Source organism: Coturnix japonica, chromosome 5 (assembly GCF_054131305.1).
Source record: "Coturnix japonica strain WE chromosome 5, WE-NBRP24, whole genome shotgun sequence".
NCBI lineage: Eukaryota > Metazoa > Chordata > Aves > Galliformes > Phasianidae > Coturnix > Coturnix japonica.
In genome coordinates, this window is record NC_140667.1 from 24,134,002 (window position 1) to 24,204,642 (window position 70,641).

General features: G+C 46.6%; 2 protein-coding genes across 3 annotated transcripts; one reads left to right on the forward strand and one right to left on the reverse strand.

The window, feature by feature from the left end:
- Window positions 1-7,429: 7,429 nt before the first annotated feature.
- RHOV (ras homolog family member V) lies at window positions 7,430-13,212 on the reverse strand. The gene is made up of 3 exons (XM_015864566.3): window positions 12,783-13,212; window positions 9,852-9,910; window positions 7,430-9,613 (listed from the first exon to the last, which is right to left on the reverse strand). Exons 1-3 carry the CDS (start codon window positions 12,976-12,978, stop codon window positions 9,173-9,175), a joined length of 696 nt encoding a protein of 231 aa, XP_015720052.1. The 5' UTR covers window positions 12,979-13,212; the 3' UTR covers window positions 7,430-9,172.
- A 5,772-nt stretch (window positions 13,213-18,984) lies between these two features.
- VPS18 (VPS18 core subunit of CORVET and HOPS complexes) lies at window positions 18,985-28,609 on the forward strand. 2 transcript variants are annotated; one of them, XM_015864539.3, is made up of 6 exons: window positions 18,985-19,111; window positions 21,256-21,336; window positions 21,727-21,868; window positions 22,062-22,153; window positions 22,746-24,616; window positions 25,296-28,609. In XM_015864539.3, the coding sequence occupies exons 3-6, from the start codon at window positions 21,840-21,842 to the stop codon at window positions 26,022-26,024; spliced, it is 2,721 nt and encodes a 906-aa protein (XP_015720025.2). In that variant the 5' UTR covers window positions 18,985-19,111; window positions 21,256-21,336; window positions 21,727-21,839; the 3' UTR covers window positions 26,025-28,609. The 2 variants fall into 2 exon arrangements, with proteins under 2 accessions (XP_015720025.2, XP_015720024.2); XM_015864538.3 differs by lacking the exon at window positions 21,256-21,336.
- The last annotated feature ends 42,032 nt before the right edge of the window (window positions 28,610-70,641 follow it).

A 70,641-nucleotide genomic window follows, 5' to 3' on the forward strand; every position in this document is an offset into this window, starting at 1 on the left:
TTGGGGCTGTCTGCTAGGGTGCTGTGTTCCCATCCCAGTGTCTGGGGCCAGTTCTTATTGGTCTGACTCTAATGGGGGCAGAGTCCTTATCCCAAACCTAGCAGTAAGGAAACTAGCTACCTTCTTAGCTTTTCCAGAAAAAAACTGATGGATGTGAGGCTCAGTCCCTATTTATGATGCTGCTATGATGCTTCTTAAAACTGGCTACTGGGAGCTAGCAATGACACAAACTGTGTTTGGTTCCTGACCAAGTCTATGCTTGTCTGTGACGCAGTTAGAGTGAAGTAATACACATTGCACGTAGAAAGGTCAATTTCTCGTAGAGATGAGTGTTAGAGCTGAGCAAAGCTCAGGAACCGTCCATGGCCTGATGGTAATTGTAAGGTACAGCAGTCCTTTGAAACTGCTTGTTACCCTGTATGCAGGGCTGAAAGGAGCCTCCTAACTCATGTCCACTTACCTTCTGTTTTCTTCAACTTTGTCGACTGTTTTCATAAACAAGACATGCTCTGTCTTCAAGGGGAGGGGTTTGTCCTCATTGTAATCCAGCTGAAAACCTCTTCAAAACCTGCAGGCTCTGTGACTAAGGAATCATCTTCTCCTTTCCTACCTGTCTTCCATTTTGCCTTGTCCATACCCAGGCACTCAGCACTCAGCCAAAGTTCAGGGAAGGTGAGAGTACAGCAAACCTTTGCATTTTTGTGACAACATCTATTTTAACTTAGCTAGATCTGTTTTCTCATTAAACTTAAAAGCCCCCTTGTTTTCAACCTCCTAAAAGTGGCAGGAAGTACTCCTCCACCTTTCCAACACCTTTAAAGACTGGTGTGTTGCCCCTGCTGAATCTGCTGAATCTGGGCAGCTATCTAAATCAGTAATGGGAACTCCACTGATGCTGTCTGCTTCACAGAGACAAAAGCAAGAGATCATCCCAGCTCTGCAGGGCTGATGAGCTGATGCAAGCATGACCCCATGCCATCTCCACCTCTGGGAAGCCAGGCAGGTTGATGCTTTGCTGATAAACATATCTGTGGCTGAGGAGCTGTCTGCAGCGTGGCTTCCATAATTACTAACTCTAGTTCAAAGACTTTTATGCAAAGGAACAACGGGGACCAAAACAGTGTTGCAGTGTGTTACGTACCACAGTGATTTGCTGTGATGGAAAGGCTTGCCCTGTCAGACAAGCCAGCTTTTTGTGCCTCTGTCCTCTTCAGGGGGACAATTACAGAGGTAATTCCTACCAGTAAGGAGGGTATTGTCCATCTTTCAAGATGAATGTTTAAGAAGATGACAACAAATTTTCTCAAAAAGGAAAATGCCAGCCAAATTGTCCTGGGTGTGAAGGAGACACTTGCTTTTTTGCCTCATTTTCCTGCCTTCCCTTGATACTGACACTCACAGCCTTCCTGCTCTCAGCAGGATGTAGACAACTCTGGGCCATGACCCACCACCTGGCCAGGCCCTGGCATCTCAGAGTGTTCACCATGCTGCTTTTGCTGCAGCCTGGCCGTCAGTGACCTACAGTATGACTGGGCAGCCCCCCCTGCAGCCAGAGCCGTGTCTATTTTGCAGAGTAAAGCTTTGTTTAAATCAGTCATACTCTGTTTAGTCAGCACTGATGAGACAAGTTTCACCCCAGCTGTGGTAGCTGGAGAGGCTGTAAAACTTTCTGAATTATATTATCCCTTAATGACTGCCCTGTATTTGCTGAGACATAGTTTATTTTCAGTCAATTGCTTCCTTCCCAATGCAAACCTGGAAGAGAAGCCCGGTGTATTTGCACCCTGAAGGCAGAGCTACAGGCAGCACCTTCAGGTTATCACTGAATAACATAAATCTATCCTGGCTGGTGGACTGCTTTGAGGGGAAGAGGAGAAAGAGAGAAGCAGTGACATCTAAGCTCAGAGCTGGAAGGGATGGAGGGGTGGCTCATTTCCTCTCATCAAGAAGATGGGAATCCTGGAGGTGTCCAAGTCAGAAGTGGTCAGTGTGGTTGGGTTGCTTCGTGGTTCATCCACAGTGACTGTTGAGAATGGATCTGTGGTCCATCAGCTCTGTCTGCACTGCATAACATGCTCACCGGGACAGTATTGTTTCACCATAAAATTCATTGGAAAAAACTCATTAAAAAAAAAAAAAAAAAAAAAAAAAAGGTGAAACTTCCAGCTTGTAACCATATTCTCAGTTCCATCAGATGAGGTGAAAATACAGGGATGTGAAATAAATGGACTGGGTAGCAGCTGGGACTTGCTCCATGCCTGGAGAGTTTCCCAAGTGCAGAATGACCAAAGGCGCTGAGGTCTCAGGGCAAAAAGGATGTCTGGAAGAACCTCACAGGGGGAAGTGATTTTGCTGTGAGTCACCCTCAGCTCAGGTCTGATATCCCTGCCTAAAGATGCAGAGGTAATTGTCTCTGATTATTGCTGGCAAATCTCTGTGAACTTCAGTGAGGATATGAAAGGACTGACATGTCTCTGAGATGGGGTTAAGATAGAGTACGGCCAAGTGTGGGAAGAAAATTGAGCTGAGATGTAGTTTTTGATTGCCAGCAAAGCCATGCTCTAGAACAGAGGGTTGAGAGCTGGACTTGATCTCTTCCTACTGTTACGCTCCTTCAGGTACAGAGAGGAGGTTGAGGAAGAGCAGCTAATGCTCACCATGGAGTCATACTTGTGATATTGGAATGTTCATGCTGGCCCCTCTTCCCTTCTGTAACTATTTAGACCACAGCTGTGGCCAAAGACTTCAGGCAGGTGCCAATAAAATACTGAAGGGCAGCGTAAGTGAGCTCAGCGCTTAGCAGAAGCAAGCTGTCCCTTCACCAGCTGACCACCTGGATGAGGACTGAGGAAGGCTGGGCCCTGGACCGTACTGTTCCCTGCTCAGAACATTCCCTGTTTTCCAGAACATGCAGTTTCAGGTTTCCTTCACCGCCTCTGAAGGTTGGAGATGTTTGCTTTAAAGGAATTCTGTCTTTCCTCCTCGATTACCTGAACCCAAGAGCTGGAGTTGTGATCGGACTGTTTGGTTTCCCAAATCTACTGAATTCATGAAAGACGATTCCAGATGGTCAGTGTCCGTACACATCTCAGGGCTTTTGTCCCTTTTTGAGAAATGAGAGGAGAAATGTTGTGATGTTCCTGGCAATAACCCTTTGTGTGCTTTGGCACCCCATGAAAGCCAGTTTAATAAACCTGTATCACATACCACGGAGGGGAGGGAGCTCCCTTGTTCAAGTGGAAGAGAGAAAGTTGTTTGTCCAAAGCCACACAGGGGAATGATGTTAAAGCCTGAGTTAGCACTTCCAAATTTCTGATGACTAAAAGCAGATTTAGACTTTTGCTCTCTTCTAGCACTAACCACAGTACTTTTATCATCTGAAAAGAGATGTTTGGAGACAGAGAATAGACCCATAGCAAGGAAAGACAGGAGTTCTGTTCCCCTGTTCTTACTGGTACTGTAGGGCAAATAAGCAGATGTTTCAGGATGCTCCTCCCAGGGTATAGGTGTATTTTACTGGTTAATCCCTGTATTTCAGGCTTAGCATCTTTTGAGAGGAGTCTTGTACATTTAAGGTTTTTCAGTTATACGCTGATAACTCATTATTCTACAGATCTATTTGGCTTACAGAAAAGTAAAACCCTACAGAAGATATCATAGCATAACACATCCTCACCTCCCCTCCCTTCAAGATTACACGCTGCTGCCCAGATAATATTCCAGGGTGGATGACATCTTTCATCTGCTCCATCTTATTAAAACCCCTTAGCACAGGGCATGAATATTCATGGACACTATATATAGCACTGTGCATGTTATTACCCACGGCTGAGAGCACAGCTCGGGTACCCACACTAGGATGAGGATGTTCGGGTGTCTGTAGGGCCTTTTTCTCCACAGCCACCCAGGCTCTTGCTGGTGGTGGCCCTGGTGCTGTGCAAGGACTCTGCTGCTCTGCTCTCCTGGCAGGGATTGCACTGGGTTTCAAAGCCTCTCTCCGGTGTGTGGTTATTAAAGGCTTTTGTTTATCTTGTGAAATCTGCTCTGTGAATGCTGACACCGGCTGAAGTGCTGGGAGAGTTTCCCCGGCTCTTCCTCTCGCTGTCTCTCACGGGTCTATTCCCATGAAAACGATCTCAGGTGTGCGGTGCGTCATCATCCTACCCCGGGCGCTTTCTGCCTTACTGGCAGGGAAGATGAATGCGCACTTTCTGAAGCTCTGCCCATGCCCTGGTGCTCCTCCTGCCTCCCAGCCCGCTGCAGGGACCCGGGGCTCCCAGCAGGAGAACAGCCCATGCTCTGCAATACTGCCTCGAGCTCATGTGTGCTGCTCAAGCAGCATTTTCCCAGCCTCTTTCTCCCGTCTTACCCCGCAGGGACCCAACCTCTGCCAGAAGAGCCGAGTCCTCTCACGATGGGCCCTGCTGCAGCGTATGCCTCCAAATAGGAAAGTAACACAGGCTCCAGGGCTGTGGGTCTCAAAGTGGCTAAGCTCATGCAGTGACAGCACCATGGTGGTAGTCCTCAGCCCATGACAGCCTGTCTCTGATCACCGCTGAGAAGCAGATCTGCCATGCCAGCAGCCACATGACCTGCAGGACACACACATGAGGGGCATGCTGCAAGAAAGGGATTCAGCAGCCCCACTTGCCATATCCCTCTTCCTCTGCGGGGCTACATAGGTGCCTCCACAGCAGGCTGAGCTGTCCCAGCACAGCCTTGGCCTTGCAGGATGCCTCCTGCCACTTGCTGCAGGTGTGGTGGGCATACAGCCTCAGCCTGGCTCCTCCATGCAGCACTGCCGTCCATGCTGCAGGCCTGCAGGAGGTTGCAGCAGAACCTGGCTCGCATTCTGAGAAAACAAGGAAAGAAAGATTTACCCTAAGCCCTGGGAAGCCCATGTATTTTCATTGTATTTTAATTTAAAGCGATTGTCTGCCCCGCCCAAGATTATCTCATGGGAAAGAAAAGCCTGGCTCAGTGACTCGTGGTGAAACTTGTCCCCGAGCCAGATTTCCCACACCTGATGTTCCTCTGCAGCAGCAGAAACCGGTGTATTTCAGTTCACAACACTGCCCCAGGGGCAGCGCTGGGGGTGAGGGGACGGAGGGGGAGGATGGGACCCACATCTCCTCCTGCTCTCCCAGAACAAGTCAGGCAAGTTTGGGTGCTTAGTGGCTGGGTCCCAGAGCTGGAAAGGGCATGGTGTCACCCTGGGAATGGGCATCACGTGGTACGGCAGCCAAGGGAACCTGTCTCAGGGATACGTTGAAACATACCCTGCTCTCTTGTGCAATAGGTCTTTGCAAGTACAATGCTGTGTTTATATGGTGGGAACGAGGAGCCCAGGGCTGGACTCAGCAGATGCGTGAGTAAGCAGCTTCCAGGAGGCCCAGGTGCTGGCTGGGCCAGCCCTGAGATTCCTCCTCGGGGAGCAGATGCACGCAGAGAGCTGGGGCTTGAGCAGCATTTCCCAGCACAGGGGGGTCAGCTTTGGAGCTGTCTGATTAAAGATGAGTGGTTTCTTTGTGTATAAACACTCTATCACCTGGATGCACCAAAGCATGATTTAGTTTGGCTCTGAGAGAGACAACAATGCAAAGGAGAGCCAACATCTGTAAGCAGCGCAAGCGGGCCAAAATACAGTTGGAAAAAGTCAAACTGGCCCCCACTTCGAAACTGTAAATGATTGCTTCAAGTGTAATCCATTAAGCAACTTGATGAAAAAGCTAGTTAGCACCTGAGGTGCATTTAAAAAGGTGGTAAGGGAGTTAACACAGTCATACTCTCTCAGGAAAGGGGGAGGGTGCAGTGTTCTTGTGATTACATTTCAGTTGGGCTCCAGGCTCTGATTGCCCCCACAGCTGGGCTCATGTCAGCTCCTGGTCAGAAATCAGCCTGTTCTTTCATAGTAAGTAGGGTGTAACCTAGAGGGCTTCAAGCTCTCCCGAAGGAACCTTTGAGACTTGCCCTTCTGGCTCTGGGAAGGAGGCTGGGTTGAGTCAGATGAAACTTGGTATTATTTTGGGGATTAATTCCTTGTCAGGGTTTAGTGGAAGCTCAGGAAAGCATTGCCAGCTGGGATCTTGGCACAGCTGAGCCCATTTAAGATGTGCTACATACAGAGAAAGGAAAAAAAGGCCCCAGTCTTCTTCACATGCCTTCCATCACTAGCATCAGAGAGCTCTACTGGGGCTTCATATGGAGTTATGTGATGTAGTATTTGCCTGTGCTGGAGTTGTGGCATTGGCTATGCCAGTAGGAGCCCTATGATGGGCAGGAGCTTGTCAACCAGCATCTGAGTCAGAAACTGAAGTAAGAAGGGTACTTGAGCCTCTACTCTACATGTGCTATTGATAGCACTTAGTACTGGTCATTTTACAAATCAGGTTGAATAGAGGTCCCTTCTTGTCTCAGGTAAGCAATGGTTGTATGGAATCATGCTTGGCTAGCTTATTCCAGCTTGGTGGGGTGGTTTGTATTAGCAACCGTCTCCTAGGAACCATGCTGTGCTCTCAGCATCATCTGAAAATACAGGTTGGTCAAGCAGTACTGGGACACAGAAACAAGCCTGAACTGTACCAGACCTCTCTTTGTCCTAGCAAAGCCACCTGGGGCTCCATTTAATAAGAGCTTCACCACCACCCCTCCCAGGAGCTGGGCTGAGTTTGCGGGTTTCAGTGAGTTTTAGTGTGCTTATTGTGCACATGACAGGATATGGCTCAGTGGAATGACTCACTCCGTGAGAAGTTAATTCACACTTTCCTGCTGTTTCCATTCACAGGTCCTTCTGGGAGCTTGAATGCTGGGAAGCTGCAAAGCTGGCTCCACTTATCAGCAGTAATTCCCTGTTCCAGTTTCTGCATCTTTATGTTCTCGTTACCTGTGCTCCACCATGTTTCTTTCTTTTTCTTTTATCATTTGAGCCCCAGATGCAGACAGACAGGAGCCCTCCATGGTGCTGTGAACTTCTAGGATAGTTTTGGTGTTGTAGAGGCAAACTTTTCAGTACTTCCTTAAGCACTTGCTAGTGCTCAACTACCAGATTTTAAGTGAGTTCAGTGGCAAAATTACCCACCAGCCTAATGACAGAGCAACAAGCTGTTATTAGGGTTCCAAGTGCAAGTTCTATTTGGGCTTGTCTGAGGCCCTCCAGACCAGTCCCTGGCTGATGGCTGAAGGAGGGGAACTGAGAGCCTTGCAAACTTATTTGTTGTCCCTTCAGCAGCCTCCATCCTGAGCAGCTGCTTAAGGAGAGGAACATTAATTGAGACCACAGGAGGATCTTGAAGGCTTTCAGTGATGGGGAGGGAAGGGACTTTTACCCCTGTTGAGTCCCTAACTTTACAAGGGAGAAATGGAATTAGCTCTTCCACTATCTGTAATCCAAGCTTACTTTGCACTGACAAATTCATGAACACAAATTGCAGACATTTAAAAAATACGTTTATTTAAACAAATATTTGACACACAGAGGAAGAAAGCAGCTCTCAGTACAGTTTCTTTTCCAGAATGAAAGAATCCCTGTTTATACCAAGTTACTGCAGTACAATGTTTGCTTGCTCTCCCCAGCATGGGGCAAGGCTGCTGTTCTTTGTACCTGCGGATTAGCTCTGTACAAGGACAGTGCAGCAGATCACATCTGAATCCTTGCTTTCACAGGTTAAAGAAATGCATACAGACCCAACAGGCAAACTGAAGCACAGGTGCCTGTACAGGTAAGAGATGCATACAGGGATATATGGTTACTGAGAGCTTTGTTCAATAAGTGGTATCCTGTCTAGAGATGTGTAGGACACCTCACCTCTAGCTGCTGCCTTTGTGCTCCCTCAATTTCTTTGGATCCCTCGCTGGACCCAGACAGTGTTCTGGCAGGGAATGGGCAATGAAGCAAACATAGCAAATGTCTGTCTCTGACAGGAACTTCATGAGTTCCCTTTGCTTTTGTTTTCAGCAGATCAAGCTGTGATCCTTGAGAAAGGAAAGCACAACAGAAAGAAGACCTGAGACCTCCATTCCTGCTCAGCAACCTCAGGAAGGACAGCATGAGGTAAACGCTATTCTCCTGCCTAGGTTTGTAACAGAGAATTTTACTGGCCAAGAAGAACTTTCTCTCTTCAGATCCCTCCTTTTGATTCAGAATTCTAGTGTGGACAACATTACATTGAAACTGACATCACTAGTCCCTGGAGGATTCACCGGTTAAGCAGAATCACACCAATCATTTAACACTCTTCCTTCCTTCCTTATTCATTTTCCCTTCTTTCACCTTTTTCCCTTTTATTCCCTTCCTTTTCTACCTTCTCTCTTTTTCTTTTGTAACGTACGCTGGCTTTCCATTCACATTTCACCTCTTGGCAGCATTACAAACCTTTCACTGACACAGTTTGCTCTCTTCTAGGCAGATAGAGCCATGCATGGCTGCTCCTCACCTGTTCTTTCTCTCCAATCACCACACACACAAATGCCTTTCATAACAGGTCCCCAATTTCATGACTGCTTCTTCAAATGGGGCTACAGCACTGGCACTCAGTGGAGTCCAGAATTCTCTTCAGAGAACATTTTGCTCAAAGAATCAATGCAGCTCCCAGTGCATTTTCTCTTCAGCTTGCTAATGGCCTTTATTTAGGAAAAACCTTCTCAAGGGCACTCTGAATACAGGGCTTTAAAGAAAGAGTGCTGCTTTTTTTCCCAGCCAAGAGGGTCTCCCTATTTGGGCAAGCAGAATCAGAGGAGAAACCCAAGTCTTGCTTTACAGTCTCAGCAGCCTGTGTTTGAACACAACACAGTCACCCGTAGCTGCCCCTGCCCTCCTCACTTTCTGTCAGGACTACAGAAGAGTGTTTTGGACAGAAAAATGGCCATTTTTGTCAATGTAAGGAACCTGCCTGTTCTGCAGTACTAAGTTTTGGTGTATTAAAGGCTCCCATTAGCCTGGGACACTACAGGCATGTCCAGCAAGTATGTAGAGCTGCCTGGACCGTTCCACATCCCAGCACAACAGTTCATGTTCCCCAGGCATCGGATGCTGTAACCCAGCAAGAGCCAGGTTTCCAAGCCCAGCAGCTTATCATACCCTCCCCGCTGGGGCCACAGGAGCAGTCACTCCAAGAAGGTGTGGAGTAATACTGGCATCACATGTTTCTTTTATCTCCCCTTCCCAAGCGCAGCTTCAGACAAAGCAGAAGAACTTCTTCCAGCGGCACTTGGAGAGAGTTTTGATGCCTTTGGCTGTCATCTTCTTTTCTTGACGAGCTTTGTGCTCAACACCACTGACAATGGCCATGTCGAACACTTCTTTGAGGTTCTTCTGGGTCAGTGCTGAGCACTCCAGGTAGGCTTCCGCCCGGATTTTGTCTGCTAGACCTTCTGCCTGAGGCCGGGGCACGGGCTTCACGTGGTAGCGATCCAGGCTAATGAGGACATTGACATCATCCCGCAAGTCTGCCTGTGTACCCACTAGGAGCACTGGAGCCCGGGGGTTGTGAGTTCGTATCTCAGGGATCCATTTCTCTGTAATGTTTTGGAAGGAGCTCGGGTTTACCACACTGAAGCAGACAAGGAAGACATCAGTGTCTGGGTAACAAAGTGAGCGCAAACAGTCAAAATCCTCCTGTAGAGAATGGAGAGGAAAAAAGGTCTTCACTGGACCGAACTCTAAGAACATGATGCTGCAGTGACATTTTCACACGTTAACTAGGACATTCACCAGTCTGTGTCTGCCATACCAGAGAATGGCTGACAACCGGGCTAGCAAATCTCCTTCCTGCCCAGTACTGCCTTTCATAAAAACCTTCAAACAAACTCTGTCCCACAGGACTAGAGCTGACCATTCCTCTGACAGAGCTTACCTGGCCAGCAGTGTCCCACAGCTGGATCCGGACTGGAGCTCCATCCACCAGGACCTGCACTGTAGCAGAAAGAGAATAAGGATAAGACTACAGAAGTTTTCCAGCACACACATACAGGTTTTTTTTTGTTTTTTTTTCCCCTCTCCTTGGAGTACTTCATTTTATATCCTACTAAAAATGACCCCTAAAGTCACTTCAGCCTGTCCTTGCTGTTGAGCACCCTCACAGACTTCACTAAAACAGCTTAAGTTTGCACTGGAAACAATATGAGACCTGTTATACATGTCCTGATTTGGTTATCCCTCATGTGTTTTGGGCTGTTTTCCAGTATTTTCAAAGAATAATTCCGTATTACTGAGGAACTTTTTCATAGGAAGAACCCTTCAACAAACAGTTGCCCTGAAAACATTCTGTTGTCGTTCTGCTCTCCAAGAAAATGAGTAAGGATAAACACAAACAGAACTTCAGCAACTTGTTCCCAGCTTCCTGGCTCAGGGAAGATGCCCAAATCAGTCTTCACTAAATGAACTATTGGTGATTTTCCCCATCTATTAAAAAACATGTCTGCTTCCAGAAGTGCCCCAGATAAGAAAAAGCAAATACCTAAAACCAACTTAGAAATAAAGAAGCTATTAAGGAAGCAGTGACGAGTGAAATCCCCTCCAGAGGCTATCCACACGCTGAAAAACTGCTGAGTTACAAATGCGAGGTCTGCTCCCATTTCACTCCCTAATCACAGTAAGCCTTCATGTGGTATCAGCTGACTCATACTGAGGGCTGGCAGGACCTCTAATGGAAATCTGGAATGAAACTGTTAGATGTTTAAGTGCACAGACGCTGCAGAGTCTGCCTGGGAACTGAGGAAAAGGAGAGAAAGATGCCAGGGGAACTAGCAATCACTTTCAAGTCTTGACAGTGTGGATGAGGATGTGCTCTGCTGAATGGAGGCAGACATCCTGTGCTAAGGTGACAATAGCTGGCACTTCACACTAGCTAGCTAAACCTCTTCTCTGGGGCCCAGGAGGAGGTTTTATTGTCCTTTTTCTTTCTTTTTTTTTTTTTAAATTAGAAAAAGAAAGCAAAGATAAAAGACAGAAATAGGATAAACCTTTTTTTTTTTTTTAATTTCTAAGGTAATTAGCCAGGTGACATAAGTGACAGAAACAACTGACCTGGAGAGTCCAATAGAAACTCTCAGAGAAGAGCTCTGCACCCTGGGAGCAGAGTGGGGAGAAGGAGGGAGGCACAGACAAAGTGTGAACTGAAACCGGGTGGGAGACAGTGAGTGAAGGAAAAATGAAGGGGTGGGTGCGTACACCACAGTGCCACTCCTCGCAGCATAGCTGAAAGTCATAGCTTCCTTGTGACTGGGAATCGGTTGGATCGTTACCATATCTTTGCCCCAGAGGAGGAAGAGAAACCTGTTCTTGATCAAAGAACCTGCTAGATGCTGACTTGATCTTCAAGGCATTGGGCATTTGCCTTTCTAGTATCTGGTTTCTTCTGCCTCCCGAGTGTGCTGAGAGAATGAATTAGCATCTCTGAAGGGTTTTACAGCCTTCAGAAAAAAAAGGCACCATGTACATTACCTGCTGCGCCAGTGCTTGCACAAGGATTTTTTGTGCCTGCTGCAAGCTAAGCTACTCTAGCAACTCTGTGACAAGCCTCTACCTACCGCCCGCACCGGGTCCACACCCTGGGGATCACGGCACAACAGCAAAGGGGCCTGAAGAACAGGATAGCCTGGTGGGGAAAGGTCAGTGGGTATGTACTGCACTCAGCACAGCTGTGCCTGGCAGTGCATCCAGCAGCAGGCAGCACCCAGATTGTGGAACTGGGTCTTGGTCTTGGTGCTATACCCCCTGATAATGCAACACTTTCTCCTATCTCATTACCTTCTTTGGCTCATATTGGCTTTACTCTCCACTGGACAGAATTTGAGTTAGGATGTAATCCATACGACCCACCTCTACTGGAAGTTTTGGGTGCAAGTATTCCCCAAAGATGGGGAAATTAGGCTGAAATTTCTGGTTTGGGTCCTGAACTGTGCTTTGTGAATCCAGGGACGGACTTTTGTAAAGTTTATCCAACTTAACAGTGGGAATTGAAATTCCTCTATTCTCCCACTTTGCTCTTCTCCCCATAAGATGAAACCAGACTTTGAAGACAAATTTTTAACGATGTCTCCTGACCCTGGCAATTCCTCCCTTAGCCCAAACCGAACATATGAGCTTGAAGAGAGCAGAGAGAGCAGAAACCTTCTCACGGAGGTTCTCATGGAGGACCTGAGGGGCTCCTTGCAACTGTTCCCAAGGGGCTGCAGGACCCCGAACAGCAACAGAGTTGTTACTCAGAGAGGGTCAAATGGGCAATTGCCAGTGCAAGAGTGAGCAACTCAGAGGACAGTCAGACAGAGAAAATGATCCCTGTGAGAGCCCATGAGACTATGACACACCGAAAGTCTAGTTCCTGGTCTGACCTGAGCCCATCTCTAATCTACCTATCTGTACCATCACCTAGTGCTGTGTTTCTACACATCTGATGACAATCAACAATCTTTTTAACAGCTTTTTATTTTTCTGGGCTTTATAAGAGAAGCTGGAGCCCAGGCCCAGAAAAAAAGGAGGGGTGGAGATCAAGCACAAAGATGGCATTTACAAAAGTGGGAAACTAATGAGAGCTCATCAGCCAACAGAGAAGTCTTTTTAGACAGACTAATAAAGCCGTTCAATTTTTTTTTTTTTTTGCAACCTCTGCTCCAGGCTCACTTCAATGACCATGAGGGGAAAGGCGAGGTTTTGCTGAATATCAGTTGAAGACAGCAAGCCTGCGGTTCAATGCTGTGATATCCCTGAAGCTAACAAACCAAATAGGCACGAAAGCTCCTTATCCATACAGCCACCCCTCAAAGACGTGTAGGTGGGCACATACCTGAGAAGGTGTCGAGGGCGGTGGGCTGGTACTCGTCGGGGTACCCGTTGGTGGTGTAGCTGACGACCAGGCTGGTCTTGCCCACGGCCCCATCGCCCACCAGCACGCACTTGATGCCCAGCTCGGGGCCGCTGCCCCGGGGCGGGCTGTGTCTGCGCAGGGCCGGCGCGTAGTCCAGCAGCTCCTGGGGGGGCATGGCTGCAGCGGGGGCTCAGAGGGGGTTGCGGCACGGCGGGACCGCTGCCATGCCCGGCCGGGTGCGCTGCTACCGAACGTGGCCACCCTTCGCGACCCGCCTCAACCCGATCCTCATGACTACACCTGCCGCCCGCAGCCCAAAACCGGCCTCCATTTCCATAGGCCCGCCCCGGACCGCCCCGATCCGCCTCTCCGGGCCGGGCCGGCCGCCCCTCTCCGCTGCTAGCGCTCCCGGGGCAGGTGGGGATGGAGTTGCGATGCTGCTGGTCAGCACGGAGAGGGGTAGAGGAAGGGAATGGCAGAAATACGTCGCCACGTTTCGAACTGAAGTGGCCGCACCATCAGAGCAACCGCTGCATCGCCGTGTTACTCCACCATCCAGCAAAAAGCACTGCGGGGAAAACATCGGTGCTTGCACTGCTTGTATTGCAACATCGGCTCTGAAAGTGGTGCTGTCTCCTCGTGGAGGAGCAAAACTCAGGTTGGCAATAGATGCCACCATGTCGTTATACGATGTCCACCACACGCAGGAAGGGAAAGCTGCATGCACCAGGCAAGGAGCCATAGATGAACAGCTCACCAGCTGGCATCTCTGCACTGTGCACCACACTGAGCAGCTACCCAGGTATTTCATGGCTTAATGCTAGGCTTGAGAAGGGATTCTTAAGGTAGGCACAGTCTAAAATGCTTTTTCTCATAGTTGGAAGAGGAGCTCAGGAGCTCCTTCAGTTGCAGAGACCTGGTGCCACCCTCCAAACGTGCACCATTTGCAGATAATCCACAACTCCCTGGAACAGCACTGAGTAGGAGGCTCTCTCTGCAGTTTCCTTCAGTAGTTTCCTCCATCTCCCTCTTATGAATTTTTACCAGCACAGCCTTGAATGTCTATATGTACAACAACAAGGGCAGTATTGCAAGTGAGGCTGCTGCTAAAATGTGTACCCAAGTCATGCTGAAGCAAGCAGCTGCTTATTCCAGTAACCTGACTGCAGGAGAGCCTCTCCCAGTGCCAAGCTCTCTGGTGTCAGTTCAGTGGACAACAGCAGAACGTCCCCAGCAGCGTCAGGAAGCACAGGGCCAGGCTGTATTCCCTGCATAACACGCAGATGGGGCTGGCAGAAGGACACCCAGCTCTGCAGCCAGGACAAGCAGCACAGTACACAAAGGTCACGCAGCACATGTGCCAAGCACGGGTGACATTATGTGAACCCTGACATTTCCATTCAATCGGAATAAACAAATGTAAATGAGGGATTATGCACCAAGTTATTCACTGCTAGCAAGTGCCAGCAGTAGCAGAGGGGTGCGATGAAAAGATGTCAGCAGCTTCAGATTCTTATTGGGTTTTCACTTGGAAATAGATATATGCTGTGAGGACGCACATATTGCCCTGCTCCAGAGACTGAATCCTTTTTTCTCTTGCTTCCTTCCTGGAAGATCTCGCTTCTGTGACTGTGTTTTTTCTCCTTTGCTGTTTCTGACAGCCATTGGTTGACGTGCACTTAACCTGTGGATGAGCTTAAGTGATTTTTAATCTATATTTAAACTAAGTGATTAAGTAAGCAAACAGGGCAGCTCCCACGGGTTCCTTTCTCAGGACTTGCCTTGCTCCTGACGTCTAAGAGAAGACACAAGGGTTAGTTTCACAGAGAAGTAAGGAATCACACATGTTGATTCTGCAAGATTTGGGTACAATTTTGGTTTTGCAGTGAAAGTCTGTCCCATCCCTGGAGCAGCTGGAGGGCCAGCAGTAGAGATGGGCTGTGCACACAAAGCAGTTCACCAGCAGTTTTTGCCTGAGTGCAACATGAGCAGTTTCCAAGCCTACATTTGGCCTCTCTCCCAGGATTTATAATTAGTACCAATTATGACGGCATTCCTCATGATGGGAATACCCTTCTATGGGAACGAGGTGTAGAAAATGATTTTTTTCTAGGCAGACCAAGTTCAGATTTCAGATACTGTTGGTATTCAGCCTCTGTTCAGCTGCACTGCACTAGCACTTGTAGCTTCTGCTTAACTCAAACAGAAAAGCAGTGGGAGCTCCATTGGAGCACACAGCGACTTACAGTAGAAATTCAACATATATAGGCAGAGTGTCGTTGTCACCTGTGAACAAAGTTTATACAGCTGCACAAAGTTGTATTATTAAATAAGGAAAGCAAAATGCCACAGAGCTATTTGCAGGAAGGTACTTCTCTGCACATTGGTGCTCAGTCGGAGAATCACAGAGTCACTGAGTTTGGAAAAGACCTCTAGAATCACCAAGTCCAACTGTCAACCTATCCCCACTAATCACATCCCTCAGTGCCATGTCTACATGTTTCTGGGACACCTCCAGGGATGGTGGCACCACCACCTCACTGGGCCGTCCATTCCAATGCTTCACCACTCTTTCTGACAAGTTCTTCCTAATATCCAACCTGAACTTCCTCTGAAACAACTTAAGACCATTACCCCCTATCTTATCAAATTACAGCCACCTCGCTCACTCAAGCTGTGGCAGGAGAGGTCTGACTATGGGCTGAGCTAAAAAAACTGAGACAGTTTGGATGAAAAGGGGAATAGAAAACAAAGGCTCATCTCTCATGGTGGGGGCAAACCTATAAAGCAGCACAAAATATTCCATGTAATTTCCCCTCTGAAGTGCAGGGTTGCCATCCTGGGAATTTTGTGCTCTTGACTTCCACTGGGAAGCAGTGAGCCTTAGATGTCATGGTATTCTGTCTCCCTTATTCATCTCATTTGTAACTTAGCAATTACACATGGGCACAGAATGGCACAGACAGGGAGCCACTGTCAGAGCCTTCTGCACACCCTGCTCAGATTGCCTCAGAAATAGCACTGCATGTCATGGGAGATGGCAGACCTCTGTTTAAAAAACAGCAGGGTTTCCTCCTTACTGAGAGAGAGAAATGTGTCTTTGTCATTTTTGGCATGGCCACTGGGTGCTGAGCAAACCCACTGCTTTACCTGCATTTGTACAAATTGTATCAACGCACTCCCTTTGCAAACGATGCACTTGGATCGTATTTCTGAATCCTTTCACAGTACCGTGTGTGGGGGGGAAGCATGAAACAATAAGGAAGGAGTTGTGATGAAAACAGGGAAATGGTGCCGGCATGCAGCAGGGCAGGGTGGGTGCGGATCTGGATTAGGAGAGGGGCTAGAGGGCAGTGCAGGTGCCAGAGCAAACAGGATCACGGGATGCCATGGGAAATGCTGAAGAAGTCAAACATAGCTGCTGCCAGCAAGGCCATTTCATAATCCTGAGCAGGGAGACAGCTAATGCTGAGTCACAGGGCATTTTGTCATGCACCTGAGTTACATCCTCCCTGGGAAAAATCAAGTGTAATTACCACTTAAAAGCCGTGACAGACAAAAAAGGTAGAGAAGAGCCTGCTCTGTTTTTTCCTAGCATGCACCTTGTCTAGTCACTGCAACCTGCAGGAAGTGATGTCAAATGCGTTTTCCATATCATTTTCTTACAGCCTTATAGAGGCATAAATAGCCACAAAGCACAAGCCAGGAGCACACTGGGCTTATGTTATTCACAGAAAAATTACCACATCTGAAGTAAAAGGAAGAAAGGTCATAATATTTGCTTTCCCATATAGATTTCTTGACTGATAGGAACTCCTTAGTTTCTGAGTCCACAGCAATAAAAATAGCTCACAGTTTTACAGCAGTCAGTACATCAGTTCCTGGTGTACATCAGAGATGTGTGATTTTGAAATGACTTTTAATGATAAAAAAGATAAGTGGAGAAACAACATGAGAACGCAGCTCCCCCTGCCCTGGACTCTGAACATCTTCCTTCCTCTTTGAAATGAAAAGCAATGCCATGGGGGATGCGGAAGGATGTTCTGGCTCATCTGTTCACTACCATGTTAGCTAAATGCAAGGGCACACATCTGCACCAACAGCATTATATTAGATTTTAAGATTACTGAATAATAAATTAAAACAAAATGGCAGTGCCACTAGGTTCAAAAGTATTAAGTGTTCCAAGGAAAGATTAAGCACCTGTATCTGTACTCAGCCCTTTCCCAAAGACAAATTATCTTCTATGTGACTTGCACAGAAAGGAGTCCCTGCCTCTGCGATGTTCTATAAATAACAGAATTATGTTGCCACCTGGTGGAGAAAGCACATCTTTTATTATGTCAACGTAAGTGTGGGAAAGTGGGAGAGGTTCGAGACATCAAAAACCCTTCCTTGAAATCTGAAAAGAAACAGAAAACTTCTGGCTAAGGATAAATTGGGAGACAAATGCTCAAAGCTTAATTTAATTATGCCCATCAGTTAGACTCCTTCAGTGAAAACACTTAACTAGAAGATGTGAGGGAATTAGCATGTCTGTACTCTTTCTTCCTTGTATTTGTAAGCTCATTTTAGCACTTAATGGGTTACACCTGAGGAGTTTCCATGAGGGCACTTGGTGTGCTTGCTAAGGACACCATGCTCTGCATTGCGTGTGTAACATCAACGTATTCTGATAGTTCACTTGTGGGAAAATTCCTTGAATTGTTGGAGGAGCTGCGATAAGTTGGTCTGTGTTTGTTCCTTTGGCATGAGACAGTTCCATCCAGCCCTTGCTGATGCAGAAAGTTGGCTTCTGACAATGGGCTTGGAGAGCATGGGAAGGTGGTTAATAGTAGGTGGCAAGCTCCTTTCATGCTTTGATCTTTCCCAGTGTAAATTACAATTCTTTTATGGCTTCCCTCATAGGTTCCAGCTCAGATTCTCCTAAGCAAACATGATAACCATGGGAAGACAACAGTGAAACCTTATTTCTCCTATAGTAATAGAATGCAAGTGGTCAGAGATGCTGCCTGTGCTTCTGAGGAAGTGTCACCATTCAAAGATCTCCTGACTGGGGGACATAGGCATCTGCAGCATTTTCCCCAAAGCAGGTACAGGGGTGGCTGAGAGCTTGGCTGTATATTACATCTTTGTTGGTATTTTATGGATGTTGTTGCTTTGGGAAAAGAACGTGTGTTTGCCTACAGCTTTTATGAATAGGATTTATTTTTTATGTTGACAACAGTTATGGAGTTGTCATATACTGAGATTAAGTGATGACCAGTACCATATCTTCAGTGAAAATCAGTAGAGAAGTCCAGGGTTTAATTAACATCATAACTGTGTTGCTAGGTAATCTCTGGGTCAATTCAAGTCATTTAGATCTCAGATGCATTTGTTATGCCCTTCCCTCTTCCCAAAGCCACATCTTCCTGCCCTCTCTTCTGCACCAGCAGATCATGGTCATCTGGTATGGGACACTGAATGGATCATTCTGCAAGCAGACATGCATTGGTGCACATAGCACGGGCTGGGTAGGGCAGCCAGAAATGGCAGAGGAAGTCTTATGGGTGCATGGATTTACGCAAGATCAATTTCCCAGGAATCTGGACCTTCTTACATAGTACATGTGTCCATGCCATTATCTAATATTAGTCCTGAAAAGCAGTTGAAGAGGTTAGATGTTATACAGCATCTAAATGTTGACGGCTGTGTCCATAGCTTGAAGAAAATGTTCACCATTTAAGCAGGATCTACTATGAATGTGAGCACAGCCATAGAAATAAGACCAGGATCTGGTTTTACAATTGAAATGCATCGTCAGAATTACTCACTGAAATCTCTCCCACAAGCCCCCCTTATCAAGGCCATATGACTACAACACATGAAACGTAATCATTGTGGTTCTCTACACATCCCTAGTGAATCAAAGAGCTGATAAATCCTTTGCCTGCAACCCTTGTTTCCTACTCTTTTCAGAATATCAACTCTGTGAACGCAGTGCTAGGGCACATGTTTGTGAATTCAATGATTACAATCGATACTGCAGAAGGATGGAGCAGTCTTATACACCCATGCACAATAACCGAGATACAGCCGCCATCTTGAGGCAGCCATTCCTGCCCCCGTAGGGGTGGGGCCTATTACCTCGGAGCATGCGCAGTGCGGCACCTCGCGGTCACGTGACGCGGAAGCGGCCGGCGTGGGGTCGGGGTGTCGGGAGCAGCTGGGCGTCATGGCGTCCATTCTGGACGAGTACGAGGACTCCCTGTATCGTTCCGCCTCCGTGCAGCACAGCCGTGCCACTGTGGGCATCCCGCACTCCGGTAAGAGCTGGCAGCACCCTTACCCTCCTTCCAGGGTGATAGGCAGGCTCCAGCCCCTACTCAGGGCCGGGGGCTCAGAGGCCTGCTCCTACCTTGTGCTGTACGGGGTGCTATGGCAGGGAGAGGGAAGGCAGGGTGGCAGGGAGCAGGGAGCAGGACTGTGGTAGCTGTCAGAGGTCGTTTTGCTTCCATTTTGGGTTGTAAGGTTTCATACATGTTGAGCATTGTTAAATTGCCACACTCTTTATCCTATTGAGAATAAATGCATGGATAGAATTACTCTGAGTCTACATGCTTAAATAGGTACATGCATTAAGTTATTTTGCTCTTTGATATTGCATAAAGAATGGGTGTCCTCAAAAGGTGTTAAGCAAAACAGTGCTGGGACAAGCTGCCAACAGCGAACACATTTCCAAGGACTCAGCTTTTCTTCTTGACTGCTGCAACACTCTCTTCAGTCACGGCTGGCTTACAGTTGAGAAATCCGCCTGCTTGCTGACAAATGATTTTGGCAAAGGAAGTTTTGGGAACTGCTAAATTGCAAAGGTGCAGTCCAGTAAGGGTTTTAGTCATTCTTAAATCAGACTACTGTGCTGATCTGGGACAAAACATGGACTGGTAGATACTGTGGTCAAGCTGAAGTTTATGTTAATTGAATTTGGAAGAAGTGTATGTAAGTAGTTCTCAAAGCAGTCCTTAAGGTTAGGTTATAGAAATCTTGGAAGAACCTAACATTTATTCCCTTGTTTCAGTTGCTTGTTCCCAGTGTTGGGAACAGGTACTGTTTCTCAGAGTTATACATTTTGTTGCAGACCTGAAGTACAGCTGCAATGTAAGTTTCAGCTACTCCACTTCCAGCGTGGAAAGAGCTACTTTGATCTGACAGATGTGACTGATGTTGGTGAACTTAAGTGTTTGAATAGATTCAAGACTCTTAGGAAAAATGCAGGTTTGTCAGGATGGGAAATACCACAGTAGAATTTCACCTGAACACCAAAGGGGTGTTGGGGTCAGGGTGGAGGAAGGGGACGGTCTGAATAGAATGTGTGTTACACAACAGATATTTCCTCCATATAGAGAACCGTAAGCTGGAGAAGTACATCCTTGTCCTGTTATGGGCACTAGTTAAAATTATTATGTTGGTGATGATGATGCTGTGGCTGTTATCCCTTTTATGGATATAGCTTTCCACTGCTGCGCTGACCTTTTCAACAGCAAAAAGGCTGAAAATGGAGGTTTTCAGGATAATCTGGGTGAGGCTATAAGTACTGAGTAAGCTTTAGAGAAGTGCTCATTGTCCTAGTCTAGAGTTTATTGGGCCTGTGAGCTTCAGAATGAAAGAAGTCTGTTTTCCCTGGCAGTTCTCAAACTCTACTTGAGTTCCTCAAACTCAGGTTTATTTTCTCTGCTTGCATCTTGCTGGGTAGTTAATGTGGCCATGAATGGCTTTAACTTGGCATAGCTCTTTTTTTCCCTTTCCCCCCCCCCTTTTCTTTTAATCTTCCTGTTCAAACTAACTGCTGCGTGGATCTGCTTGCTTTAGAAATCCTTCACTTGTTCATGGAGCAAAGCAGATGAGTTAACCTCAATATATCAAGTCTGTCTGGCTTTCTAGCTTGAGGTAGTGTGGTCAGACAGATCCTGTGCTGTTTTCTTTGTCGGAGGGTTATGTAAGACTTTGTGCGTATGGGAAATGCAGTCGGTGGGAAAACTTGTCTCAAGGGACAGATATAGATGCAACTTTGTGATAAGATCTGTTTGTGAACATACAGATGTTCCAGGATTCTCTGATGATTATCATCACTTGGCTTCATTTTTATATGAACGCCTTCATACTTCACTGCCATATCTGAGATCCTTGGTAGTATTTCACTTCATTGTAGGAGGCTCATAAAGAGCGTTTGCACAGACTGTATCATTCTATTTCTAAAGGAGGACAAGTCCCATGTTTTTGGGTTCAGAGGTCTGTTAGTCTTCAATGAAAATTAAATCTGTTGTACTACTTCTCTGTACCCCCTTGTTGTTACAGTTCATCTGTCTTTAAACATTGTTACCTGCTATTCCTGTGGCTAAGCTTTTAGGTTAACTTGTGCTGGTTGTATTCCTAATTTCAATTCATTGATTTGGAAGTTTTGCTTCATTAGGCTGAAATTGCCGTGTGTATCCTGCAAAGTGGCCACGTCTGAGCAAACTTCAACCCTGAGCTCTAAACTTAACTTCATCAGGTATTTCTTAGAATTTAGATATGGTCCTCAGATCCTTTGGAAAATCAGGTTAACTTGTCTGTTTTGTAGGATTTGGTTTGAAAAAGTAAACAGTCTGAATATGTTTTGACTCAGCAAGGAGTTAATGTCAGGGCTGGAATTCTTTGTGATGAGCTTGCAGTTCTGTGACAAGACAGTGGAGTGTATTTCTACTTTCCAGTTACATGTCTGTGTGGGAGCTGCTCTCAGTGTTGATGTTCCACGAAGCAAACTCCCTTTACAGTAGAACCCAGAGCAGGCAGTGGTCACACTGTCTTTCTAGACTGGAGTCTGATGTGAGCTGTTATGGGGTTTTTTTGGTTTTGTTTTTTTGGTCTTAAGTACTCATATGTTTGTTTGTTTTTTCTCCAGGATATGTGAATGCACGACTGGAGAAGGAAACACCAATATTTAACAAGCAAAGGATTGACTTTTCTCCTCCAGAGAAAATTAACAGCTTAGTGGTCTCCTCTAACCAGCTCTGTATGAGCCTTGGCAAAGACACCCTTCTCAGGTAATGCTGTTGGTGGCCTGAAGTTATTGCTTGTTTTTATCTTCTTTTTTTTTTCTTTTTTCTTTTTGAAGTTGCTAGAGAACTGTTGATTAGAAAAATGGTAAGCCATGAACCTGCATATATTGAAAACAAGAAGACATTAAGCTCATGTGAACTTTGAGTGGCATCATGTATTCATGTTTTGTCTTTGCAGGATTGATCTTGGGAAGCCAGATGAACCTAATCAAGTGGAGCTGGGATGCAAAGATGAAGCCAGAGTCTACAAGATGTTTTTAGATCACACAGGTGAGGCAGGGGGCTGCACATACATCTGTAAGATGATGGCTGGCAATTGAATTAAAGAAAGCAATTAAAATTAAATTAAAGAAGGCAATTGAATGCGCATACCCCGTATGGGTTCTGTGAATATGGCAGATGGGTGGTTCTCATGTTGTTCCTTGTGGTTGCTTTGTGCTATGTGTGTACACATAAGAATTTTTTTTAAATGAACTGTAAAACATCTGCAGCTCATCGTAGCCTTGAATGATTGAAAGAACTAACAAAGCACAAACTTGGAAGATGATTCTCATCAGTATCGGTAGCTGCCAGGGATAGGAGAGAACTCTGGGAAATGTTCGTCCTTAGAACAGTTACTAAACTGAAAGAATACCTTTCCACTGAAATATCTGAGATTAGCAATATTAGTTCACAACGTATGTACTACTGTTCTGATCCATTATGGAAATCCCCCACATTTTCACAAATGGGGGGAAAATTCCTGGATTAAGTATGTTGATGCTAGTGCTTATCTAATGTAACGCTGAGAAGCCTCAGGAATTTGGCTTGCTTAGGCACAGTGTAAATTTGTTCTCTCCTTTTGTACCTCTCCCTTTGGCAGGTTCTCATCTCCTGATAGCTCTGAACACCAGTGAATGCCTTTACCTGAACAGGAGTGTTCAGAAAGTACGAGCGCTGTCCCGCTGGAAAGGTCACTTGATTGAAAGCGTGGGCTGGAACAAATTTCTTGGTACAGAGACCAACACTGGGCCTATCCTGGTGGGAACGGCCCAAGGGCAAATCTATGAAGCTGAAATATCTGTCAGTGAGGGAGGCCTCTTCAGCACTAATCCTGACCAGTACTTCCGACAGGTCTACACTCTGGAGGAGGAATCGGGATCTGCGCCTGTCTGCTGCTTGGAGATTGAACGAGGGATAGAAGGGAAATTTTTTATTATAGCAACCACTCGAAAGAGACTTTTCCAGTTTGTCGGCAAAGTGCCTGAAGGTACAGAGCAGCAAGGCTTCGGCTCCATATTTGCTATGCACGCTGACCACTTGCCCAGCTTCAGGGAGTTTCCAGCCAGCTTTGGATTCAGTGAGATAGCCTTTTATACTCCAAAACTGCGCTCCAACCCACGCTCCTTTGCTTGGATGATGGGAAATGGTGTCTTATATGGTACATTGGATTATAGCCGTCCTGATTCAATTTTGAGTGATGAACGGGTCTGGGTTTATCCTTCTGATATTGACGTAACTGTGAACAAGCCAATATCTATTGTGCTCACCCAGTTCCACTTTCTGTTGCTGCTGCCTGATAGGGTGATGGCTGTGTGCACGCTGAATGAGCAGGTTGTTTTTCAAGATGTGTTTTTGGAGAAGTTTGGCACATTGACGCGCATGATCAAAGATCCCATGGTCCAGCAGATCTGGATCCACACTGAGAAAGTCGTGTTCCGCTATCACGTCCAGCGGGAATCGAGAGATGTGTGGAAGATGTATATGAATATGAACAAATTTGATTTAGCCAAAGAATATTGTAAAGACCGTCCAGAGTGCCTAGATATTGTGCTGGCAAAAGAAGCAGAGCACTGCTTCCAAAACAAGAGGTATCTAGACAGTGCCAAGTGTTATGCACTGACCCAGAACTATTTTGAGGAAATTGCCCTTAAGTTCATTGAAGCCAAGCAAGAAGAGGCCCTGATGGAGTTTCTAATTAAGAAGTTAAATAACCTAAAGCATTCTGAAAAGACACAGACCACTCTGCTGACCACGTGGCTAACAGAGCTGTACTTGAACTGGCTAGGTATATTGGAAGGAGATCCCTCACAGCGGAATCTCTATTTGGATACCCGGGAGAAGTTTCGCACCTTCCTGAGCAGCCCTAAGAACAAAGACTGTCTGTTTAATAACCGGGCATCTATTTATGAGCTCTTGGCAAGCCATGGGGACACAGAGCACATGGTCTATTTTGCAGTCATCATGCAGGACTATGAGCGAGTAGTAGCTCACCACTGCCAGCACGATGAGTACGATGAAGCTCTAAACGTACTGTCCAGGCACAGGGATGAGAAGCTGTTCTACAAGTTTTCTCCAGTCCTCATCCAGCATATTCCCAAGAAGGTAGTTGATGCTTGGATTTCTATGGGCTCCAGACTGGATGCAAGGAACCTTATTCCAGCCCTTGTTAACTATAGCCAGAGTGCTAGCACTCAGCAGATCAATGAAGCCATTAGGTACATGGAGTTCTGTGTGTATCAGCTGGAGGAAACCCAGCAAGCTATTCACAACTACCTGCTGTCTCTCTATGCTTTGTGTCGGCCGGATTCATTGCTATCATACCTGGAACAAGCAGGAACCAACCCAAACAGGATTCACTATGACCTGAAGTACGCGCTGCGCCTGTGTGCAGAGCATGGGCACCATCATGCGTGCGTCCATATATACAAAGTGATGGAATTATATGAGGAAGCTGTGGATCTTGCATTACAGGTATGTGTGTCTGTGCATGCATGCCGTGAGATATGGAAACTTAGCTACTTCAAGTGATCTTGAACAACCAAGCACTGAGAAGTGAACACACACCAATATTGGAGCTGTGCAGATAAGTATAGGAGGAAAGACTTTTAACTTACTTCTGAGCTTTTACAATTGTTTTAAGTAGACAACTGACTTTAACAACTTGCAGTTGAGAGTGGGGCATGAGAGATAAAACAAGAATATGGTCTGTCTTAACCATAGTCTCTAACACAAAATAATAATGCGTGCTTAGCTCCTCTTCGGGATTATATTAACTTCCTATCCCTAGCGGTAGTAATTATCAGAGGAATGCCTTTGTTAGCTTGAGTTCACTCCACAGACACTGCTGTATCTTCATTGAAATGTGTGAAATGTGTGGCCAGCAAAGACAGCGTAACATGCGTCTGCCTTTATTGTAGTTCTGGACTTTGTTCTCTGCTGGGTAGCACACAAATCTTCCATCTGGAGGAATACTGGTTGAGTGGAGAGAAGGTGTCTGACATGTAAATAAGTAGCAGGCCAGTAGTGCAGCCCTGGGCAATGAAATAGCACTAGGGGGTTTTTTGTAAATACCTCCTATAATGGAGGCATTGAATGGTAGATAAACAAAGAAGAAATCTTAACTGAATTTCCTTCTCTTTTCACCTTCTAGGTGGATGTTGATCTTGCCAAGTCCTGTGCAGATCTCCCTGAAGATGATGAGGAGCTCCGGAAGAAACTGTGGTTGAAGATCGCTCGCCATGTTGTTCAGGAAGAGAAGGATGTCAAGAAGGCAATGGCCTGCCTCTCCAGCTGTGCCCTGCTGAAGATTGAAGACGTCCTGCCATTCTTTCCAGACTTTGTCACTATTGACCATTTCAAGGAGGCTATCTGTAACTCTCTGGAGGACTACAACAAGCACATCGAGGAGCTGAAAAGGGAGATGGAGGAAGCCACACAGAGTGCCAAGAGAATCCGAGAGGACATCCAGGAAATGAGAAATAAATATGGCTCTGTTGAGCCTCAGGAAAAATGTGCTGCTTGTGACTTTCCTCTTCTAAACCGCCCATTTTACCTTTTCCTTTGTGGTCACATGTTTCATTATGACTGTCTTCTCCAAGCAGTTTTTCCAAACCTTCCTGCCTATAAGCAGGCAAAGCTGGAAGATCTTCAGAAGAAGCTGGCAGCTACCAGTCAGCCTTCCAAGGGCCACCATCGTACCAAGGATGCAGATACTGCTAGTCTGGGGAAGGGGCAGCAGAGCCGGGAACAGATCAAAGCTGACATTGATGATATTGTGGCAGCTGAGTGCGTGTACTGTGGTGAGCTGATGATCCGGTCCATTGACAAGCCTTTTATTGATCCCCAGAAGTATGAAGAGGAGATGCAAAGCTGGCTGTAGTTCTCCAAATCTGCAACTGTCATTATACCAGAGAGGTTTTGTTCAAAACTTGTAAAGCTCCTGTGGTGAAAGTAAAATCTCCGAAAATGGGAACACAGTGGCTTCTGTGGAACTCTTACAGAAAGAGTAATGGGGTCTTGTTATCAGGATTATAGTGAACTGACTGTGAAAAATGTGGAGATATAGCTATTGTTGTCTAAGAACTCAAGAAGTAATTAGAGCTGATCTACTGGATTTCTGTTTTAGCAGATGTTTGTTGTTTGCAGTTTTGAGGTTCTCAGTGTGAAACTAATGGAGTGCCTTGTTGCCCAGAAGGCATTGGTGACAGCCTGTGGTTTCTCTTCCCTGTTGCGTGGTATCTGTTTTGATAAAGATGAGCTTAAATTGAAGGCAGTGAGGAACACTGAACAGTGTAGTCTTCATTCATCACTTCCAATGCTAGAATTGCCTTTCAATTCCTTTTTTGCTGAGTCTGTGGCCATATATGCTGAGAAAACACGAAAGGAGAAGTGCTCTTGCATATAGATTTGTAAACATTGTGCTACATGAATACATGTTTCTACACAATGTAGCATCTGTATAATTTTCAAGCAGATGTCTCAGCGTACAGTTAAGTCATTTGACTAAAATTCTCTTTCCCACAAGCTTTATGGACAAGTTTGTACATTTGAATTTTCTCTGGGGGCTTTTTTTTCTGATAATACTTAAGTCTGTTTACACCTTTGTCCCACTTCCACTCTGACTTCCTTTATATAGTGGATCTTGTTTTCACCTCCACCCCAACCAGTGTTCCAGACAAGTAGGAACACTGCCCTGTTGTATTGCTGTGCTCTGCTCTTCAGGCTGCCCTCAAGTGCTGGAATAGAGATGTAGTCATAGATTTCCTCAAGGGCAGAATACAGAAAACTCTTAACTGGTGAAAATGTTGCTTTCCTTTTTTAAAGCCAGTACTGGGTAGCCGGCAGTCTTCTGCCTTCTTGGCAGTATTTGATGCTTTCTGAGAATGGCTGCAAGTCAGTGTTTGTGTCTATTGCTCTAATTTGGAACATTCTTCCCAGAATTGTCCACTATGTTGTGGGTGAGGGAACAAGGGAAAAAAAAATCTCCAGCGCTTTGCCTGGGTTCCTTGTTTTACTGCTGAGGAACCTCAAGTTTTAATGACATTCAGCTGGTTGCAGCTGAATTGCAAAACTAGCAGAACTGATCTAAGTCAAAAGTGATGATTCTTGTAGTTAAGTCAAGCAATAATATTGTCTTCTGAATAGCTCTTCTGTTCTTTCACAAGCCTGTGCTTGTCTCAAGCACTTGCCTCAATCTGCAAGTCCCTTATACTGTTCATAGGCTTGCAGAACTAGGTCTTTTGCTTCATTGCAAGGGAATATAGATTGGTTTTCTTGAGGAGCTGACCTAAGAATTTTGATGACCATTCATAGCTTCAGAAGACCATCTGTGTGTTTGTTGGGAGCTTCACCGTGTAATGAGTGAATTATGTCTGTGCAAAGTAAGTACTAAAAGCAGAGCTGAAGTGGGAAGACATGAGGTAGCTATTTTTTACATGAGTAGTAGCTTATTCTGGTGGAGAGAGTAATTTAAAGTTACTTGTTTTCTTTGGGACATTGTTAATATTTGTTCTGTCTCTTTACTTTTTGGCATTACAGCATGCTTTCCTGGTGTGTTAAAAGTATTAGCCTTACAGTCCTTCCCTGTCAGTGCAGCAGAACAATGTTAGGTAAATGTTTCTGTTTTTCTCTGATGAAGAAAAATACTTTTTCCTTACAGACCATTCCAGGGGGATCTGGTCTGTAGAATTAAAACTCACAAGTCTCTGCCTTAGATGGGTTAGTAGGGAAAGTACCACAAAAACCCACTGATTTCAGTCTTAGCTACTTGTACATCTCAGTTAACAATACTAAAACTACATTATTTTTTATGGCCAGTATGCTGTATTTTGTGAGGGTTCCAGGTTTGTGCAATAGATACGTATACCACAAATGTAATTCTTCCTCACCACTGCTAACTACAAATCTTCTAAGTTGCTTGCTGTTGAGGTTGTGGAAATCGTCACCATCTGAAAAGACTCCAGCAGTGGTTAAATGACAAGTGTCAGTAGTCCAGCAATTCATATAGAGATACCTTCTGAGCTTTCCTTGCATTGTCACCTGCTTCAAGAGTTTTGCTAAGTTCTCACTTGTGCTTTGTGGCAACTTTGCAATACCACTCCCTGAAAATGAGGTGTTTATTTGGGAGGGGCAGATGGAAGCAAACTGTTTACTGTTCTCCAATAAATCCAGTCTGCAAGATCTTTTCCTCTGTGCTTTCAGAACGGCGTTTTTATCTTTTCTCCCTGTAATTTCAGCACAGTTATGTTTTTTGAAGTCCTTTGTATTTATTTATTTTTGTTCAACTGTGAATGAACTGTATACTGGCTGTTACAAATGACATGATCTTGAGCCTTATTCTTGTCTGTGTAAATAATCTGTGCCATTTAATTTAATGCATGTAGAGAAGAGCATAACCAAAAGAGTGGATGGGAGCCCAAGCCCTGTTTAACACAAATAAACATCTGTAGATAGATTCATGCTGAAGAACTTCAGGCCTTACCTGCATAGCTAAAGCGAACATGACCATTATCTCGCCTCAACATCAAGCAAGTGACTGGGGAAATGCTGCAAGTCATAGGAGACAGCAGTGAATGTGTATTATGGGAGAACTTGTGGAGAACTTCAGATTCACTTGCTGTTTGCCTATCAAGTGAGAAACACATCTGGGAGCTGTGTGGGTTGTCTCATTACTAAAAATGAATGGGCTGGAAATGCAGTAAGGCAGGTTCTTAGCAAGCCACTAGGTGTCATTGCTGTCCATTTAAATGCTTAGGCCTGCTGCAGACAAACTGAAGATGGAAGAGTATATTACACAACAGTGAGGAAATTTATTCATATTCTCGGTGCCTTTTTTGTCAGGAAGGAGGAGTCAGGCCTGTAAGGTGGTTTCTGGGGGCAAAGATGCTAAAAAGAATTATCTCTAATTAAAAGGAAACTTTACTTCACAGATCACTTTCAGGTTTTGAGTATCAAAGGCTTTATTACTCAGTTAAATGGCATTTTTTTTTTTTATACCTTTGTTTAATTGCATTCCAGTGTAAGTTCCTACAGAGGCATCTACTTCCACTTTTGAAATGACACCTGGTAGCCTTGGATCTGGCCATTACCTCTGCTACTTGTCCTAGTGGCAGAGATGATAGAAGTAAATGTGAGGCAGCTCCTTTCAGATGGAAGAAGGGAGGAGGAGATATTAAACAAATTTTATATCTACCAGTTGAAACTGGTTGGGATGGAGAGAAAAAAGGACTGAGCTGAGTGTTTTGTGAGATGCTTGGAGGTGCTCAAGAAAGCTTGTTTGGATAACACTGGGTGCTTAGGAACAAGGAAGGTACAGGAGTGCTCTAAGATGGTACGTTTAGCTGACTAGAAATCCTGGCTATCAAATCCTCTTCCTTCTAAAGAGGATTTGCTACAGCCTTTTGTTTGTTAAACTGTTGGTTGGTGGAGGCATCTGCAATAAAAGCATCCAGGAGAATGGGAGTCACAGCCTACCCCTCATTTTGTGTTTTATATTGAATTGTCCTTTGTAGGTTGCAGCTAATATGAAAAAGATTGATGAATGGTTTGGTATCCAAATGCAGGTATTCTCCACTTTGTGCAATTGAAGTCTAAGTTCCTGTCACTTGACATGGGACTTGCTCTTTGGATCACAGTCTGTGCTTAATGGCTATTGGACTCTGCTTAAGGAGACGTCTCTCTTTTCCAGTTAGCTACTGAACAGTCTTTTCTCATCTCTGCATGTACATACCAAACAGATTTTCTAACAAGTAAATGTTTGCTACAGAACTGGGATCAAAAAGCTTTTCTTATCTATAGCTTTTTTTTTTTTGTGGTGGTGGTTTTGTTTCTTTTATGGCACGCAAAGTGCACGGTGTGGTTTTCTTAGAGAGCAGATCTAACATTTTTCAATCTCTAATGTTTCACCTTTGTTCCTCTTCATTCAGAAGTGTGTGTTCATTGGGCCGATGCCTTTGGATTAATTAGGAACATTACAAAGAGGAATGTGATGGTTGCTGGTTTTGTTTTTTAGGACTTCTCCCTACAGACCAGGTTGTGGCAGTTATTAGAAGCTGCTGGTTTATGGTGGCTGCTGTTTTTCATTCATATGAACAATTCTGGTAAGAGCCAGCAAAAGCCTATGAAGATCATAGTGGCTATCATTCAGCTCTGCATTAATATGCATAGCTGGTCTGTTGGTAAAATAAAATAATCCTCCCAAGCATTGCTGAACAGTATGTTGCCATCCTTGATAATAGGGCCACTAACAGCTCATGCTGTTTGGGAAGACCGCACAGAATGTTGCTGGGCAAGGAGGAAACTGGTAGTCAAGGCTTACTCTCCTCAGTGTCCCAATTCTTTGTTTAATACTTGCCTGTGTGACACAGCATGACTGTCTCAGAGTGACATCTGCATTTGTGTTGCGGTGGTACATTCTGCTGAGCAGCCCTTTTTGGGAGAAAAGCACTTCCTTATGTTCTACAGTCTGTTTCAAACACTTGCCTGCTTTCCTGGATAATGAGACAGCAATGACTGGAACCGTGACATCTTTCTGCTGTGTCCCTTTGGAAGGCACTTTATGGTAATCCTATGTATGTGCTTCAAGGACTTGCAGCGGTAGGGATTCCAAAGCTAAACCAACAACAACAAAAAGACCCAGTATCACAGGAAATCTCTAATGAAAGGGGAAAATTCAGAAACGTATTCCATAATAAGCAGTTTGTTTTCATTCTGTTAAAAAATCTCAGTTTATTCTTACTTTCTTGCTGTAAAGTAACTTTCCTTTCATCTCAGAGTTCTCTAAGATGATGACAGTGCCCCATGTATTCTTATGGAGGAGGGATCTGGAAGGTGGTAGATCCATGGAACTGATGGAATTGGGTATTATGTTTCAGCAGTTCAGAGTTATGGGGAGTTGCTCAGCTGACATGGTGGCACCTGAGCCAGAAGTGAAGGTGTGGATTATTTGCCTGCCAGGCATCCTGTTCTGCCTGGGCTGTGCTCCTAAGGAAACCAACCAATTGGGAAGTTCGTGATGAACTTAATTAAGGTGAAATGAGGAAGAATTTCTGTACATAACACAGGTATTGTCAGTCATCCTTCAGCACATGTGAATAATGCCAGGCCAGAACAAGCTTTCTGGATATTCTCTGTAAGTCAGAAACAATTTTTAGGTAGGGCTTTGGGCAGAAGTTCAAAGTGCTTCCTTCTAATGTTGTTTTTCAGAAGTTGGAATGCTTCTAGAGCTGACTGCCTTCTTATGAGGCCCTAAATCAGCAGCAATGGCAAAGCCGTTTCTTCTCAGTGCCTGACACGTTGTGTGGTTTTTATTCATCTTTCCCTCACTGGGGCAGACTCCAGCTTGCTTCCTTCATCTCTGTTTTCTGCTCTAGTAAATACCTTGATTCTGGCATAAATACAAGATGGGTTAACAGGAGGTGGACTGTAAAAACTCCCTGACATGCAGGTCAAAAAGTAGAGGAAGGGAGTTGCACTGAGAGGGTATCCAGAGCCCTGCTGGCTTTCAGGCTTCAGAACGATGAAATGTACAAGATGGTTCAAAACTGTGCCAGAGTAATAGCTACTGTGTAACTGTTAGGGTGTCAGTGGGACAATTAAGTATCATGTCTTTTAATGCCACTTCCCTCTTGCCCCACATGGCTGTTCAGAGTGAAGCAGTGCAGTAATAGGATGGGCATTTAAATAAAGTTTGATACTAAAATCTCAGTCCATTTCCAGTAGCACGGATAACAGCCAGAAAGGATTTGGCTTTTCACCGTCACCCCATCTTTCTGACTAATACCATTTAATGAGTATAGGAGGCTCAAGATGGCTAGAGAAAGTAATCCTTCCATTGACAAACAGCTATCTGATCTTATACAGGAGGGTCTGAGTTCTGCTTCCCCCTTTCCAGATGGGGCTACACAATATTCCCACCTCAAAACAACTTACAGACAAATGCATGCACAAAAAAAGCAGCATGCCGAGTCTGTCTCCGAAACAGCTCTGTTTCTGACATTTTTTAAGGCACAAAAGTAGGTTTCTAACATATACAGGATTCTTGGTTTTTGCTGACAGTTCAGATAGGTAATCTACAAGGTTACTGCATATGAATCCCTGCTCTCTGTGGCAAGAGAACCAGCATGTTGCATGCTGCATCCATTACATGGAGCCTGCATGACGTCCTTGGAGTGCTGAATTTATATTGAAAAAGTAAGAAGTTGTTGGATTTGGCTGGGTGGGGATGATACTCTGCTGTAACATGTAATTCATCAATATGTAAGAAGGGACCCCTCTCCTTTAACGGCAGGAAGAGAATAAGGTCTATATATCTCAGGAATACGTACTTAAAACCAGCTTTCTTTTGCAGCCCTCCCTTCTTTTAGTTACGTTGTGTGGTAAAGTATCACTTTTTAGTCACAGCAGGATGTTGTTTTTCTGTCATAGCCTCATTAACATCTTAGCTTGGGTGTTGGTGCTCCTCCCCCATTCTCAGGTGCTTAATACAGTTCTTATCACCCCAGCACAGTTACTTTGGATCCTAGCCCAGCATGCGTGGGCATTGGCAGCATTTGGATATTTATAGGGATTTCTACTTCTTTTTTTTGGGCCACTTTCTTACTACAATAATTTGTTGTTCCTTCCATGCTGCAATGGATGTGACACTCCCAGGATGGTGTCTGGGCAATGGATGTTGTGTGTGCACCTAACCAGCTGCCAGGGCAAGTACAGGCAGGAGGGTAGGACATGGCAGTGGCACACAAGGCATAGCTGGGAAACAGGTAAATAAATACATAGTAATAATAATTGCCCCTTTTGCCTCCTTCCATCTGTTTTGGCAGATGACTTAAGCTTGTCCATTTATTGTATCACCCTTGGACTAGAACATAATGAAATGTTGAGAATTGTTACAATGTGATTAGAGACAGCTGAATGCTGACAATCTTTCCAGTTGAAACTGTTCTCTCTGTCTATATGAAGGGGTAGAAGAACAGATGTTATGGAATGGCTCTTTCAAGTGTTACAGTGCTGTTTTTATATTGATTCATTCTTTGAAACGTGAATTGATGAAGTCTAGTTCTTCCTGAGGGCTTTATGCTTATGGCTTAAACTTTCTCTAGGTGATCCCATTGGATAAGGGGCAGCAGCTGTGGTATTCCTTGATGGCTCCCATGTGTGCAGACTTGCTCAGTGTTTGCTGATGGACCAGCCAGTTAATGAAGGGAAAGTAAGCAACAAATTCCACTTTGCTCTCCTTTGGTGGAGGTGCTGGCTGGGTTTCTCTATTCCGTCCAGCAGTTGTTTCCCTCAAAGTTTTCAGGAATCTGGTAGTTTTGAAGCTTAGAACAGAGTTTCAAAATGAGACAAATCTGTCAACGTGTCTCTGTTGAGAGCTCAGTACCACTAAGTGTCATTTCAGAAAGCTTTATTTATTTTGGAAGGGGGGGGGGGGTGATAATGAGAATATCATATCTGAGCTGCTGTGATCAAGACTGGGAAGGACCACATGGAATGGAGCCGGACCCTGAATGCCTGACTGGGGAAGACAGCCTGCAGGGGCTATATTTTGAGCAGTTCTTATCAGAAGGCACAAAGAGACAGAACTGAGAACCATCACTTGAAAGCATCTGTAGCATCCTCTGCTTCTCATTAACAGATGGTTCAAAGGGGCACGCGTGGCAATACAAACACATGCATGTTTGTGCTTGCTCTGCTCTGTGCTCTCCTGGCAGTGCTCACTGGCATAATCTGTTGGAAATTAACCTTTTGCTTAAGGTATCGTTACAGAGGCTGGTATAATTTGTCCTGCTGCCTGCGATAAATCTTTTTCACTCCATGTTCTTCCAAAAGAGGAAGGTGTTCTGTCGGAGTGGCAGAGAGTGTAGGATGTCACTCTTGTGACAAGCAAACTTTCTTCTCGTGCTGTAAGTTTGTATGTGCTTTCATTGCCAGGACTGTCCCCACAATCCTCTACCCCAATTACCCATTGATTAGGGCTCCTCTGGTAATCTGCCAGATGCAGGTTTGTTACCAACAGATGGCAGAAAGCATCTGAGGTAATGAGAGAAAGGATAACGATTGCTGATCTGCATAATAATCAGCTTGTGAACAGGTTTCATAGTTGTTTTTTTTCCTGTATTTCCACTGGCTTAAAGATCCTACTGATGGACAAGCAGGCACCTTCTCTTCAGTTAGAGAAATAGTAACGAAAGAACCTGTTTCTGCCTGGTCACAGTCAGTATTTCTGAAGATGAACATACTCACCACCAAGACAGACTGAGCTAATACCCAGAGACTGAGATTGTACCCAAAGACTAAGATTGTTCCCTGAGTGCTTGGAATGAGCACCCAGTCCTTCTATGATCAAGACCACTGATGTGGCCAAACACTTTTTTCATTCTGCTCTTTGCTTTTTTTTTTTTCTTTTTCACAAACTGGGGAAGATTTTTAATACCTCCTCTTTGGATCCGTTTTGCTTCTGCACTGTCTGATGCTTAGTCTGAATAATGACTTTCCATTTCCATATGCTTTGAGGTTCGGCAATGCAGTTCTGCTGCTTTGCACATTGCACCATTGCCTCTTACAAGTCTAAATCTGAATGATTCTGGAGTTCTTGCAGGAAGAATTGTCCTCTGGTGAGCTCCAGAGCAATGTTACTGGAGCCATCTACCTCATAACTTGCTGATTTTCTATGCTGTGAAAAACATGGAGTATGAATTTCTACCATTGGTCTGAAAGCTGCATGTGTTTGGACTCCTCCCATTAGTAATTTCCCATATATGAAACAAGCCATCTTGTCTTCGTGCCATTCACTGTGAATTTTGCTGTAGGATTTGAGGTAATGAATTCAGTGCTGTGTTAATCTTCCATTTATTCCCCACCCGGGCTGGTGGACACAAGTTTCTATCCAGCACTCTCACTTTCACAAAGTCCCTTCCATGAATCAAGATCTAGATGGATTTATTTGAAATTTGGACTTGATTCCACTGAATAGTAAATGAAAATATTTGCCCTGAGAATCTTTTTTACCCTGCATGCTGCCAGTACATCAGCCAGTTCTCTGGAACTGCTGTTTATCAGAGGCTCAACTGTGATGCACAGCCATGCCCTGGTGGCTAGTAACTTGAGTGTCTAAGCCTTGTGTGCCAATCACTGTTTACTCCTGTGTGCTTCAGCTGTATAATGTGTGGGAAAAAGAGGACTTTGATTTTTGAGCTTATCCAGTGAGAAACATGCACAAGGATTTGTTATTCAGTCTTGCTGCTGTGCTACAGACATTGCTGTTTGTTGCTGGATTTTCTTGTCCTTAGCCTGGTTTCTAAGGAAACAGGGCCAGGGCATCTGAGCTTGTGTGTTTGTTGTAACAAGTTCCTTGCCTTTTTCAGATAAGGCCTAGGTCTATTCTCCTAATATAGCATCAGAACAGCATAATAAGCCACCCTTTCAGGTGCTGAGATACTTGTGTTATTTTCTGGGAAGAGAATGGCTTAAGCATTTTCTATGTTATATGGACGTTTTCTAAGGAAAGCTGTAAGCATTCAGCTGTTCTGTTGAACAGGTGAGCCCTAATTAAGTTGGGTTTTACCCTGAAGCCTTATAAGGAAGGATGAGAGCCTGAGGCAGAAATTTCAGGTGCGTCTGAGTTGGTGTTTGTTTCTTCTGGCTTATGGGCAGTAGCAGTGGGCAACAGAGCTGAGAAAGAATGAGAAAGGAAATAAGAGATGGGGATAAAACGGGGATGAATTCCACCTCTTGGTGGTGGTGAGTTTTTAGTTTACTGTATCTCAGGCTGCTGACAGATTGGTTATGTAAAGAAGAGGTGTATTCCAAAAGAATGATCTCTTTTGGTGGAAACAAAAGTCATGACAAATGGGAGTCAACTGTGAGCCTGTGTGTATCCTGACAGCAGCATGATGGGTGGAGAACAGACTTCTTGGAACTGATTGAAGTGTAAGTAAAAACAAGTGGTTGAGAGGGTTGTTTGTTAGCTTTGTTTAATTTTTCCTAAGGAACACTGTCTGTTACTATTCATCTTTTCTTTGCTGTTACTTAGAGACTTGCCTGTTGTGAAGTGAAAAGCAGAAAGGTGGTGCAGTATTACTGAGGGGCTTTTGATCCTTTACAGTGGGGAATTAAGCATAGGTGGCTGCCATTTCTGTATGTTTGCATGTCTATTTGTCCCTTATCTGTACATGGAGTGCTGCTGAACTCTCATTTGCTTCTGATAGTGTGGCAAGGCATTGGTGCTTGGCACTCTGCAGAAATAAGCCTTGTGGTGTTTGGGTTTGTTTGTCCAGTACACCTGCTTCTACTTTCTTCTTTTTCCTTTTCTGCGGAATCCCTCAGCAACGCTACTTTCAAGGCTTCAGAAAGTCAAACTGCAGCAAAGCATTGCCAGTGACTTCACAGAAAACAGTGGCTGGCACATGGCATCTCATTCCTTGTAGTGTTTAACTCATCAGAGAGCTCTGAGCCTATTCATTAGCACACACAACACCAGCACTGTGTGGTACTTCAAAGAGGGAATTGAAACTCTGATAGTCCTACTGAGATATTTCATTGCCTTCAGCTTGAGGCCCTTTCTTCCTGGTGAAGATGCCTGGCTTCATAGGGGCAGGTTGCTTTATTTACAGATGGCGTGCTTTTAATTTGTCTTTAAAGAGAGCCTTTCATAGTGACATCAGCTCTAGAGGCCATCTCAGTGTTTTCTGTGTAATGTGTGGGTAATTCTGAGGGGACTGGGTACTTCTGTAGGCTAATCTTGCCCTATCATAGAGTCATTTTGAGTTAGAAGGAACCCTTAAAGGTGTTCTGGTTCAATCCCCTGCAAAGAACACGGACGCCCACAGCTAGATCAGGGTGCTCAAAGCCCTGTCCAGCCTGACCTTGAATGTCTCCAATGATGGGGCATCCACCATCTCTCTGGGCTACCTGTTCCAGTACCTCACCACTCTTACTGTAAAAAAAAAAAAACAAAACAACAAACAACAGCTTTCTTACATCCAGTCTAAGTCTAACAAGAAAGCTATGCAAGGGAGTACTGCAGCCTCAAGCAGTACAAGTTTTTGGGTCCCCTACAAAGTATTCCAGCTCTGGCACATCTGAGCCCTGTGTGGGCAGTGGTGAAGCAGGACACATCACAAGCCTTTCTGTACTCAGAATCTCTAGATAATTGTTAAGAGCTGTGGAACTGATGATGCTTGTGCAGAGGCAGCAGATTATGCTGAGGTGGCTGAACAGACTACTGTCCCCAGCTGTTCTATCTCTCCGCAAAGTTGTTGCCCTGCAGCGGTGTTGGCCGGGAGGATCTGAGGAGATGAGAAAATCAATGCTTGGTTTCTAAGAGGACAGTTTTTAATCTCTTCTTGATCCTGCCTGAACTGTGCTAAGAAGGGAAAGAGGATCTGGTGGTGAGCAGTACTTTGTCTTGACAGTTTACAGGGGACACCCCAGCACACACTATGAAGTAAACTCTGATACATGAGGGTGGTGGAAGAGCTGCCCTGCCACTTGACCAGCTGATCCCACAGTGGGGATGCTGCTCCCCACTCACTGCATATAGCCAACATCCTTTTCTCAAAACTGATGAAAACAAAACCCTAATACATTATCCCATGATCACTGATCTTTGCTTAATGCTTTATTCTTAATAGATGTAGAAAATGTGGCACATCTTCCTGGTTCTGATGCCTGCCTGTTCTGTGACCTCAGAGTCACGTAACACACTGACAAAATGGGAAGTGCGATACCTGTGGCAGATGGCTGTGTGGTTATTTCAGGCACTCGGAGGAAATGGGAATGTAAGACTTGCCTATTTCTGATTCAGAAAAAGCTCTGTCACTGTGCAGAGGAAAGGGGAAAGGAAGTCTCCAAAAAGAGCGTGTTGGAGGTTTTCTGTCCTCTGCCTGGACTGATGCCAGAGCTTGTGATGGGACTGGTGTTCTGACAGACTGAAGTTCATAGAGTCATAGAAACACCAAGGTTGGAAAGGACCTCTAAGGGGACCTCTAAGGTCATCTTGTCCAACCAGAAAGTTAATCCAGGTACATGAGACTCCCAGTTGCACGTGAGGAAGCCAGGAAATTACACTGTTGCCACTCTAGGGAAGAAAGTATTCTTCTTTGAATGTTCCATTGAGCCTATCTTATTTCATTCCTTCTACCTTGCTGTGAGCAGCTGTGTCCTTGGTGGTTTCCTGCTGCCTACTGCCCTCATTTCCAGGAACTGAGGAATGTTTTAAAAGCTGCAGTCTGTGGGCAGCTCACCTGTTCAGTTTTTAATAGATCAATATTACTGCTGCACTCTTAGATGTATGTCATTCTTGCACCTCGATCAAGATGTACTGCACTCTGAAAACTGCTACTTATGAAAGCAGCGCTGCAATTGTTACCTAAAGCTGTGAGAGATAGCAGTGAAACCACATCTTGCTTTGTACAGCCACAGTGTGAGGAGATGCAGCTGTGACCCATATACAGTGGGATGCTGCACAGCCACAGCTCAGCCAGTCACAGCACGTGCAGCATGTGGCTCTCTCAAGTTCCACTGAGCTGGTACGTGGGGTCTGCCATTCTCCTAAGCTCATGCCTATGTCTGCATAGCTGATGTTCTCTGCCTTCTGCAAGAGGAAAAGTTAATGCTGTTCCTTAAAGAAAGCAATGCCTTTTTTTTTTTTCCTGATGTGTTCTTGCCAAATGCTGTTTCTGAAAAGAATCTTTATTGTGTGCAAATTTTCTTCTGCAGCTTGAGAGCTAATTGATCCCCTGTGGGTCAAGGGGAGAGTGCCAGGAAAGGGAAGAATTAAGTTCTGCCTCCTCAAGACTAATCCTGAAACACAAGTGATTGCATGCTGGAAAGCGTTTCTGTACATTTCTGAGAATTATGAATATAATCCAATGCAGCTGTTGTGCTAGCATGCCCATTCCTCTCCTCAGGCACTGGATTTGGCCTCTGTATGGGCTGCTGTGTGTTCTGATGACCTGTACAGGAAACCTCTGCACCTGATGGAACAAAATGTTTGGGCTTGCAATGATATCCAGCATGGCCCAGCATTCAGCAGTAGTAGTCATTGCCTTTTGTGCTGCAGGGAGCTATGTTAAAAATGGCCAAGGTGGAGGCAGTTGGATTTGGGTGCTTGGCCAGGTTCAGGGGCTGTTCACCATACCATCCTGTCTCACTGGGGTCAGCCTGGAGACAACTGGTGCTCTGTCTGCTGTAGGCTTTGTCCCAAATGAGATCGATTTACAAAAAGCAATAAGGGTGTGGGAAGAGAGGACAAAAAAAGCTATCTGGTGCAAGTGGGAATAATCTGTGTGTTATTGGGCTAGGATGCATTTGCCACAGTCCTTTGGGAATTTATTCTCCCTTTACAAAAAGAGAGGAAAGGGAAGAAACATCAGCTCTTCAATTTTGTCATGTTTTATCAACTAAGAATTTCTATCTTAACTGATTTTGCAACCCCCACTCTAATAATTCAAGCTGCTCACAAAGCTTACAGGCGCCTTTACCTCTCCAGCCTTGATGTTTCAGTGATGGAGAAATCTATAGTTCTGGCCCCGTGGCACTTTTATAGACAGTGGGGGTGTTAATGCCAGAATCTTGGCGCCTTTCCAACCAAAGTAATTACATTCTGCTGACCTGAAATTCTTCCTGCTTGCACACAAGGTCGCTTTAGGCCCTGACAGAGCTGGGGCTGCAGCCCTGGGCCTTGTTCTGCCCTCCCCTCTGGGTCCCGTGCTCACTGTGAGGTGCTCAATGCTTTGTGAAAACAGCGAAGGAAAAGGATCTGAACAAATCCCCTGAACTGCTGTCATCAGGTTTTGAAGTGTGACCCACTGTCCCGCATCCTTTGATAACTCAAGGCTGGTGTATTTTTAGCAGACAGTGGCTCTTTTCTTGTTCTCCCTCTAATCCCTTTTGGAGCCAGTGTGGCACAGCTAATTCATGGAGGAAATTACATTTATTACTTTTCCTAGCAAATGCACCACAGTGCCGTTTTGTGCAGTGTAGGGCAGATGCAAGTCAGGCAGCCCATTTTCCTAATTTCATTTGGAAGGATCAAGAGACATCATGCTGCTCTCACAGGCTGGGAGCTTGTCGAGAAAGAAAAGGCGCAGCAGGCTCCCGCATCGATGGAATCTGTGGCATTGCCCCAAATGCTGGTTGTCCAAAAAAACCCCAGACCTCAAGGACAAAATGTATCCTTCCAAAACCAAAACAAACTGCCCCAGCAAAACCAACCCAGCTGTTATGACAGCCATGGCTGGGAGGAAGGGAGCTGGTGTTGGGGCAGTAACACTGTTGTTGTTCTGATGTAGACCTGCTTGTGCTGTCTTTGCCTTCCTGTGCTGCAGGGCAGAGCTGATAAACCCTCAACTAGGGAACCCCAATACTCTAGCAGTGCTTTTTGCCTGCAGTGTCTGCTCAGCCACTGCAAGTGTGTGCAGATCTACATTTCCACATCCTTAAAACCCAGGTCTTTGAGCCTTAAATCCCTGGTTCTTTACAGTGCCTCTGTACTATAGCCTTCCTCTTGTGCCTGATCTCTCTTTGGTGTCCTAGCCTGTAAATGGTTAAAATGGCACAACCTAGAGAAGATTTGGGCGAATAAAACACATGGGAGAGACCTGCTGCTTCTGGGACTGTTTTTCTAGTCAAAGCTGCAGTTGCCCTCAGCTAAGCCCTCTGTTTTCCTTTTCTGTTTCCTTTCACATTTGTTTGATTGCTTTCCTTAGGGAAGAGGTGCTAGGAAGAGGCACAGCAATCACAGCTGATGTATTACACCTTACAAACCAATCTGGACATCCATCAGTGTGGTTTTTCAAGCTCTTTGAATCCAGCCATGCCATCCAAACAAGTGTTACGGGACTCAGACTTAGACTTGTCTTTCTCTTTTGAAAGTGACAGAAAGTGAATGCTCATTCAGAACAAACAGTTCCTTTCCTGAACCCTGTCCCCGCCTCAGGTGAATTCAGTGCTTATATGCAGAGAGCCAGGAAAAGAAAGTGCAATGAAGCTTCTAGTTTAAACAGACCTATTCAGAACTCTGTGAAGATGTAGCCTTTGCAGAGGACAAGGTTAGACTGAGCGCTGTCTCTTGAAATGCTGGGACACAGCCAGGTCTGGGAGTGACAGTGAAATTGTATGCAGGAGGAAGCATGTGTGCTCTGGGTGCATATAGCCATGTCCATGAGCCTAGATGTGCCTTGTGTTTCTGCAGCTCTCTGCATACCAACACACCAGGAAAAGGCCTCCTGTTTCCAAAGTGATTTGCCATTTGGGTCGCACTTCCATGCAGGCTGCCTCATCAGAAAGAGCCCTGGGGGCACCAAATGGCAGTCACCTTGCAGACAGTGCGTGGGGTACCCGTGGGCAGGCTCAGCCCCGTTTGCTGCAGGGCCTCCGGCTTCTGGGAGCTGCGGTGCCAATGCTGACACCAGCGCTGCACCCAGGCTGAATGTTAAGAGCAGCCTCCAGGCTGGGCCTGAGGCCAGATCTGCTGCTGGTCTGCACTTGGGCCCGGGCTGAGGGTGAAGTGTGAGTGCATTCAGAAGAGTGCCTTGAATGAGCTCTGTGTTTGCTCGCTCTCGGGCAGATCCCTGCATGCCGGCCTGCCCATCTGCTCTCGTGGCAGTGGCACATGACTGACAGGCTCACAGAGCACCCCGGGCTCCTGCCTCACTTGTCACCTGCTGCACGGCAGCTGGGATTTGAGCTGCGCTACTCCAGGGGACCAGCCCAGCTCCCCTCCCTGCCTGGCTCACTCTGCTCAGGTGTGCAGTTTGGCAGCTGCACCCTGTTGGGAAATGCTTTTACTCCTTCCCAAGCCAGGTTCTGCCTCATCACCTTGCAAGGAGTGGGTGGGACAGGCCCCGTTGTACTGAGTGGAATCCAGGCATGCACGTGGTATAGTGCTAGGAAGGCTGTGTGCTCTGTGCATTCAGAAAAACCTTCTTCAGACTTCGTGTAAAGTTTCTCAGCTACCCTGCAGAAAGTTCTCTTGTGCATTGATCAGCAGAGAAATGTAAGTAACAGAATTGTTACCGATAAGATGCGTGAACCAGAAAATCTGTCTGTCAGCCAGCTGTGCTCTGGCATGAGCTCGAGGTACTGCATCAGCACATTGTGACGTGAGGGAGAGTGCATTTTCTGTACAATTCAGTTTACTCTGAAGAAATAGGCACTGTGCATTTGGCCAAAATTAAGTTAGATTATTAAGACAGCAACAAATCAGAGGCTTGGGATTGTTTGGTTGTTTGGTTCATTGTTTAGGCTCAGGCATGACCACATGTTTAGATTCCCAACTTCTCTTTTATTATTGTTTTGAACTTTTAAATGCAGTAGAAACAGCTCAAACCTCCAGAGCTATCAGTGTTCAATAATAAACTGGCATGGCATAGAGTCATGCTGGAGCAGGATGGGTCCAGAAGCAGGTTGCTGTGCTTTGATTTAAAGCCCCCTCCAACACAAGCACATCGGTGCTTGGGGCTTTTTGGTTTGAAGACCCTGTCCTGAAGATATCCCCAGGCTTTTCTGAGTGGTGGGTTTGCTGTGAGAAAAGGGAAACCACAGAAGCTGCAGTGAAGACAGGCAAAGCTTGGACCTAAGCAACACAGGGCTTAAATGAACTCTAAAGGTGGTTAATCTCCCCTGCAAGGCAAATAACACCAGGCAGGGTAGCAGGGGCTGGTGTATGATTGCCAGAAATAGTCCTCTGCAGCCCTGGGCTGCAACCTAACCACTGTCTCATGCCTAAGCTGAAGATTTGTCCCTTGCGGAAGAGGATCCAAGAACTTCAGTTCCGAGAGACAGCCACAAGCTGGTAGACAAGGCTCAGACATAGTTCCCACCACAGCAGCTGCTGCTCGAGCTGGCCACCAGCAAAGGATGTGCTGAGAGCTTCCACGCACACCAAAAAACTAGACACTTCCATTCTGTGCAGTTCATCTTGTGCCAAACCAGAGGAATGAAGGGAAATTTTAATGCATATGCAAAAGCACGGTCAGTCCACAATTGTGCATGACACCCTTCCACCACAATGCATTTGTAAGCTCTCTCCAGATTACAGACGGAGCTGCTTAATGGTGTTCATTAATTGTTTAGTCTAAGGAGTTGGGTGTCTGGACACAGAGTTCAGAAGAATTCAGGAAGCTGAATTCAGGGTGCAAACCCAGAAATTCCCTGTCGCACTGTTCACTTCTGGAACAGATTGTTTTTCTCCCCAGCTGCATTGCCAGGAGAGCCCAGGTACAGGTCTGCCTACATATCTGCTTTCCCTGGGCCAATATGCCCCAGGTTGGCCTGTTAGCTGTGGCCTGAACAATTTTGCTGGAGTCTTGTGTCACTCTTGACCTATATATAATCTACAGTTTGGACTATACCATGTTCATGTGGCATGGGAGCATCACTGTGCATATACCTGTTGAGTTTGTCATTGTGTTTGAGGGTGCAGACCAACATTTCACAGCACCTGGATGAGAACTCATCAAGGCCACTTGGGAACTAAATACGGTAGTGGTGGCATATGAGCAGTGATTTTAAGTTCGTGCCAACAAAGATAACTTTTGTGACCACAACCCTTCCTTCTGTGGCAGTAACAACTTGGGAGTCTGAAATCAGTTTTTAAACTCTTGATCTCTTAGTGTGAAAAAGCAGCAGTGGGAGATGGTGGCTTTGCTGAGGGTAAAGCTTTTAGCCATAAACACTTTTAATATCACTCACTAAGACTGCCATAAATCCATGGGAAACACTTATATTCTGTGACCATTCAACTACCAAGTGGGATGCATGCCTGGAGGGTGGACTGTGAGGAGGATGGGCTCTGAGAAGTTTGCCATAAATTCACACATATTACAACTAGAGAGCAATTAGAATATTTGAGCAGGCTCTATTACATTCATGTTTATCTGGATCAAAGAGATCCAGAGAGCAGGGACCTCTTGCTCCTGGGTAGGAGGTGGTGTAATTATGGTATTGCAACACTAACATATTGCTGCTCTGAGACACTGCTTTCCTTAAGGGGCTTTGAGAGTCAGAAGAACAAAGTAAATGTTTTTAAATGTCAGTAGCTGACAGCTGATCATAGCAAGGGCTCTGGGAATCACCTTCAGTGCACAAAAGAGACAAGCCTCTTCCCTGTCTGCAGCTCTGTGGCAGTGAATATGCTGGATCTGGTTGGAAGACATCAGAGCCTTGGGAGCTCCTTGCAACCTGCCCTTCCCTTCCTTTTTTTCCTTCTTTTTTTCCCCCATTTTTTCTCCCTCTTCCCCTCTCAATTAAGTATTTCAGTATATGACCAGGCAAAACTGCTAAACAAGGTAGATCCCAGTGGTCTGCACTAGGACAGGGCCATTTCTGCCTCTGATGACTTTGGTGCTTGGAAGTATGATGCTATGGCCGCACAGAATGTCTGCTCTGACTTGTCATAGAATCACATAGTAGAATCATAGAATGGCCTGGGTTAAAAAGGACCACAATGATCATAGAGTTTCAACTTCCCTGCTATGTGCAGGGTCACCAGGCACTAGACCAGGCTGCCCAGAGCCACATCCAGCCTGGCCTTGAATGTCTCCAGGGATGGGACATCCACAACCTCCTTGTGCAATCTGTTCCGGTGTATCACTGGAGGCAGAGCTGTCTGTTTTATAGTGCTCTAGCTGCTTGACTGTAGAGAAGGACATGCTGAGCATCTGAGGAGAAGTTGTGGCTTCCAACCACTGCATCCTGACTCCTCGAGAGCCAGAAGCCCTCTAGCATTTCCATGACACTGCAGCAGCATGGTCACCTCCCAGCCTGCTTGCAGCCCCTGCTGCCAGACCTTGCATGTCCCTAGCCTGCCATACTTGTTGCCAAATACATCCCATCACCAAATACACCATGAGGACTGTGATCTGCATCCAGCTGCATGTATCTAGCTTTCCATGGGGCCCACAAGCTCTTTGCTCAGTTTTGCTTTTCCCAGCAGCAGCAGGGGTTCTTCAGACTTCAATTACCTGGCTGTTGTTCTTCCTTGTCCTTTCCCTCCAGGTCTTCAAATCGCTTCAAACATCTGGAGCACCTGGCACACTCAGGTCAGTGAAGGAGCACAGCACTGGGTGATCTGTCTCTGGCTTCATGCTGCTTGGGGAGCACGGGGCCAAGCTGCCGAATGGCCCCGGCCTGCCACGCAGGCAGCATCTCCCCCTCCCCACCCCCAGGCAGCCCCAGATGCCAGGGTCGGCAAGTGAGGGCACCACGAGGGGACCTGCCAGCTCTGCCACTGCAGCTGCTCCCTCTGTTGCTGGCAGCTGGGCTTGAATATTCATGGCAACAAAAGATTAGCGCTGTGTGTGCTTGGCACTGGAGGCAGATAAACTTTCTTGAGGTGCCGGTGGCTCTGTTCTCATCCCATTCAAAGAGCTCGCTCCCTCTCCCTCGCTCCTCTTGTCTGCTTCATTGACCAGCTGATTCCCTCTCTGTATAAATGGCCTCTGTTGGGAGAGCGAGGCGAGCAGCTTGATTAAGCATTCAGCAAAGTGGTTCAGACTCCAGACAAGCTAACACAGATCTTGCCAACTCTTGCATGCAGTTGGCACTGAGGAAAGCCAGGAAAAAGCTCATTTATAAGTGGCTAAAATTGAGTAAGGCATCAGAGTGGACTTATGAGCTGCTGTCCCCCGTTGAGCACCGTCCCCCTGACTTAAGTTTTTGAATGTCTAAAGAACATTTGAGAAGGAGGCTTAGACCTTTCAGATACTTAGTAACATTTCAGTTTCACCTCACACCATTGCTGACTAGTTTAAAATACCGTCTGTCACTTCTCCCCCCCTGCTCTGACTTGGCCTCGAAATCCCACAACCGAAATGAAAAAGTGGAATTGAGGATTCTAATCTTAAGCATTGCTGCTGGTCAGAAGTGGAAGAGTAGAAGTCTGTTGCTCTCCTACTTTTGCTGCTGTTATTTTTTGGGGGAAATAGCATGGAGTCATGGCAAATTTGTAATGCTGGCACAGTGGCAGCATGAAGTGGCTGTTAGTAGTGAAAACTGCCTCAGATCAAGGGAAAGCGGTAAGCAAATAAAGTGCCTCAAGTGCATCCCCCCAGAGCAGCCAGGATAGCAGCATCCCAAGGAGCATCTAGAGCAGGACCCTGAGGAATGGCTTCAGCCTTGAAGCCAGAGGGCTCCAGTGGATGAGCCATGTTTGTGATCTGCTTGGCACCACAAAATGCAGTCACGTGCTGTTAGTAGGGATGGTGGAGTTTTCTAGATCTTCCCCAGGACGATACTTAATGAGTCTTTGGGGGTTCAGGAGTAAATGAATGCCACAAAGGTCTGCCTGATGGGGTCTGCTCAGAGTAGCCAAATAATTATCTTGCTTTGGCAAACCACACAGGTCTTCAAGTCATGATAATATTAATAGTTTATTATTTGTTGCTGTGTGGGAAATGGGAATAATTGTGAGTTTTCAATAATTTGTGAGTAAATCACCTTCTGATGCCAAAAGAAAGGTTGTTGCATTGCTAACCATTCTCCAAGGATGACTCTGTGGGAAGAAAAGAGCTTAGGGGCATGGCCACCTGCTCCTCCTCCATCTGACACTGCTGCAGTCTCAAGCTACCCAGATTTGGCTTGACAGGTCTCTTGTGAGGGCAACTGAAACAACCTCATTAGAAAAGTAAAACTATTCAGAAATGAAAGGTAAAATTTGCCTCTGCCATATTCATGAGTCTGTTGGGAAAATGGATCCCCACCGTGCATGAAGTTGTGTCATGAGGCTGGTGCCATCCAGGAGCCCCCAGTGTCTCGCTGTGATGTAAAATGGCCAGCTGCCTTAGGGAAGGATTGGCCACTTAAATCTAATGTTTTCCCCTGAAGCCCTGGCAAAGGAAGTCCTGGCAGTGCCAGGCATGCTCTGGGATGATCTGTGGCTGCCATAGGCAGGGAGGATGGATCAGGCTTCTCAGCTACATTTCGTTCTCTTGCTTTGAGAAACTTGAGAAGACGACACAACACTGTGCTGTTGTCATCACTTGTTCACCATCTGGGTGTACACGGGGGCTTATCCTCCGTCAGTTTCCCTGGAAGAACAGAAGCAAGAAGAAATAGCTTTTCCCCAAAGAGCATCCCCTGGGGCAGCCCTGCCTCGTTCCTAGACATAAAGGCAATGCGACAGAATGATTCATGTGGAGAGCAAGGCCAGCTCGGCCTGACTCAGCCTGCAGGAAGAACCGGCCCAAGATGTTAGGCCTTCACCTGCTTTTCTTATCTAAAACAATCTAGCAGATAAATCCTTTCCTAATCTGGACCAAGTGTCCAGGAAGGTCCCTAACAATTTATTCGTCATCACAAGTGCCTGTATAGCAGCCAGGTGCACACCTTCATCCTGCACTGTGAAAGATATCTGATGGCCACAGGGACACGGTCACAAAGCAGAGCCAAGATTTGGGACCACTGGACCCTGAGTGGCTGGTTCCTCAGAACCAGACCTCCTGCTGTGCCTTTATACAGTGGCCACCATTTTACAGTCCAGATGCTCTAAAGGATTGATGGCAAGCAGATGCTACAATCCATGTGACATTTTGTAGGACTCAAACCCAGGTCTCCTAGTGTTACCACTTGCTTCTCTCTACATTTAGCACCTAGAGGCTGAGCCAGGGACCCTGCACTGTTACTCAAGGTGACTTCTGGCTAAGAGTCATGCTGGCAGCCACAGCCAGCACTTTGACCCCACTGCTGCCAGCTGCCTGGACTGCAGCTGGAGAAGCTCCAGCACATCCTTGTGACATGGGGATCCTCATAACACAGGACAGACAAAGCAAAAATATCTTTTTTAGCACTGGAGTTGAATTTTCCAAGAAAATGCACCACCTAAGTCAGCAACAGAGAAACTAACAGAGAAACTAGCTAATCCACAGAAATGGTCTGGGTTGTAAAATAAATAAGTGAATAAAAACAAATCTCCTTGCTATGTGCATGAAGATTGCAGAGATAAGAGTCTTTGAGTACAACAGGAAACTCTGAGCTGGCAACAAACCTCCTATAAGGAATCTTGGAAGAGCTTTAAAGAGTCAGAGTGTTGGGACAGGGAGGGGAAATGAGTAACAAACAGGAACCTTGCGCACAAACAACTGCCTTCTGCAAGCCTGTGACACTGGCTTTTCTCATGCAGCACAGGGGGGCAAGGATGCTTCATTCTTAAACTTTCACCTTTGACAACAAGCAGGCCAAGCAGCAGGGCTATGTACCAAACCTTGGAGTTTTACAGATGTTCTCCCATCATCCTTCCTGTTCCTATTCCATAAATCACTTACTATCTGTTGGAACACCAACATACACACATACATCCATACTTGCAGACGGTGGGACTCAGCTTTCTCAAGGGCAGGCACAGGGCTTTTTTGATGATACCAATGGGCACAAGTGCTTCTGTCCCTTTGGAATAGAGACCCCAAGGAACAGGTATACAGCACGTGACAGGATTGCAGTAAGGTTAGATATTGTCTCTTCGGTTGGAACATAGCTGGGGGAGGGAGAGAGGAGCTGTGCACTGGGGCCTGCAGTGCACGAAGGGGTGGGCAGAACTAAAGCCTCCCTTGGCTGCAGCTCCATGCCATGTGCCAGCCCCCTTCATAAAACACGTGTTTACTCCTGAAGGTGAAGTTTAAGGAGAGGAAAATCCAGATGTAGCTGTCTTTCCTGGCTTTCTAATGACAACGGCAATGATTAAGCCTGAAAGAATTTCTAAAAATATAGATAAGTAATGAGTTTACATGTTGCAGTTTGGTGCTGTGCATGATTTTGGCTGACTTTTTGTGTTTTTTTAAGAAAAGAATTTGAAAAGAAAAGCCAGGTGCTATTGTCGGTCTCATTGCACACCAGTTTTAAGCCTTAATGTGAAGGCTCTCAGGGCTGGAGCTGCGGAGCACAGGCAGATTTCCTCTAAGTGATGAGAGGCATCAGTGAATACAAGAAAACCTTATGGTTTGTCACAGATGTGTATGCGAACATCTCCCACCAACAGCACCTTGGGGTTATGCGTCACCCCAGCCAGTCATCCTGGCTACCGGGGCTGTGGTATAGGGTCAGGAACTGACATGTTCTTAGTGCTGTGAATGCTTCGCAGCCACAGGAACAAGTTGGTAAGTGACTAAAGACCGAATGAGCGGAAACAGGCAGAGACGAATGAAGTCTTCATTAGTATCTCAGAGGAGAGCCTGTCATTGTAGGATCTTGGAGGAGCAGAACATGGGACATCTGTGTGTGTACCGCTTAGTGAGCTGTCGGCACAATGTGCTAGCACATTCATAAGGGCTGCCCTTGGATGAACCATTAGGAGGCCAAGTGATTAATAGGTTGATCCGTCAAAACTGTTACGTTTCCTAAAAGCGTGACAGAGAGGACTCATTGCTTACGGTACGAGGAGCATTCTGATAGCTGTTTTTCGTTAAAGACATCTGTGACTTAGAACTGTTTGGTTTTGCAGTTGTGCTTTAAATAAACGAAACACTGCATTTGTATACCCAGCACATGTTTCCTTGAAGGGGGTTGCTTTCAAAGCAAAACACGTTGTCCTGTGGCAGATGCAGCTGATAGGTACCACTTTGCAGCCCAGGGCTTTCATGACCACTGGGGACACTGTGACCTGCAGAGACTTGGGGTTCCTTTGTACGATGTTGCTTTTCCATGCCAAGATGCTACGCTGCTTTTATAGCACATGTGGACCCCAGGCATTTGGGAACTTGCCCTTTGGCAGCCATATTTATAATGTGTGTGAAGAATTTCTTCTTCCCCACCCACAGTGCCACATACATGCTTTGGGGGTTGTGCTTTTCTCCAGCTGTTGGGCAAATCAAATCAAAACAGTAATTACCTGTGAATTCTGCTTCAGCAAAAGAACTGAGTTTTTGAAACTCGTCAGCAGCGTAGGAATGATCATGGAATTACAACTGGGACAAGGAAGTTGGATGGGTCAGTGGTTCAAGAGCAATTTACCATGAGCAACTTGAGCTCAGCAGCCTGCTGAGAGGCCTAAGAGGTCTTTGGATGTGAAAGCTGCCTTCTGCATGGGCTGACTGAACGAAACCTGTTCTGCATCCCCACAGATAGGTCCTTGTAGCCTGATTCCTGCTGAAGGGGAACAGGAGAGTTGTGGAGGCCCTTTTGAGGTTCAGAAAGGGCTGGCACTTACAAGAAGTTGTGTCACACTCTACTGTGTTCAGGGAAACTCTTGTTTAGGGTAGGAGGTTGGGACCCTCCAGGCTTTGTTATAGCGGGGCCTCTATGTACACACTTTGGGAGTATACAAACTGCACAGAAGAATGTTGATCCATTGCTCAGGTCAAAAGGGGAACAGTAGTAGCAGACGGAATAAATTCCTTGTAAAACTGGGGCAGAACATGGATGGGAAGCTGTTCTCCAATATGGGAAGATGTTTTTCCTGAAAGAGATGATGCTGTCTTGGATTTTCAATTACCAGCAAACTAGACGATTTCCTCAGCAGATGGGATGTCTCAGCTCATGATCATTTTTGTTACACCAATATTCAAACCCCACTTAGTGCTCTTTTGGTGAATCATGTTTGTAAACTGTACAGTGCAGCTATTCAGATAATGGGCAAGGTCCCCTCGGTTTCTTTATGCCGGGAGTCTGGAATCTATTTAAACAATCTGAAATGCTCAAGAAGAGACTATTTTATAACATGCAGATCCTGATAATATCTTTCTGGGTCATCTGCCATGGTTTGTACCTCCCTGGAAGTGCCCTTCGGGCATGGAGTAAAAAGTTCCTGGTGACAAGCACAGATGGAGAGGTACCATGTGTGCTAGTTGCAGCATGTTTTCATGTTGTTATTCTGAGTCAGAAGGTGTTTATGCAGCTTTCTCCAAACACATGAGCAGTTCTTTTCTGTGTTTTTGGTTGACTGAAAACTCTGTAAATGGGATAGCCATGACATCAGGACTGCTTGAGAGCAGGAGAACCTCCGCGATGGTTTGGCAATCCTATCCCACAGTCATTGCTGACTTAACCATGTTCCTGCTCTTTGCAACCTCATCAGGGGGTAAATAAAGCGAGTTTATGGCTGCTCGCAAAGGGCCACGTCACAATGCTCTCATTCAACATCCTTCCCATGGATCTGCTCTAACCCAAGAGCAAGTCACTAAGCACGCACCTCACAGATGGAGCAGTGACTGTTTAAAATATAAGGACCTGATTCACAGCACACAGAGGAGAAAACTCACCAGTCAAGGGCTCGGTGTAAACCAAGCAGGCTGTGCTTTCCTGAGTCGGCAGACAGCTTGGAACAATGGCTCTGAGAAGTGCGTCCTGCCTTCATTCATCGCACCAGGAGCCTTGCCACCCAGTTCCACGGAAACAATGTGAACGGCCATTTTCAGGGTCTCACTGCTGATTATTTTAGCAGACAGGATGGGGACAGGGTAGGAATGAGACCCATATGGGAAGTGGAAATTGCATGGTAGGAAGTAGGGAGACAACACAGAAAAAAATCAGGGAAGGGGGGAAAGAAACAAAGACAGGAGGGGGTGAAAGAATAAAACCTCAAGGGCAGACATGATGGTGATAATAAGGTACTTGCTCTTTATCTCCGAGTGTCACTGGACACAGTGTGGCAGGAACAGAACTAACAGGATGAAGATAACTGGGCCGTTTCTTCCTCACTGCATATCTCAATTGTCTGCTGTGTAGTGTTTTGGGGAATTGTTTTCTGCCTGGAGGAGTCAAGCTGTCCGTTTGGCATACTGTAGTCTGAGGGATGTGAGAAGATGGCTCTTTGCAACCAGGCCTATGCTGGACTCTGCCAGAGACCACCGCCGACAGAGGGCTTTACCCATTGCTGTTCTTTTGGGATGGAGGAACCACATCCTGAAGGTGTCCCTGCACAGGGATCCAGGCTGCCCGCCAGTCTCTGGAGAGGCCAGTCCCATCTGATGGATGGGTAGGAAAGAGTGGTGTGCTCCATGCTGGGTGTGCCTGCATCACTCAGGACCAGCAGGGTTTTCTCACTGGGCCCAGTGTGTCTCACTGTGTCTCCTGAGCATGGAACACAGGAGAGATGACTGAGCTCAGCAGTGTCCCTGTGGATAGAAAGCAGAGAAGCCAAGCTGTGCCAGAAGCAGTGGGGCTGACAGCCGCTGCTATTGCACAATGGGGAAGCGTCCTTGGCAGCACCAGCAGCAGGATGTTTACTACCAGGGATTTACAGAAATTATCAGAAAGGGTTGAGATAAGTGGATCTGATACATTTTACAACCCTTGAGGGCCTTTTCCTTAATTGGCCACGTGACTTATCAACCTGTTATTGTCCTCTCCCGCTTTCCACATATTGATGGCACTGACCTTCAAAAGCCCGTGGCCTAACATGTTGAATGATATTATTGTGTGTGGAAAGGCAGCAGAATTCTAGGTCAGAGATGGGGGGGCACGTGTGAATGTGGCTGGAGCACAGGCTGCAGACCATGCCCAGGTACCAGTTGGTGTAGACCAGGTTTGCAGAGGGATCCATGAGGCACTGCTGCTGCAGCTGCTGCATGCCCAGAGAAGCAGCTGTTTTGCATTCCTCTGAGCCACACGAGGATGAGCTCCTGCTGAACCCTGCATCACAACACAAGCCATACTTCATTCAGTCACTCTGCAGTTCCGCAAAATACAGCGCTATCATCTCTGCTTTAGAGTGGGAAATGGGAAGGATGCTTAACAAATAAGATTGCAGATAATCTTAATGAATAAGTTTGCAGAGTGCACCAATGGCAGAAGGAAACAACAGTCTCCTAAAGCCCTGCTCTTCCCATTTGAGGTGAGGCGTCATCCTGGGATCTTCTTCCTTACAGAGTTTTCCTTTGGTTTCTCAGCACCGCTGCAATAAACACTGACCTCAGAGGCTCTTCCCCTCCCACTCACAATCATATGCAGCTGAGGACGCTTTATTGTACAGGAAAATGTGACATGGTTAATGTGCCAGTCCTGCCACAGCTGCTGCAAGAAATGCAAAGGTCAGGTCAGCAGCCGTCCTCCATGCACTTCCAGCAAGACATCCAGTTTCCCTTCCAACTCAGTTCTATGATTCTATTCCCTGTCCATTGCAGGGGAGTTGGTCTAGATGACATATAAGGGTCCCTTCCAACTTAACTAGTTATATGACTCTATGCACCCTTCATATGAAGTCCAAATGTGAACTGGATTCATCAAACCCGGCCAGAAGCACAAGGCAGAGAGGCATTCACCCTGGGATCCCACAGCTGGAGAAGTTCCCTTCAGAACTGAGGAGCCAGGAGCTGGTTTGTATTGACTGTGCACGGAGCATTGTGAACCTGAGATTTCTAACACGTCAGAAATTGAAACAAGACTGAGCGCTGGTCTTTACTCCAGTTAGAACACAAAGTAAACACCGACACCGACCTGTTTCAGACAAGATGATTTCCACCCGGATGCACAGTCCTACTCTCTCCTCTCGATCTCCTTGGTGGCGATGCCATGCACTAACGGAGCGGGAGACCCCAGTGTTGTGCGGGAGATGATGCTGGCCGGCTGGAAGAACAACACAACGGCCAAAGGCAACCCCGAGCGGCGCCCGCTCCCCTCCGCTAGGTGGGGTCCAAGGGCCGAGACCGGGGCCAAACGGTACCCGGCCACTGCGGGGCGGGGCGGCTGCGGGGCCGGGTCGCTGCGGGGGTGCGCCGGGACCGTGCCGAAGCCCGGCTGGGCGGTGGGTGCCGGGTATGCCCCGCGGAGGCATCGGCTGGTGCGGAGGCAGCACGGGGCCAAACGTGACTGAGCGCTTCCTCAGGAAGCGGTGGGAACCTGCGGGCGGCCGGCAGGCAGCACCGTCCCCAGGTTTCAGCCTTTCCCTAGGAAATGGAGCCTGGGATTCCCTGGCTCCTCCCCAGGGTGTGATGTTGGAGTTGATGGAGGCACTGGTGCCCGGCTGCCCGCAGAAGCCTCCAGAGTAAGGGCAAGGCACTGCTCATCGCCGTTTCCCGGTTAGGTTGTTGGGCTGCTGTGAGCTCGGCAGTCCCGTGGCATCCGCAAGAGGATAAGAGCACCTGACCAGAGGGGGTTTGGCCGAAGCAGCTGCAGGGAAACGACCCTAAGCCATTGCTTCCCGAAAAGCAGCCCTCCTGAATCTGCCGTTAGTGAGCAACCCGGAGTGAATGGAGCCTCCCTAAACGAAAACGAATGGGACGGCACCCAAAGGCAGTGCGGTCAGTGCTGTCTTGCAAAACTTTGACCGCTGAGACACACAGCTCCCCAGCTTCTGCCAAAGAGATCAAAGCTGATAAATCAGGAAGTGTCAGTTTTGGAAAAGGCGGCTTTGCAAAAGCTGTGTACAACCTGATAGTCCGGATCCGCTCAGCAGACAGCACACGTATCCCCTGCAGCATCCAGAGGCGTGCGCTTGGTGGGGGCTGGCCTAGGGCAAGTGAAGCAGGCCTCAGGCAGGAGCCCCAGACACAGCTTTCACAAGGCTTAGTGCCAGTGCATCATCTGTGAGCTCTGCACACTGCAATGCTCATCCCACTTCTGCCAGGTGCCCACAGGCTCACAAGGACCAGCCTGAAGTAGCGATCCCACTGAGAAAGCTCTATTTTTACAGTGTATATGTGACAGTGCCGCTGCTCCTGGGAGCGCCGGAGAAACTCCTCATCCACCTGTGTGTGACAATAATAGCCGATGAGTCAGGACAGCGGGGCTTTGCTACACTTCCATCCCTCACGTTGAGTCACCGGCCGGGATGGGATGGGTCCAGCTGGGAAAGCAACGTGCAGGATGTGCCTCAAGCACAGAGCCAAAGCAGCAGGTCCTTTGGTACGCCCGCCTGTGGAACTGAAGGCAAGTGGGAATGGTACATGCAAGCCAGGCTGGCTGCAGGCCCTCAGGTCATGTCCGGACCATCACACTGCCCTACTCAGGCTCAAGGTGCTGCCATGAGTGTAACTGGATTCCTTGATCTGAAACTGAGTTTCCAGAAAACTCTTTGGGTGAATTTGTGTTTGCTCACTAACTTCTTGTTTTCCCCCTGCAAGCATTGTTTTAGGGCAGTAGTGGGTGTGTGCACGTGTCCTAAGGGTGCATTTCTTTAACATAACACATTTGGAGCACAGTAATGCTTTTTAAACTACAGCATTTCTGGATTTATAATGTGTTAGCAGGGTATTTTCTCTGGTTACTTCATATTTTTCTTTAAGTTTGCACTTACATTGTATAACTTCTCTTTAACTTTTTCATCTAGAAATTTTACAGTAGAAAAATGCACTTCAGCATCACGTGATGGAAGTGTAACAATTAATTCAGACATCCCCTCCACAAAGGAAAGCAGAAATTCTTCTTAGCATGCAGAAATCAAGTGCTCAAGTCTGTTTTCACTTACCCTGAAATCAGTCAGGAATGGTACCAATGAGTTTCATCTGGGGGGAATTAGTGATGGAGAACGCATCCTGAATGTCCACATACATGAGCTGCTGTCTCAGAACGTCCTCAGATAACCCATCCTCTTGGACAACAGCTGCTATGTCAGCAGCATTGTCCATGAAAAGCTGGGTGAGGCTGTGGGGTGCTTTAAGTACTCACACTTTTACAATGAACCTGAGAAGAGCCACGGCCATCCTAGCAATGACTTTGTTGTAACCATTCCCATAGGCAGCACCGTGTGGCGCATTACACTGACACGGGCTCTGGGGAGCATTTTGATTGTGCAAGGCTTCTCTGACTGTTACCTCACTTCCCACTCTGAGTCCTGAATAATGGGACTGGAGTTCAAGTCTTGGCACTTCTCTCTTGCTCATCCAGCCTCCTGGAAAAGGCGTCACTGGGGATGCAACAGGAAGAGCTGTGACAGCTGAGCCAAGGATGGCATTTATGAGCCCCTCTCACACGAAGCCCCGTCTGTCTCACTGCACGGGGAATAAAAACCATCTCCATCTTTAAGTGACAGGAAGTGGTTGGGGACCTCTTACAGTTCCTCGAGCAAATATGTGCCTTTTCTGCCTTTTTTGTTGTTGCGGTTGTCCTTTGTTTATATGATTACTTTTTTAAAACGAATGGTTTCTATTCTGGTTTAATTTGCATTTTAGGCTGCATTTTGGGATTGATTGTTATTTTGTCTGGATCCAACACAGACCTCTCATTCCAAGTGCCCCTGGGGTTAACAACTTGAGGCAGCTCCCATTTTGTCTGCGTTAGGCTGAACTGCAATGTAAACTTTGGGCAGGCCAGCTTGCTTCCCAGATGTTTCTGACCGTGGTTTTTCAGACAGTCCCTCTTCCCAAAATCATCTGGGGGATGTTCTCGGTGTGGCAACATGGTCAGGAACTTGGATGTAATCCCTTGCATCTGAAAGGGCAGAAGATGCCCTCCCAGCATTTTCTATCAGCCATGACCCAATCTCTGTGCAGTATTTATCCTAATTGCTCATAACTAACATACCACAAGCAAGGATGAGCTCTCTGCTTATAGGAGCAACATGTTTATGTTTCATTTCATGGCAGCAGCAGGAGAGGTTGACTGCCTATGCTACATCTGCTTTCTCCATGCTGGCAAATAGCCGCCCATGATTCTCAGAGCAATCCAAGGAAAAAAGCCCCTTTTCCCCAGCTTCTCCCAGAATTTTCCTTGAAATTACAAGGGGCAGACTTGGTGTTGCCCTCTTGTCAGGGTTGTGCTTCAGCACTGTGGAGTCCCAAGTAGCAGTTAGCTTTGCAATGGCTATTCCTAAGCAGATTTATTATCTTTTTTCCCCTGCCACAGCCCCCCGAAACAGGCAGTCTTGCAAATGCCACGTGCCTAGGGCCAGCTCAATCCACTGCACTGTCTGTGGGAGCCAATTACAGCCCGGGCCTCAGGAAGTGGAGGGGAATTCACAAACTGAAAGTAAGATGGATTTGGGAAGAAAAGTTCTTGAATCCTGCCCCAATACCGTGGACAGAATAAAGGACACAACTTAGATCAGGAGGGCACCTCAGTAGCCTGTTTTGCTGGAGGTACCTCTGTGTCATCTCTGGAAAGAGGAGACCAAGCATCAGGAGTTCTGGGAGCCTTGTCCATCTCCTTCCTCAGGAGGGGACTCTGGGTTTGTCTCTGCTCTGTCTCCTAAAACACAGAGGAAGGGAGGTGATGATTCCCTTCCCCACCACTGTCATAGAGCACCACCACAGAGCAGGGCTATTCATCCTCCCCAGCCTGTTTCACTCCCACCTAATCTTTCAGCAACTCCCCTGATTCCTTCCATGACACATTACATTTTCTTCCTGTCAGCTCCTCAGGGGAGCTCTCTAGTTCAGCACAGCCCCATGCTATGTCCCCAGCACCGGCAGTGGGGACAGGGCAGGTTTAAGCCCTGTCTACTTTACAGGACCAGCAGATGCAAAATGTTGGCAGTGTTTTTGTGGCCACTTTGCATCACTAGCAATGTGGAGCTTTGTCTCTGTGTCTTCTGAAACAAAAGCCCTGGTATTATGTGTGTTTCCATGCCTAAACCCTGCTTTCTCTGAATAAACAAAACATGAATTTGCTTCAAACTGATGTTTCTTATCTCTTAGCTTGCTTCAGCTTGCTTCAGCTTACCCACAACATTCAGTGCCCTGCTGCCTCTTTGAGCCCAAGGCATCGGATCAGAATTATCTGTCGGGAGCTGCTTTAATACTCCCAGCCTGACTTGGAAGTATCAGAAATCTCGCAAAAGACTTGTGATATTTCCAGTTCATTCACTTCCAAGCCAGAGTGGTTTGGAGAACTTCCATTGGGCACTTTGAACAAACAAGAGATCAGGCTCAGCAGCTCTCCTTGGCCAAGTCACAGCTTGGCATGCCTCCAGTGCAGGCTGTGTGGGAGCCCAGCCAGGATCATCAAGATTCAGGTGCTGCAAGCAGAAACAAAGTTCACAAGCACACAGCAAGAGGAATGGGAGAGTTCATTAGAAACCTCAGCAGAATGTCAGCTGATTTCATGATGATGGGTACAGAGGTCACCAACCTGCCGGTCACCTGAAGATGCCTGTTCTGCCTTTTGAAGAGTGGCACAAGCCTGTACCTAAGGCTAAAGTACACCAGGCAGATACAGGCAGCAGAGGAGCAGCCTCCACTGGCCAAGCCTCCTTCCAGGAAGCAAATGCTTTTCCTCCAAATGTTCGGACCATTTTTTTTTCCTTCCTTTTTTTTTTTAGTAACGGTGTTAAAGTGCAGCCATTCTCAGCAAAGTTCTTTTGCGTGTAAATGGGCCTTGCCTGGCGATCCCTGCATGTGTTCAGAACCAGACTTGCTACCTGCAGTGGCAAAAACACAAACTGCTTTCTTGCTCCTCTGGTCTTTGCATGGACGGTCGTGTGGAGCGTGGGCTCTTTTTACCTCTGAGCTTCATCAGCAAGACCCAGGCACGGCACGAACTTCACAGATATTAACTCACATGAGAAGTGGCTGGTCCCTGCCTCCCTTTAGCCAACTTGCTGGATCTCTTTAGACATGGGAACATGCCTGGCTCCATGTGGACCTCAGCTCTGGAGCTGTGCACTGTACAGATGCCCAGCAGTGCAGCATTGAGGTGCTTGGCCAGCTGATGGCTGGTGCCCTTCAAAATGCCAACCACTCAGACTGAGGATTCACATATTCAAAACTGCGGAGTGGGGAAAGAAGAAAGAGGACACTTGTTCTGCTGCGCTCATAGCGGAGGTTCTGCCTTGAGGAGCACACACTCCCACGCTTCTCTGCAGGCTGGAAGAGCAGCGGGTGCTTCCCGTCGTCTGTGTGGACAGGCATGTTTGTGTTTGTCCCCTCCGTGTCAGGATGAGCCGGAGGCACACTCCGCTCCCCACCCCCTCCGCTCGTATCCTGTTTTCCTTGTGAAGGAAATCTGGGCAAGCGGGACGGAAGAGCTGTGGGGGTCCCAGCCACAGTGGCAGAGCTGGAGAGTGCAGAAGGGCACCGGGCCACACACCTGCACCATGAGGCAGGTGCCACCCCCACAATGCCCACCACCCTGACACCACTGCACCAAGCACCCTATGGCTTCACCCCCAGGCTTCACATGCGTGGAGAGTGTGGGCACACCAGTGGTGGCCATGGGACATGGGAGATGACACAGAAGGAGAAGGTCCAAAGAGCAGGCTTTGCCACAGTTATGTGGACTTTCCTCAACCCTACCCTCCACATGGTAATCTCTTCCCAACACCACGTGCCATGAAAGTGATAAATGCTGGGGCAGAAATAGCAGAATTCTTATTGCTGCATGACAAGAAGTAATTGTGGAGAAGAGCGTTGCTGTGATTAGGGAGAAGGTAGCACACTAATTATTGTGTCTGTCGTTGTGCGGACTGGGAAGCTGACTTCACAGGGTGCAAAGTATGGGACAGAGGCAACATTGCCTTCCAGGGGTGGGATCAGAATTCCCAGAACAAAGCAAAACAGGCAGGGTCAGGCCATGTGTTTCAGTGAGCCTTCCCAGTTCTCCACGTCCCCAGTGGCCATGCCTGTTTGGGGGGAGCTTCCTTCAGGCCACAAAAACTAACCCACAAGCCTGGTGCTGCAGCTCCTTGGAAGAGGCACAAGGCTGAGGCAACCCTCCTACGCGCTGCCCAAGTCTCTGCACAGCACAGAGGCTCAGAGCTTGCACCCTCCATGGGTTGTAATCAGATGCTGCAGGAACGCTCTGGAAATAGGAATTTAGGGACATGTGCTGGGGATGTTGTGAGGTAGACTGGCCTTTGAACTTACAGACTGGGAAGTTAATAGAAACTAGAAAATGAAACAGATTTAAAGAACCCCCTTCTCCATAAACATGTCCTCCTTTAGAAGGACACTGATTGTTTTATATTACATGCTAATAACCTTACACTTGACCAAGCATGTAATGGAGATGCCCAGAGAAGAAAGTAGGGGGATGAGGCAGCAGGACACATTGGCTTGGTAGTGACAGCAAATGTTGACTTCCAACATGGAACAGAGCAAAAATGACCCATCCAAGAGGGAAAGCAAAGCAGAACTGTGAGCCCAGGAGGAGCTGTTGCCACCACTCAGCTCTCATCATGGGCATCAGAGGCCTCAGGAAGATGGAAAGTACAGGGAGTTTTTGAGGTAGAAAAGGGATAGAATCAGACTATGGTGGGAAGGTGGGATGGTGGCTGGAGTCTTTCATAAGTCAGTTGTTAAAGAAGCCTGTTTGATGATCTGTGGAGTCTCATGGGGTCTAGGGATGCTGCAGTCATGGCAGAAGGAGGATCTGGTCTGAGATCCACTGAGAAGTGCATGGGCATGAGATGAGAGAGTGCCTGAAAGGAGAGTGGATCAACCCATCAGCCCTTATGATCTCAGCCAGGTCAGAAGAAAGAGCAGGAAAACCCACATTGAGGAAAATGAATGGAAACATCCAGTTCACTGCCTTTTGAGACTGGATTTTTTTTAGCATTACCACTTCATGTACACAGCTCAGATCCTCAGCTGCTGTGAACGTGTGAACCATGAGCCACAATTAAACATGAGAGCCGGATGCACTGTCTATAAGTTAGCTAAATAAGTTCATGGCAATGACATACCGGTTGTGGAAATTCACAGATAAGTTTAGTTATAACCCAAGGAGATTAAGCTCTTCATTTCAGAAGGATAGCATCTTGGTCACAGTTTGGAGATGCCTGGGGTTCAAACAGCTTGATTTCAAAGGGGTGGCAGAAGAGCAAGGTTAATTTATTTTGTTCTTCAGTACGACGAAATGGCCCTAGTCACCATATCCCCACCCCCAGCCACTCTGCCTGTCTGCATAGAAACAGGTCTGGGATGCTGCACCAGACAAGTGTGCAGGAAGAGGGCTCTTCCACTCAGGAAGGGTATTTTTATAAACAGGAAGTGTATTCTCCTATCAGATTTACTTCTATACCAAGTCCTGGTATAGGTGGAACTGTCTGATCAAGGAGAAGAAAACAAGAAGCTCATTCACAGGATGGTCAAGTAAGTCAGCATATGAAAAACACACATTGGCCTATTTCTCTTCTCAGTTCTGACTTCAGAGGGCCAGTTGTTTTACCAGGTGAACTAAGTTCAGCGGAGCACAGCAACAAAAATCAGAAGGGCCCTGCATTTTGTAAAGGATATAGCAATAATAATAGTAACGACATAACAATCCACCGAATACCATGAGATTGTTCCTGGTAAGCATCTGAAAGAGTTTGTAAGACTGACACCTGATGAGCTAACAACCAATGCATGAGTATGTCCATCCCTGGCCATGAGACTCTCTTCCTCTCCTGCTCTGTCTTCCCCTTGACAACTTTTTTCTTATTCAGACATGACAGTGGCTTAACCTGTTCTTGGTTTTGCTTTCAACTTCTGTTTTGGAAAACGGACTTGTTGAATGCACAATGCAATGGAAGTATCTAAATGAGATGTAACTCTACCCCTGATACAGATGCGCATTGCATCAGCCAGTTGTATATGGATGGTTCCCATGTGTTGCAGGTTGGTGGCAGCTGCCATAGCTGTGCCCATGTTGTAGTTGGCTCTTTTATCCTGGGGTGGTTGCTGGCTTGTCAGCACATTTCCAAGCAAAGCTTTATGGTGCAATTATTTTTTCCTCAGTCTCCAATGTGTCACTAGCAGGGCTGAATGTACTCAACAGCCAGACAAACAATTAGAGACCCAAAATCATGGTGTAGCTGAAATGCTAAGTCATGACTTGAACCAGTGATTGAGAACCTGGTGGGAAGGCAGGGCCAACCCAGGGGAGCACAGCTGCATGCAATGCCCCTAAGAGACTGGATCCTGGTGGAGCCAGGAGTCACCACTTCCCAGACCTTATTTAAGGGCTTTCAATGGAGGTGAGGGTGTTTTCCTGGAGGTCCCTGTGAACCTGAGGCTTTCTGAAGGTAAGTAGTTTCTTTCTTTTATTTCTGTGCCTGTAGCTGTTGCAATTGAACAAATGCTCACTTGCTGCTGCCTGGGACTTTGCTGTTCTGCTGTCACTTGGAGTTCTTTTCATGGTGTTACACATAAGGAATAACATTCTGATTCTGTAGCCTGCTCCTGGCCAGTGTGGTATTTCTTCAAGACAGACCATCCAGAAAACAGCCTATCTCTCTCTTTCCAGACTCTGGACTTCCCTCTCCTAGTTGCAGCTCTTGTGTCAAACCTGCATTCAAAGGTTCCTGTCACTGGGCCTGATGCAGAAGAAGCACCAGCCACATCTGCCTGCTTTTCACTTTCCCTTTCTTGCCATCTTCCTCCTTCATAATGTCAGGGCAACATGCACAGAGCCTGATATCCCATTTTTGCACCAGTGGATCTGGGAATAGGTAGCTGGAGGAGCTTATGCCTAGGATACATCTCAGGGACCAGCTTTCACTGAAGAGTCAGACTATCGTTAAAGGTGAGATGTTTGCTCCTGTTCTGCAGCATGCATAATGCGAAGCACAGCCTGTATGAGCTGTTATCGAGGTCAGGCCATTCACAACACTGATACTGCTTTGAAATGCTCTTCTGCAGGGGCATTTCCCACATGCAAAGCTTTTATCTCTGCAACATTTGAAGACTTGTGGTTTGTGGCTGAAATCCTGTCTGTGAGAGTTGGTAGTGACTGGTAGTTCAATCTCCTCTTCTTCAGCTGGCATTTGTCATTAAATAAACAGTGTGTTTCCTCTTTCAGCTAGATTAGTACAAATGGAGAGCAATTCCGGCTCAGTGTCAGCTTAAAACAGAAACTGAAGGCCTAGGATACTCATTATTTGTAAGGAGAAGTTCAGAGAGGAGCAAGGTGCCAGATTAATGACCCAGGGGACCACAAGTTTTATTCAAAGATGGCCTAATTCCCAGCAAAGTCCCAGTGCCCAGTTTCCTCCTCAGCAGCCCTGCATCTCCACGAGGCTCTCTGCCAGGAGGAAACACTAATCTCCTCCACGTAGGTAAGACTGCAGGCACAAGCAGTGCTGCGAAGTCTTCCAGAGCAGGTGCACCAGGAGCTGGGCAATCAGGAAGCTCACAGCCTTGACAAGGGGAGAGCTCAGAGATCCCCAAGCCCACAGGTGCTTGAGACCTCTGCTGGGAGACTGGTTCCTGTGCCATGACCACCCCTCCAGCAGGAGGTAGACAGAGGTCACCGCGTGCCTTTCACAGCTCTCCCCAAAAGGGGACATGAAAAGGGGAAATAATAACAACAAAGGATGTTGCTGGTTCTACACGCTTATTATTAGCGGAGGAAGGGCTGGGATTAATCACTCCCGCAGAAGCAGCTGTAAAGGATGGAAGTAGCTGATCAAAGTGGACTTTGTTATTCCCAGTGTATCATTCTGCTGAGCAATGAGAACTAGCATGGGGCACTGGAGCTTCAAAAGGGTTTTAATGACTCCAAGGCTTGAACCAAGGACACTGCTGGAGCTAATCGAGAAGGAAATCCAGGGCAAGGTGGAAATGATGGAAATGAGTGCTTTGGTCTGAGGAATTTTTCCACATCTTTCATTTCCTAATTCCATACCTTTGAGGTAATAAAATTTACAATGATGGAAAAAAAATAGTGGGACAATGGGAAATGTTCCTCTATGGACTGGGCTACGTGTGGCTGGGCTGCACCTGATTGCTGCACTAGTGGCAAGGGGAACAGAGGGCACAAGGAGTCACTCCATCTTGCCCTGCTGGTTTCAGACAAAACCATGGTCCTTCCACCTCTTCCTCTGAGGATGACCCCTCCTATTGCTAGGCAGGTGAAGAGCACTATGGAGGCTGGGACATGCCCCCTTTCCTCCTTGCTGACTGAATGGATGCACAGCAAGTTCCTTCTGCATCCTCGAGTGTGCAGCCTTAGCATAGCCCTTCAGTCAGCTGCAGGGACAAGAAGCTGCCCAGTGCTGCTGTTGGGGTGAGCTAAGAGCGAGTATAGAGAATCTCTGAGCAATGGCTGGGAATTAGCCATGGGGAGCCTGACTCACCCCCACTGCAGCCAGTGGAGCTCTACGCTACAAAAGCACAGCTGCATGCCTGCAGGACAGCTCTCACCCTAATTTGGAGAAGAAATACACACTGTAAGAGGCAGCTTTGTTAATGACACATCCACCGTGTCACTCTCTTCTCACTTCCTTCATTTCTTCCTTCCTTGTTTCTGTTTATAGAGCAAATAGATCCAAAAGAGCACTTCCTATTCAGCAGTGTTAGCATCTCTGAGACAGTCAAGGACATGCTGTCCACAAACAGGTCTTTTTTCTGCCTGTGAAATGTTGGTCCTCTTTTAAAAGAATGCCTCTGAAAGTTTTTGTATCCATACAGGCTGTAAGCCTATCAGAGACCATCTTGTTTGGTGTCTTGCATAATCCTTACCTGCCCCATGGCCCGGCATACAAGGGCCATGGAATGTCTTCAGTGCGCGTGCTCTCTCTCTCTCTGCATCCAGAGATCTATGGGTCTGTTTCTTGTCACTTCTGTCAGGAAGAATCCAGCACGTGGTTAGAAGTCAAAACTCAGAGCTTTCCTTCCCCAAACCCAGCAGCTGCAGTGTTGTCTGTTTTGCTTTCACAGCTTAAACATGCAATAGCATGTTCAGCTGAGGGGCAAATCAAGCAAGCTGCTGAAGCAGACAGGATGAGAAGTGGAGGCCAAGGAGCACATTGTCTAGCAAGGGAATGCAATGCCCCGTACAAGCCACAGCACACTCAGCAACCCTCCAGCAGCAATGCACCATGACTTACCGAGTGCATGCAGATACCTTCTTCCTTCCTTCCCAGCCCAATGTTTTAACTCCTCTGCAATGGGCAAGGTGGACCTGGCTTGCATGCAGCTGTCTGCGTCCCTAGGGGTGTGACATTAACTGCCCTGGCTGCATCCCTTTCCTCCTGCTGTGGAGATGTTCCCTGGGGGAGCATGAGTACTTGGCATTGGAGTGTTGCATTGGGCTTCTTCTCTACTCCTGTGTCCTGCACAGGAGGATGAGGAATGCAGGTGTCTGCAGCCTCAATGAGTAAAGAAACCCAGATCCCTTTTCCTGACAGCAGAAACGCTGTGGGGAAGGTGCATCCCAGCTGATCCCACCCCACAATGTTTCCCTTGGAGTCTAAAATACAATCTTTCACAGGCAGGAGGGTAACCAAGCTGAGATCCATGTTTTCCAGCATTAGGATCTGTTAGAAAGCAGCCTGCATTGGCAAGGCAGTGTCTTCCTCTGCAAATCCCCTTGACACACCCTGTGTTCCTTGTAGCCAGCGGGATGGGGAAAGTTGTGCTTCCAGAGTTGGAGGCAGCAGAGCCGCACAGCTGAGTGGGTGGAGTGTTGCACGCTGAGGGAATTGCTCTTATTATTCCACACACAAGTGAAGGCAGAAATTCAGTTTCTGGCCATGTCCTGAACTCTGCCTCCAGTGTCACCAGCACACCAGTGCTGCCAAAACAAACACAGACGCCTGACCAAAGAAAGTAAGCCAAAGCCCTCCTAGCAGCAGCTACAGACACACACTCAGCTTTGCTCCAGCACCTTCCTTTAGACCTCAGTATCCTGATATCTGATTTATTTAGGCAAGAAACGCAGATAAACAGTTACATGGCAAAGCAGCCAGCTAGCAGTGCCACCCAGGGAGCACAAATAGAAAGTGATGCAGTGCAGAAGCATTGCTAGCCTTGATTCTCAAGCAAACACCTGGACAAGCTGCACTGAAGGTGGCAGCAATATCTCTATCCCACAGTTAGACTGTGGGGCACCAGGTTTTGTGCGTGCCCTGCCTGGTGAGCATCCTCCTGGGCTCTTGGCAGATTTGTCAGAGACGATTTCTTCCCTAAATGACTCTATTGGCAGCATTGCTGCACAACAAGAGACGCTTATCTGGACTTTGGAAACATCTTCCTGTGAGGTCATCTTTTTCTTCTCTTTTTAAATTTTCTTTCATGGGGGTGAGGCCACAGCATGGGCCACTTGAAAATGCTGACAGATCCCAGGCAGAAGATGGAGGGAAAGGACAGAACAGGCAGTGCAGTGGATTTGATGGAACAGGCTTTTTTGAGGAGCCTGGGTGTTCATCCTCTTCTGCCCTTTCCCAGGAACCAGGCTGAGAAGCAGTCATGAGCGTGGTGGCAGAGAAAGAAAAAGGGCTGTGGAGGCAGTACGTCTGCAGGGAGTCATTTCTACCTGTCTCCCGATATAAGATATACGCACCTCCAAGACTATGTCTGTCCTGATCTTTGAGTGGTCTCTTTTCCTTTGCTCAAGGAGAGCAAGGCTGGTGCTGACTCAGCCCCGACATGAAAGTCCCCATCTAGGGAGCAGGGACACTCAGTACCCAGCAGTCCCCAGACACAACATGCTTGGGTCAGTGATGCTGTTTTGGCTAACAGCTCACCTGGCTGCTCTCCCCAGAAGCAGAGGGAGGGAGCCTGTCACCGTCACAGCCCCAGAAATGTATCTAAGGCAGGGTTTAGCTGCAGGGAGAGGGTCACCTGCTGGGTTGTGTTTCAGCATCACGCTACGTTTTGGTCTCTTTTTCCCTTTCTCTGCAGCACACTCCTGGTACAAAGGATTTGACACCAGGCGATTATCTGAAACTGGAGACACAAGGTGCTGGTACAGCTCTGGTTACACATATTATGCTGAAGCCTTCACTCTTACTGATCATGAGCATGTCGCCCCACGGTTTTTCTTTCTTTCTTTGTTTTTTAGTTTGCTTGCATAATTAATGCAGTGAAATGCACTGTCCATATAATTATGAGGATGTCAGACGTTCAGACATAGCTATTCCATTCTGAGGTGACAGATATGTGAGGTAGTCTTCATTTTTAAGTATCCATGTCTTGAAAATGATATAATTACACTCATCCATTTGGGGTTTCTGTTATTATTGGCCATCATCTCTTTCTGGACCTGAGGCTTCCCTGAGGTCAAAGAAGAAATATTCAGCAACAGCCTGAACCACACAGATGTTGCATATCTACTTGACAGTGTTTACTATCTGCAGGACTGTTTTAAATAAGAAATGCTTTCAAACTGAGTGTGGGTCGCCTCCATAAAGATGGCCTCATAGAGCGAGAGAAGGAAAGAAGCAGAGAAGAAAGGAAGAGAGATTCAGTCAGGCAAGAAATAAAGAGAGGGAGATGGGAGCCAAACTGAGCTGCATGCTATCCCATAGTTTATTAACATTTGATTAGCATAATGAATATTCAGCCTCATTATTGTCTTATTGTTCCTCTTTGCATAGTATGTTAAGTATGGAAAGTTTCTTCTGTGGCTTTTTTCATTGCAAATTTTGCCCCTGGAGAAATGAGTTCTCCTTATCAAAAGAGTCTAAGACTAAGGATTAGGCACAAAAGAAAAGGAAAATATGTTGCAAGGAACATGTCTTGTGTCTCATAAAATCCAAAGCCGAACAATTTCTGTCACGCATCTATAACTTTCATGGGACTATTGACCAGGGTGCACTTTTAAAATATATGCGTGCTGTGACTGTTGTTATCTTCATATGGCAGTAGTATTACAATTTCAATGCGTCGATATCTAACCCGCTGATTAAATTTGTTTTGAAGATTGTTTAAGAGGTGATTGTCAAACCAAAATGGCATCACCTTGGCGTTGGGCCAGCATCTGTGGCTGAAATGCAGATCAGCATGGGAGCATGAGCCCGTCACCAGCTCCTGATCTGCCCCTGAGGCAGAGCTGGAAGGAGATGTGGGGAATTGCTCCTGAAGGCTCTGGGATCCCAAGATGGCCCAGAGACACCTCGGGGCAGCCAGGTGGGCTCTGCCTGACTGCTGCCTGGAGGAGGCCCCGGGCACGGCCCCATGGCCAGGACCAGCCATTCTCAGTAATCACTCAGTCTGAGAGAGGGAGGCTGGGGAGAAGGAGAAAATACAAACATAGATCTTATTTTTTGTAAAGTCTGGACACCTGGCTTGGGGCAGCCACAGTCCCACTCTTCAGCCTTTGGTCTGGAGAAGGCTATGTGCATGTTGTACCCTTGGATTCCACCTTTCCTTGGTGCAGGGGGGGCTTAAGCGTATGGCCAAGGCATGGGGAACAGAGGCTGTGTGCTGGGAAAGTCTCCAAGCAGTTTTCTCTGCAGATCAATGAACATACTCGGAAAAAGGAGCAGAGAAGCTCGCCAGCATGGCTGGAGGGGGCCACGGGGGCTGCCAGCCAAGGCAAACAAGGAAGCCACCTGATGTGACTGGGGTCAGATAAGAGAGTCGTCACTTCAGGAGCAGGTGTTTCCTGCGCTGTGCACTCACCCGGCCCCAGCCCTGCCTGTGGAGCAGCCCGTGGCCTATAGTTCCCTGAGGTGGCTGCCTGCCACCCGTATCCCTGGTCAGGGTGCTCCTTGACCTGGAGGAGCAATGCCTCTCCTCAGCCATAGGCTAGCACTGGCCTCAGAGCTCCTACATGATGTTGGCTGTGAACACTTGCTTTGTGTTGGCTGTGGGTGTCTGGAAGCACCTAGAAATGTTTAAAGAAACCATGCTGAACAAATAACAGAGGGTTGGTGGGGCAGAGAGCAATGGGGAATTGGTCCAGGCAGCACTGGACACCCTGAGCTTGAAGTAAGCTTTGTAGGATGCTGAGCTGGGCTGTGAGTGCCTGGACTTTGTTTTTGTAACTGCAGTGTTCAGATAAAACCAGTCAAGGCTTTCAGGAGTTGATGTCTCTTCAGCTGCATAAGGCAGTGTCAGATCAGGGGCTACATGCCCCAGTGGCCATGTCCTCTCTCTTCCCTCTAGGAAATCTACAGGTGATAGAAAATGTATGGAGAGAGGGGAACATACATCTTACATTGTACACTTCCTACCCCCCCCATCCCCAGGATGTTGATATGTGATGCTCTCCTCAAAGGCATTGAAGAGAAGTGGGCCACGATGAACAGCAAGTGACACGTACTTCAAAAGATGTGAATTGTTCTTCTAAACTGGGCATAAAGTGACTGATGACAGTCTTTTGTTTAACAAATTAGCATTTACCATACGCTTTCTAGTAATAAGACCTGTAGTCTCCTAAGAATGAGCAGAAGGGCCCTCAGGAGGCTAATCTAGTCCTACCCAGGGTTCAAGGTGGGCTCCAGTCTGTTGCACTTATGCTTGAGTTTGTATGAAGAGAGGTGAGGAAGCATTTTTTAAAGAAATGCTTTCCAGTAACTATAGGACAACTGAAGGTTTGGGCAACACGTTGATCCTGCATCTCTGACACTGGTTTCCCATGTGAATTTTGATGTATCAGTTTTGCAAAAGAAGGGGAATAAAATAATAGCTGCCTACTGTAATGTGGCTTCACTAATCACCTTACTCTCTGGCAGATAAATATGAAACTCATTTTGAATTTGAGAAGGATGTTTTTCAGAGATGAATGGGTTAAGACTGAGGCTCTCTGGGAGTCCTGTGTGATTAATTGATACAAGATGAGGCTGAAGTAGCAGAATAGTGCAGAGCAAAGAGGAAATTTGCACCTGAGGGCTCTCTATTGGCTGATGATCCAGCAGATCAGAAAGGTCAGATGGAACCATTAAAAGTGTGATTGTACTTAGAACGTCAGAAAATTCCAAAACAGGCAGAAAGCCCATTGTATTCCAAACAGTATTCAAATGCCATGTCACTTGGGAAGCCCTGCATGTATTCCTCTGATCACACAGGCACATCAATGGCATCTCTGCTGGACTGTGTTTCCTAAGGGGTCTTCTTCAGCTCAAGAGCATGCTATTTGCCCTAGAGAGCCTTGGGGGACAGCAGTTTGCTCTATCAACTGATCAGTAATATACGCTGTATGCATCTCTTGGATAGCTAGTTGTGTGTCTGAATGTACTTTTTGGTATCAAGATCTGGTTAAAAGTCTTTCCCTCTAAATGCGTGCAAGTTTAGTTTCCTCTCTGCAGCCAGCTTTAGGAGCATGACAGCACACACTGTGCAGAAGAGAACTTCCAGACGGCATTGTATAGAGTACTACTGGCAGAGCCACCTAAGGAAGTTCCAGATGTATGAAATTTGGTCAAAATTCAGTCTAAGGGAAGAGTATGGAGGTTGACTCTGAGCAAATGGATTCACCCAAGATGAGGTGAAAAACCTGTCCTTTAGATAGTGGTAGCCCTGCTGCTACACTGTCCACCTTGCTCCTTGCCTGCCAAGTCTTGAGTTGCTTGATGTTCTTGGGAGTCTCCTTCACTCAGACACCCACCTCACATCTTGTCCTTCTGCTCCCATCCTCAAAGTCAATAGCACAAGTGCCTAAGCAGATCTGCTCTGGTGTCAAGCCCAGATTCCTCACCCTGGGTCTGAGGAGAGCCTGTGCATCAGCCCTCTCTGGCCTAGCTTGCCCTGCCTGTTCCTTGCTCTAAACCTCTGGTGCTTTGGTACCTGATACCCCTGGCTGTGCTATCTTCCCCTCACAGTCTCTCCTTTAAAGAGTTGCTCCTGTGTATTATCTGTGGTTGCTTCCTTTTTGCTCCGTTCCCAAACACCAGGTCTATTCTTGGAACGTCCGGCTAGAGCACTCGTATTGACGTCAAAATTACTCAACAGTTATTGTCAGGAAGGACTTGATTTGCATTTGAATAGAGTGGCTTTTTAATGTCTCAGAAATAAGATGCTGTTGGGGACAATGTCTGGAAAGAT

What these genes read in the sequence shown, in the direction of transcription:
- RHOV (XM_015864566.3), bottom strand. Translation starts at nt 12,978, where the DNA reads ATGCCCCCCCAGGAGCTGCTGGACTACGCGCCGGCCCTGCGCAGACAC. An exon ending in CGCCCTCGACACCTTCTCAG is followed by an intron (nt 9,911 to 12,782) that starts GTATGTGCCCAC and finishes TTTCTGCTACAG; the next exon opens with TGCAGGTCCTGGTGGATGGA. An exon ending in TGTGGGACACTGCTGGCCAG is followed by an intron (nt 9,614 to 9,851) that starts GTAAGCTCTGTC and finishes CATTCTCTACAG; the next exon opens with GAGGATTTTGACTGTTTGCG.
- VPS18 (XM_015864538.3), top strand. Translation starts at nt 19,021, where the DNA reads ATGGCGTCCATTCTGGACGAGTACGAGGACTCCCTGTATCGTTCCGCC. An exon ending in GGCAAAGACACCCTTCTCAG is followed by an intron (nt 21,869 to 22,061) that starts GTAATGCTGTTG and finishes TTGTCTTTGCAG; the next exon opens with GATTGATCTTGGGAAGCCAG. An exon ending in CTGTGGATCTTGCATTACAG is followed by an intron (nt 24,617 to 25,295) that starts GTATGTGTGTCT and finishes TTCACCTTCTAG; the next exon opens with GTGGATGTTGATCTTGCCAA.